This window comes from Mytilus trossulus, chromosome 10, assembly GCF_036588685.1.
Source record: "Mytilus trossulus isolate FHL-02 chromosome 10, PNRI_Mtr1.1.1.hap1, whole genome shotgun sequence".
Classification (NCBI taxonomy): Eukaryota; Metazoa; Mollusca; class Bivalvia; order Mytilida; family Mytilidae; genus Mytilus; species Mytilus trossulus.
The window spans coordinates 39,336,553-39,408,641 of record NC_086382.1 but is presented as its reverse complement, the minus strand read 5'-3'; the positions used below and the strand labels follow the sequence as shown (position 1 = coordinate 39,408,641).

At 32.0% G+C, this 72,089-nt stretch overlaps 3 protein-coding genes and 1 long non-coding RNA gene across 5 annotated transcripts; 2 read left to right on the top strand and 2 right to left on the bottom strand.

Moving 5' to 3' along the window:
* Positions 1 to 8,456: 8,456 nt before the first annotated feature.
* Positions 8,457 to 11,613, top strand: LOC134686227 (uncharacterized). The gene is made up of 3 exons (XR_010101565.1): positions 8,457 to 8,527; positions 9,862 to 10,105; positions 11,462 to 11,613. It is a non-coding gene; the product is annotated as an uncharacterized LOC134686227 (long non-coding RNA).
* A 25,694-nt stretch (positions 11,614 to 37,307) lies between these two features.
* LOC134687331 (uncharacterized) lies at positions 37,308 to 43,186 on the bottom strand. 2 transcript variants are annotated; one of them, XM_063547542.1, is made up of 2 exons: positions 42,892 to 43,186; positions 37,308 to 38,454 (listed from the first exon to the last, which is right to left on the bottom strand). In XM_063547542.1, the coding sequence occupies exon 2, from the start codon at positions 38,404 to 38,406 to the stop codon at positions 37,360 to 37,362; it is 1,047 nt and encodes a 348-aa protein (XP_063403612.1). In that variant the 5' UTR covers positions 38,407 to 38,454; positions 42,892 to 43,186; the 3' UTR covers positions 37,308 to 37,359. The 2 variants fall into 2 exon arrangements, with proteins under 2 accessions (XP_063403612.1, XP_063403611.1); XM_063547541.1 differs by lacking the exon at positions 42,892 to 43,186 and adding an exon at positions 40,454 to 40,605.
* A 3,942-nt stretch (positions 43,187 to 47,128) lies between these two features.
* On the top strand, positions 47,129 to 50,873 carry LOC134687893 (uncharacterized). Its single transcript, XM_063548351.1, has 2 exons — positions 47,129 to 47,560; positions 49,831 to 50,873. Exons 1-2 carry the CDS (start codon positions 47,329 to 47,331, stop codon positions 50,871 to 50,873), a joined length of 1,275 nt encoding a protein of 424 aa, XP_063404421.1. The 5' UTR covers positions 47,129 to 47,328.
* Positions 50,874 to 50,941: 68 nt separating this feature from the next.
* LOC134687330 (uncharacterized) lies at positions 50,942 to 54,796 on the bottom strand. Its single transcript, XM_063547540.1, has 2 exons — positions 53,508 to 54,796; positions 50,942 to 52,503 (listed from the first exon to the last, which is right to left on the bottom strand). The coding sequence occupies exons 1-2, from the start codon at positions 54,763 to 54,765 to the stop codon at positions 51,206 to 51,208; spliced, it is 2,556 nt and encodes an 851-aa protein (XP_063403610.1). The 5' UTR covers positions 54,766 to 54,796; the 3' UTR covers positions 50,942 to 51,205.
* Between the last annotated feature and the right edge of the window lie 17,293 nt (positions 54,797 to 72,089).

The window sequence follows — 72,089 nt, the reverse complement described above, 5'->3', positions numbered from 1 at the left end:
AAAGATATTATTTTGCAGAACATATCCCAAGAGGGAAACTAAATCATCTGTAGAAGGATATTTTATAGTGTAATGCGATTTATCAAATGCATCATATGCTGCTCTTACTGCTAAAAGAATTTCTTCAATTGGACAGTTGGTAAACATCTGACTTATGTCAAAACTACATAATAGGCAATTGTCTAATGGTTTGATTGTTTCTATTTTTTGTATAAAATCAGATGAATCTCTGATGAATGTATGGTGTTTCTTAACTATTGGCACAAGAAAATAATCAACATAACGACCTATGTATTCAGTGATCGTACCAATCTGGGAAATGATAGGTCTCCCTGGAGGAACTATTAAATCAATATTAAATCCTATACTCATGACATTGTCATAATCTACAAAATTTATTTTATGTATTTTCGGTAAAATATGCATTTGTCCCGGTCCGTAATTTTTCTGATTGCCATTTATCATGTATTTGAATGAAATTTCGTCAATTTCATTGTGAATGTGCATTCTAGTGACATAATCATTGATATTATTTCTGAGAACCTTGAAGTCAAAACCGTCAAGACTTGTGTAGTGATGCGATTGTAATTGCCGATAAGCTTCAGATAAGTAAATATTCTTATCAAGAACAACAACATTGTTGCTTTTATCAGCTTTCTTAATAAGAATTGATTTGTCTCGCAAAAGTGAAGATATGCTTGACCTCTCACCAGGTTTCAAATTGTCTCTAAATCTCCGAGGCTGCATTGACGACAACTCATGTTTTGTTTGGAAAATATAATTTTCAAGTGCATTACAGTTGTAGTGAGGTTCATATTTGCTATTCTCCCTGAATGGGTGTATATTTTAAATCTTTGAATAAAATAGAAATTTACATCTTAATTTTCTAGCAAATTCATTAAAGTCTCTCATTAAATCATTTTTTGCCCCTTTCAATGCGGGAGCAGGTATGATTTTCAACCCTTTTGAAAGTAGCAAATATTCATTGTCAGTTAAAGTTTTCATTGACAGATTAACCACATGCTGTTTAGCCTGTTTTATTTGGAATTTTATTTTGATTGTTGCATTGCAACTTTGTTTCTTTGGCGCTTGCCATACTTCTTCTTTTTCATATGAGCATTAAAGCGTCTAGCCATGCATGATTATGTGATATAATTATTGCAGGACATTAGTGAAACCAATATATTTCGATATGGTTCCCAACATAAACCATGCAATGTTCTATGAAAACAATGATAGTAATTGTGTGAAGATGAAGAGGGAAGCCGTGGATTTTGGGTTTCGCTTTATCTTAATTACCCACTTCAAACCTACGAATTCTTTTCTATATTTGCACAGAAATAGCTCTCATAAGGAGCACGTGTTTAAAGCATTTATCCGGGGAGAAGTAATTCGTTACAGAAGATCAACAAACAATGATAATGACCTTAGAGAAATTCTCTTAAAGTTCAAACATAATTTGATAAATAGGGGTTACACTGACACTGAAATCATGTCTAGCTTCAATGAGGCCTTAACCAAAGATAGAAAACATTTGTTTTCAACTGAGGAAAGGGAAACGTAAAGAGGAAGTTCCTCTTGTAGTGGCTACTAAATATAATCCTTGCATAAGCAAATTACGAAAACACCTTTTAAAACATTGGCATCTCATAAGAGATAATGTGGTTTGCAATGAAGTATTCACAAAAACACCGATAATTGCTTATACAAGGCACAGAAATTTATCAGATATTCTGACATCGACCAAGGTACAGAAATCATATTTTTTTAAATATATAGGACAATCCCTGATGATGGCGTACCTATAAAACAATATTTTATTTATCATAAAAAATACAGCCGAAACGCTATATTAGTGTAGGATTGATTGCAAACATATAAAATTTATAAATAGCATATATAGTACAAACTTGATAATTTCTTATCAGAAGGAATCTATCTCTTTATGAACATAATTATAGATTATGTGATATAATTATTGCAGGACATTAGTGAAACCAATATATTTCGATATGGTTCCCAACATGAACCATGCAATGTTCTATGAAAACAATGATAGTAATTGTGTGAAGATGAAGAGGGAAGCCGTGGATGTTGGGTTTCGCTTTATCTTAATTCCCCTGAACTGGACGAGTCTAAATATGTTCAACTTAAATGATAGTTAAACAATACTCAGACTGATATATACAATTAGCAGTTACCAAATTAAAATGAAAACGGACCGATTTAATGGCATTACATCATATAATTATTATTTTTGATAAAAAAAAAAAAAATAGCATCTAAATAACACTAAATGAAAGTTTTACAAAATTAGGGGTTAAATTTATATTTTTTTATCCAACTTTTCATTTATAACTGACCAATGAATATTATGCCCAACAACTTCATGCTATATATACTTGATGTGTTTGATCTGTCAGTAATCATGAAATAGATTCGTAAAGATCAGACCTTAGAAATCAGTAAGTAAACTCTTCCAACAATTAGCTTATTCAACAGCTTGTTTTAGAACTTCTAATCGGACAGACCTATATGCATAAGGTCTTTCACAATATTCATCCGGTAAATGTTCCTTTTGTATCTGAATCGGTTATTTTCCTACATTACGTTACATGCGAATGCAAAATAAGTTCTGTCTATTCAATCCAATTAATAAAAAGAACTTGCTTTATTTGTGTTTTTTAAAATAAAAAACTATGCATGCAAACTTCAATGAATAAAACCGTATTAGATAAGGTTTCACTTGCCCGATCAAAACTTGTGAGGCGAGATATATTCGCAAGGTCAATGAATTATATGAAAACAAACTCTTTAATTAGGTCGTCCTTTATTCCCTTTTTATGTCTCAAGAAAGCAAAAACACCCGAAAAAAACTCTCATTTTCTTAGTTTTATCCTTGCCTGGCAACAAAATGATATGTTACAAATCGTATTAAAACAGTTAATAAGAACCATAGTTAAAAATATTTAAAACTTGTTAAATAAGCATTTAGTTGTTTGATAAACTTTAGAGACACCCCCCCCCCCCCCCCCAAATAAAAAAAACAAAAACAAAAACCAACAACAACAACAACAAAAAAACTATTTAAATGGGAATTGTAAATTATAGTATTTTACAAGATCTTGTCTTTGTGTGCTAAGTACTTGTACAGAGAAATCAATTAAGTTGATTGATTGTTTTTTGCTTTACACGTCCAATAGCAAATATTGCATGCATGTTTATGTCTATAACACATAATTTTTAAATACAATAGATAGGTAGTATAATAGGAGGTCGACAGTGAGGTCGGACGTGAAACTTGAAAATACCACTGGAAAATGAGGGTGCATGTATATTGAATAAGGACAGAAATTTAAAATTGGCAATATTCGGACCCCTCGAATAAAAGGTGCAAGAGTTTTTAATTTGCCAAGAGCGTTGATCCATAAATCCACCCTGAAGTCGATCATCCATTTTAACGTGTAGTTTGAAATATCATTTCACGCATCCAATTTAGGTTAGATACTTTTTGCTAGCTTTAGTAACTGTGAGAATTCTGTGAAACTGTATTGTGTATTGTACTTTAGTTTTTGGTATGATATTCTGTACTACCAATCCCTATCGCTCTCTTGGTTGGTCTCGTGTGGGGGCGTTCGGCTCAAGATCGGGAGTTCATTTGTTCGAATCCCAAACGTCTCAAACAAAGATGTTAATCAAATTTGTATTCTATTTCAACGCTAAACACATGGATTCATAGACTGGCCGGCTCAAAGTCGGAAATGTGTCCGGGACGGCTGACTTTTCTGGCTGCGAACTAATATCTTGTGATCTTACATAATAAAAAAAAACGACTCAGCTTATCAGTCTAGTAAAAAACGGGGTTAATACTCTTATTATATTTGCATGTAATCGTCCTGAATATTGATTTTATTTGCCGCTGGTCGTCATCCATTATCTTTATATATTTTACCGTTTTATTATACAGTGAAGGTTTTTTTCTTCTTCTGGCCATTGTTTACATTCCATTTTCTTAAATTTTCACGAATCAAAATTGAAATATGGCAAGTGAAATTTTTTAAGCAAACACTTGTGATTGTTGGGATATCTTTAACGATAATATGATTAACTCAAATGTGCCTTTTCGAATGTATAATATTTGACGGTAAATATTATTGAATTAACTCCGTATAACTATTACTTAGTCATGGGTCGGTTTTGAGCTTATTATTCTGTATACGCATCTTTCTATAAAAAAAAAAAGACCGAATGTTGATTCTAAATATTTTTATTTATCTGTGTCTTTGGGTTGCTGACGCATTAATGTATACCTTCAATTTATCTCTTTTTGTTCAAAAACAAATGATTCGCTTGTGTATAGAAATATTGAGATCTCTGGACCTCTCCCGTCCCACAATATACCCTTGCTAAATGGTTTGGCTTTTAACAGCAAGAAAGGTCAGCTAATTCTTTTCAAATAAGTCGCATGGCTGGTTTTAACAACATTTTTGTGACTTTTGCTAGAACAATAGCAGATGAAAAAACAAATATAACAAAACCGATCAGCAAGACAATATAAAAAAAACGAAACGCCCAAAATAATTTGAATCTTTTTATAAATTTTTGTCAACCTTTTTTTGTCAATTCTTTTTTGCTTTTATGACAACTATTATACCAATCTGAGATATAAATAAATTTGAAACAGAAAATGTTGTCACCTAGACGAGACAGCCGTCATTGTACGCTTTAATATATGAGTTATTGCCATTCATTTGTTATTGCCACTCATTTAAGATTGTTTTTCTGTTCTAGTTTTGCTGCAAATTAAACAATGAATGTAACCCCTGATGTGTACTACGACAATTGTTTTTTTAATGTTAAAAAAAAGATTAAATGTAAAGAGAAAAATGATGGAAGAAATGCTAAGATTTACGCATAAAATTCAAATGTAAATAATGAAATATATAAAAATTGAAAAACTGTTTGAGACTATAATCAACTGAGGACAAATGGTTATACATCACTACATGAAGCTGATTAATTAATTGCTCCTTTTTGTCCAGTGGCAAATATGTCATGCATATTCACGACTAGATTCAAAGTGGATCAATCTGAAGAAAATGCTTACAAATTTAGAGTGGCACTTTTAACAATAAGGAAAAGCGTTCGTTAGAGGTAAAACGTATGCTTTAATAGAAAAGATTTCAACCATAATGATCGAACTCGTAAGTTAAGCTATTGGCCCTCATTCCTTCTTTTTTCTCCACGATAGACGAATGTCATAAACAAAACGTCATGAATTTACAATCAATAACGGCCACTATAAGTAAATGAGATATGGACTTTTTTTTAAATAAATTCCTATTACAGCCAACATCTCCCTGTTCGGGACAGGTTATTATTTCCACAAATACCGCCTGGTTATGGACCAAAAGCACTTTGAATCAAACAAATTCTTAAATTGTTGCTGTCTTTAATGTCGTTTATTTTCTTTTATAGTGAAAGACAACTGTGAATACAGTGTGGTATCCACCCTCTATTACCCTACCACAGAATTACCACCTCGGGTGTTGGTTCACCATATTTAAATTCTTTAATTGTAAATTAAGGTATTTTGCTGGGTGTTTTTTTCCCGATCCTATTTCGGACCCCCTGATTTGAAGACGGCGTATCTTATTAGTCATGCCCGATTAACTTTAAGTAAATTGAACCTCGCCTTAAAGACCTACACCGGGTAAATAAGTTCGAGGTACAATAAGTAGACAATAGAAATTCTTTGTGAAATGAGATCGTCCCAGGATTCTTAGATAATTATTTGGCGTTGAATAGCAATGAAAAATGCACGAGCAGGTTTGTAAATACTATTACAATACTAGTACTTCAAAAAGTGTTTAAAATCGTGGGATTAAAATGTTGATATGATATAGTCAACTACACATTGTGGCAACCAGTCTTACATGTAGCATGGGTTATAGTATTTGGCTGAACATTCTTAGTTAAGATATGTTGACCAAGCCAATAGGGCATAAGATTTCGAGCGCGATTTTAGTCCCCATACTAACATGACTAAAAAAATTTAAAAAAATCAAAATACTGTATATGGTGTATTAAGCACAAGAAAGTACACATCAGAGGAGCCAACAATTTCTGCATTTTACATTTGTTTGTTACCTGAATTTTTGGTTTGTATAAATAAGTGGTGAAGAAAAATCATATGGTGGTGCATTTCTACTTTTGCTACGGCCCTTTGAAAGTATCCAATGTGGATTAATTTCCAATTTTTCAGGAATTGTTACGCATTTTGGGGCTATTATCCTGAAAAAAACCATAGTTCAACAATTAAGCTGTTTCCATACTTTCAATAAAGATGAAGTGGACCGATCGAAAGAAAATGTAACTAAAATAAAATTGTAGGTAGGTGTTATTACCAGAAAGTTTTATCATATTTTTATGCATTTTCGTTTCAAATTTACCATGTTGTCAATTTTGTTAATTTGTGATATTTCTCTGTTTTCTAGAACAACATGCATATTATATCAACCTCATTGTTATGAATAATTGAAAAATACAAAGATAAGAAATTTGAAAAGAAAAATATAATATAGGATGTAATGTTTCTGGTAAAATCATTTATTGTACTCTTTATCCATTTCTTAAAATTTGGGCTAAAAGACTGAATTGATCGGTAAAATATTTTTTTTAAATACAATTCAAAAACTAATCATTGTAAATACAGTTTTTTTTTCACAGATTTAAATTTGATTATCGGTTTTATTAAATTTATTGCTTTTTATCTTTTTGTTAACTTGTATCACATATTTGGGAAATAATTTAGAACACGATTTCAACGAGACCGAAACGTCAGATAAATCAATTTTAAGGGTTTCAAAAGAAGATTGTTTTTTTTTATTTAATGTCGCTATAGTTCTGATCTTACAGAGTTGTTACTTAAGGTTTTACGGCAGACGTAACATGTACATTTTTTTGTTTTAAAAAAACCTTATCATAGATACCAGGATTTAATCGTATATTTACATCAGACGCACGTTTCGCCTACAAAAGACTCATCAGTGACGCTCGAATCCAAAAAAATTAAAAGGCATAATAAAGTACGAAGTTGAAAAGCATTGAATTTTGAATTCAAAAAAAATAAAACTTATATCATACATCGTGCATAAAACGAAGATAATCTTAATAATAATTTACGCAGTCATACTCACCTTCTATTTACAATACAATGTTACAGAATAACTATACGTATATCTGCATCTGAATTGAATGTAGATTATGGCAGTAGCTAATCAGGATTTTCCTTCTGAGAAATTGATGTTCAGGATGAATCTTTTGTTTTTGCACATCATAAAATTATATGATGCAGGGTAGGATGTTAAATTTTGCGACAGTGTTTTCTTCTGCATGTATATGCGTCATCTATTTTTTTTACATATACAAATAAGCAATACAACATATAATTACAAAAGTATATAATGATTTAAAAGAATTTATAATTTCAATTGTTATGTACACCAGTTAAGTATATAAAAGCAAACAGCAGTTCCAAATAAGTCTATTATATATAATTTTGCTACCGAGTTAGTTTTGTAAACGTTACTAATTGAAAAAAGGTAATTTCAAGTTTAATGTCCTTTACTCATTTTTTCTGGAACGTAAACAACATAAATCAAGGTACTTTAAAAGGCTAACGAAGCAATTTTTTTACAGAACTATTCATTTAGTTGTTTAATTTCAACTACTAGGAACGTGAAAGACAATATTAGATATCACTTTTTTGGTCATACTTTTGATTTATACTTTTACATTATACTTTTGCTTGTTTTGCTTAATTATAAACAGCTACATGCATATAGAAGGATACATTTTGACACTATTTATCATACTGCATTGTCTCTTATCACGACGAAGTGTCAGAAAACATAAACAATACAGATTTATCCTGAACATGTACGTATAAGACGCAAAATCCTAGTTATATAAGAACACGATCTACTATAAATTATGAATAAATACTTTGTACATTAATGCAAACTTCATCAGAGATATAAAACGAAGGTAAGTACGATTTAATAATTTTATGTTTCAAAAAGTGCATTATATATTTTTTGTTTTAATCCAAGAGTTTAATAATGGTAGCTTATTTAAATAAATTATATGGAATGATAAAACAAAATATCAAATATTTTTTTCTGTTTCGTAGGGATTTCCTATCAACTTAACCTCAAACAGATACAAATCTAGACTAAGCATATATTTATTTTTCAAACCGAAATGGAATAATGATTAACAAGGTCGATTTCTTAATGTTTATCATGTAAACTTTATAGTTCATGGGAAACAGCATTGATGGCAAAACTTTACATATCTGATATTTAATAGTAAAACATCAACATCTTAAACAAAAATACATTTATGAAGTCATGTTTTTATAATGCATGTAGTACAATCATTATAATATTTTCAGAACGATTTGAAATGAAACACTTATCAATTGTTGGAGGATACTTTGTGTTACTTCTGATCTTTGCAAGTGGTGAGTAAACTCAATCGTTATACACAAATTATTTACCAGAAACATATTCATTAGTGTTATTAAATTTATTTATTTTCATAATAATCCTGTATCATATTTCAGTACAGTCGTATTGAATATTGGCACGAGGCGAAGCCGATAACTTTCAAAACTGACCAATTACGGCTGTACTAGAAATTCTTATAATATTAATATAAAAGCGCCCATTTTATGACAACTCTATTAACCAATGACTTAAAATACATGCATGCACAAACAGTTGACAGATGATAGACGCGATTGTATGAGGACTCAGACAATATTATAATGAACTATTCAGATTATTTATCATTTTATTGCAAATAATGTAGAATAAACTTAAATGAATTACCCATTTATTCATCCTTAAATTTCATAAAACTTGATATTCGACCCTTTAAAGGGCAACAAAGACTTCACAGAAATATCATTCATATTTTGCACACACGAAGCTTTTTAAATCAATACAATTTTGTGTACGGTATACACTTCTGGATATTTACCTTTTCAAGGATCCGAATTGTATAAACTCAAAGAAAAAATAGTTTTACATTTGAAAAAAAATAGAACCTCTCTTTCATGTTGATATACGTTAAATTAAAATATGTTAAAATACCAGGAATAACATCTAGTTTATAAATCATATAATTCAAAATTATTGTTGTATAGATATAAAAAGATGTGGTTTGAATGCAAATTGTTGTATAGCTATGAAAAGATGTGGTTTGAATGTAAATTGTTGTATACATATACAAAGATGTGGTTTGAATGCAAATGAGACAACTCTTCACTCAAGTCACAATTTGTTAAAGATAAGCATATGCATAATAGGTCAAAGTACGCCTATGCAAAACGGAGCCTTAACACATACTGAACAGCAAGCTATTAAGGACCAGAACAATGACTATTTTTTAACAATTCAAACAGGAAAAGCAACGGTATAATCTATGTAACAAAACGATTATGAATCACACCAACAAACGACAACAAAAGAACATCAATATAAAAATACAATGCATGTATAAAAACTACTATTTCAGGCATTCGTGGTATAGTTTTAATGATAATAATTAAATGTATTTTTGAATGCTCCGTTTTAAAATTGTCAGCATGTTAATACTGAAAGAAATACGAGCCATTTCATATTTAAAAATGCGTCATTGGATTGACTTCCGAATGACAAGTGAATTATTAAAGCAATTTCAAATGTCTATTCGTCCACATGAACAGTGAACACCACCATGAATATAAAGAAAAAATAATATGAAAAAATTACTTTTTGCTGATGCAAATGATGTTAAAAATATACATTACAGTTCTGGAAGAACATGGAGTGACAGCACAACCACGACACAGTGTGAAGTTACCCCATTGCCAATTATTCTGCAAACTACCACTATCAACGTCTGGATGTAACACGTGTTGTAGAAGTGCTGTTCAAATATACGATATCGGAGAGTGTCATTCTAACGCCTGTCATTGTTGGGTTTGGTTACCCTAGATATCAGTATATATAATAATCAAGGCGTGACACTAATAAAACACAGTTGATTTTTGTTAGTATGTATTTGTCAATGAATTGATAACATCATATTACAAAAGACCAGTACCAAGTCTATTCTATTCATCATATCCTACATAACATTTTGAATTTAGATAAAAAGCAACATTTCAAAAACAACGATAACAGCTACAACTATGAGTAGAGGAAAAAAAAATACTTAACTCCAAAGAAAATTCAATTCGAATATTTCCTTTAAATGACATCATTAAAATTTCGAACACATTAAACGAATGAAAAAAAAACATTTGTCATATTCCTGAATTTAAGCGGTTTCAATTTTAATAGAATCTCTTCTTCTACTTTGAGTTTAAAGCCTCTTCTCCAAAAGTTTCTAAGTCAACTTAATTGTCTAATACATTTTTTTTTAATAATTTATTTTCTCATAGATCAATTTTAATCTTTCTTTAGTTTATCGAACCCTTTGTCGGGCGTTTTAAAAACATTACCAGCATCAAATGCCATTTTACAGAATTTTGTGGACGAATTCGAATTCAATACAAATTCAAAATCTGATATGTTGCAAGTTCACTTAACTTTAAAGTCCAATTAACACAATGGCCAGTGGTTGACGATTATCACCGGGTTTATTTTGCATTGCATTTCTTTATTTATATGACGATATATCGTAAGCTTCATTGTTTGTAACCTTTAATCGCAATATCAAACAGCAACAACAACTGATTATATCCCCATGTAATATCAATGTCTTAGATCGGCTTACTGTTGCACAATTTTAAATGATTCAATTTACAGTGAACAGCACATTTGTTTTACATGTAGTCAAGGTTCATTCAAAATTGCTTTGTATACAATGTCAAACTTCACTGGATTGAAATGAATTCGAAGTCACAGTACACTTACAAACTAAATCGACTATGTGTTATCATTAAATGCAAAACTATACAGCAATGTAAAAGGCCATGCTTGGTTTGTTTTAACGACAGATGCATTAGACGAGGGATCAGCTTCATGTTTTTACATGTGTAACGATATTTTCTAACTAAAATGACAAATATCTTGGAATGCCATCGAACAATTAGACAATCCAACTTAACACTTTAGACAGGTATTATCATTTTTATTTAAACATGCAATTAATGTAGGCAAAATTTATTCTGTAATGCATTGTGCTATAAAAAGTTGAAAAATCAATATGGAAATCAAATAACGTACCAAACGGAATGCATTATGTTTATTAGATATTTGCGGAAACTAGGTATATACCTAGGACTACATATGACAAAAACAAGGGCTCATCGCAAAATAAAAAAATAAAAATAAAAAAACATACACATACAAAATACCAAAACAATTCTGGTGTCTTCTATAAAAAAAAATAATTAAAATTTCAGGTGTCCGAAACTTTTTTGCCGATTGATCATCAGACCGCCCTAAGTCGAATATTGGAAAACATGGATTTATAAGGACCGAAAACGTTTAAGGTGTAGATAGTTGAATGTTCAAATATATTATAAGAAGAAGCTATATGTTCCCCAGCGAAACAGGTTCTAATTATGTAATGGTTAGTATACTAAAACCAGCCTAGATATTGTTCAGATGATACTCTTCAAACTGAGCCTTTAAAAATTTGAGGGAAATGCGATGAGCAAGTGACATAACATATATATTACACTGCAGTGCGGTACATTTGAAATAGCAATATTGGTGTCGATATTTTTAATGCCCGATTGCAACTTTGTATCCCCAATTGTCTCCTCGCTGATTTAACAATTTCAATGTTATATTTAACTGTGCCATTAAAGTGCGAGGTTTGGCATGCCTTAAAACCAGGTTCAACCCACCACTTTTATTCCCCTTTAAAAGTGTCCTGTACCAAGTCAGGAAGATGGTCATTGTTATAATATTGTTCGTTTCTGTGTGTGTGTTGCATTTTAACGTTGAGTCGTTTCTGTTTTCTCTTAATTTTGAGATAAGACGTGGCACGGTACTTGTCTATCCCATATTTATGTATTTGGTTTTGATGTTATATTTGTTATTCTCGTGGTGTATTGTCTGTTGCTTGGTCCGTTTCTGTGTGCTGTTGCGTTTCGGTGTTGTGTCGTTGTTCTCCTCTTATATTTAATGCGTTTCCCTCGGTTTTGGTTTGTTGCCCCGATTTTGTTTTTTGTCCATGGATTTATGAGTTTTGAACAGCGGTATACTACTGTTGCCTTTATTTAAATAGATTGTGATCTTTTTGATAAATTCTTCTCGTCTGTGCACTTTTGCATTTTTATCCCTATCAATCAATTAAACATATTTGCCTATAAACTTTGTGTTAAAATGAACAACGTCGTAGTGAGAGATCCGGGGCTGTTCCAGTGTTTGGAACAACCCTTTTTTAGCGATCAATGCTTTTGAATTGTGACAAATGGTCGGCCCTCAACTTTTTATCCTGAGTTGGAATCCTCTTTTGAATATAAACTCATCATAGCTACCAGGACTTAATTTAGTATCTACGCCAGACGCGTGTCTCGTCTACAAAAGACTCATCAGTGACGCTCGAATCCAAACAAGTTAAAAAGGCCAAATAAAGTACGAAGTTGAAGAGCATTGAGAACCAAAATTCCTAAAAGTTTTGCCAAATACAGCTGAGGTAATGTCTGGATCTACAGCTAGGTCGTCAGAGAACTCTATATTACAATTTCATGAAAATAGTTCCAGCCTCGGTACAGGTGCTAATACTCAGGGTGAAAATGAAGATATGATATCAATTATTTGTGGACATATATTCTTTCTTTTAAACGGAGTCAGGCGAATAGTCTAAATAATATATCCGACATACAGACGTTCGTTAATAAGTGTTTTGTTTTTGTTATTGTTTTTTTTTCTTAGAAAAGTTATGATTCGTTTTCCTATTGAGACCATCAACGTACACAAAAGTGTTTGTCCTCTTCATCAAAAATGAAATATTAAATAAATATACCGAACGGCAAGTAAAATTTCTTGAAGAATAAATTGCTCAAATACACCCGTCCGCTGTATTTTATCATTCTCTTTAAAACAAAATAAAAGAGAAAATGTTTGCCTTCCCTTAACATGCCACATGCTGCATGATTGATTTCTACTTTAAATTTCCTATTATTGTTGACTTTTATTTAATAATTGTCTTAATCTAGCTACTGCAACGACAATTGCGATATTTTTGTATGTATCAGGTTAAAAAAAAATCAAAACAAAAATTATAAAAAAGAAGGCGTGGTATTTTTGCCTATAAGACTACTCTTCAATAAATAGGTCATCGTATGGCTTTCAATAATGAGCAAATAAACTCATCATAGATACCAGGACTAAATCTAGCCCATAACGCATATGCAGCTATAAAAGACCCGGAAATGACAAATATAAAACAATTCAAACAAGAATACTAACTTCTGCATGTACAAAAAATGAACGAGACACAAATATGTGTATCACAGCAACAAACGACAATCACTTAATCACAGGCACATACATACAATATTTGAGGGGGTTAAGCTTGTTAGCGGGGTTCCAACTCTCCCCCAACCTGGGTCAGTGGTGTAACAGTACAACATAAGAGCAAACTATAAAAACTAGTTGAAAAAGGCTTTACTCATTAGAGGGATACATTTAGAAATACATTTAATAAAAACGCAGAGTGTATGAGGCCGGGTGCTTGTAATTCCTAACAATCGTTCATTCTATCACACCAGCATTCGCTGTGGTTGTTTAAAAACTAATCATATACCAGGATACAATTTTGTACTTACGCAAGACGCGCGTTTCGTCTACAAAAGATTTAGTAGTGATGCTTGTATCCAAATAAGTTCAAAAGATCAAACAAAGTATTATCAAACGACACCCTTTGAAATACAGGCTCCTTACTTAGAACAGGCACATACATACAGAATTTTACGGGGTTAAACATGTTAGCTGGATCCCCACTCTCCCCCTAATCAGTACAACATGAGAACGAACTGTAAAAAATAGTCGAAAAAAGCTTAACTTCTCACAAGTATACATTTGGAAATATATCTTACAAAAAGTAAAATCACAAAAATACTGAACTCAGAGGAAAATCAATTTGGAAAGTCCATAATCACATGGCAAAATCAAATAATAAAACGCATCAAAAACGAATGGACAAGAACTGTCATATTCCTGACTTGGTACAGGCATTTTCAAATGTAGACAATGGTGGATTAAACCTGGTTCTATAGCGCTAACCCTCTCACTTTAATAACAGTCTCATCAAATTCCGTTATATTTACATGATGCGTTGAATAAAAAGAAAATAAAAAATTATATAGTCAAAATATGGGTACATCACTCATCATCGTAAACAATTTTAAAAGGGACAATGTAACAGAACACAAAAACATCTACTATCTACGAACACATTGATTGATTTAAGTGTCTGACTTCAGAAAAGTTTCATACGTCACATAAATTTGTCGTTCAATGTGCATACAAACAATTTTAAAATTTACATAGGTAATGTAAGCATACAGGGTTAAAAAATCAAAAGTATGTAAGAATAAATTACAGAAATAGACCGAGATTCAAAACACAGAGTGTATGATGCCTTGTTCTTGTAAATCCTAACAAAATTTTTTTTTCTTTCGTACAATTTTAGCATGTTCAATCTGCATAACACCGTATACAATTATTAATGTTTACACATTGATGCAAATATATTCGAAAAAAATCATTGTTCAACTTAAGAAAAAGATCACTATCGTTACATTGTTTTGAGTCAACTCTTTATATTTACACTTTGAGAAAGCCCAAGATGTAAATGCTACCTGTAAGTGAAATTGTAATCATAATCGTAGGTGTGTGATAGTTTTCGCAAATGTCTATTGGTGTTGCAAAATTGAAATCACAGTACACAGTCACTGCAAAGGCATATATATTTCATAGAGTACATCGTTGACATATTTTGGGGAAACTGTATTCGGTTTTAAAAATTTGAATGCGAAATACGCGACGTCTTACACAGCTACTTTTGCATCTATTAGGTACTATTTCTGTACATAAAAATTGCAGTACTGGAAAGTTATATTTTAATATTAAGTACTATTTCTTTACTATAAAACTATTGTAATATTTAGATAATATAATATTCCATGTTTGAAATCATAACTTTAAGAGATTTGAAATAGAAAAACTTTCAAAATGCTGAAAATGAAACGTTGTAACCAAAATTCTGTAGTACCTTAATTTCAAGTACAAATAAAGTACTGTAAAATACAGGTACTTTACTATTACAATAATTTTAGAGTAACAAAATTGTACTGAATGTTAAAAGTAGATTTCATATACTACAAATTTTTAGTACAGAAATAATACCTATGCAAAAGTAGCTGTGTAAATAATACGCTAAATAAAAACATTTTTTTTTAATTTTCAATTAATGTAATTTTTTTAAGTATGTTGATTTGAAACTGAATATCAAAATTGTTCAATGCATATTGCGCTCAGAGAAACATCGACGACACGTTTTTCTTAAGGAAGCAATAGTTGAAATTAACATTACGATAGATGTAAATCTTACAGAGCTGCAACCTACGGTTTTGTCGCAGATATTACATATTTAGTATTTCATTTCAAAGAAGTGCGAGATGCTATTAAAGCTTTTTTTAAATCACAACTGAAACCTTTCAAAACGTTGATAAACCATTATACATTATAAAATAAAGTAAAAAAAGAGTATACATACTGCTTTTCGTTACGTTTTCGTCAACAAGTCAATCAAATATTTAATACCAAGATCTGCGCCTGAATTAATTCTCCTTAATGATCAGGATTTAACTTTCTGAGAAATGTGTGTCCGGGACAATTTCTTTTTCTTTTTTCAACACAATATTATCATGTTATGATGCCGAACAGGATGTTCAGTGTTTTCTTCTATTTGTAAGTTTTTGTTTATACACAGAAAAGACCACACTGATATGAAGGTATATTATGGCAAGATTGTAATGACAACTTCATTTCTCCGTTTTCCATTGTCTACCAATCAATTGCAAATGGATGAAAATAATTTGAACTAAATCTAAGATCTATAATTTGGTTTTGAAAAACAATCTTCTGAGTTAGTTTTGTTAAAGTAAACAACGTTTCGGAAAAGTATTGACCGTTCAGTTTCAATATAGAACCAGCAAGGGTACCTACATTGTATACCTGTCATACTAGTATCTTGATGTAGTAAATGTTATCCAAGTCTCCTTTCTCGTGGGCTGTTAATCGATTGTAGATATAAGCTTGCTTGCTCCTATTTTTTTTATTCTTCTGTGTGTGTGATTGCATACGCCTGTTTTCGTATTATTTTGTTCCGAAAATGTCTTTTTGATTTATCAAAATCTTAGTATATAGGATTCCCTTTTTCAAAGTAAGTTCGATTTGGTTTAGTATCCTCGACTCAATTTTTCGAAAGTGAAATGTCATCACTTTACGTACCTGACTCCATTATGACACTGTTTCGAGATTCAAAGTTTGTGTGTGTTTTTTTCTGAAAATTCAAATGCAACAGAATTTACACTGAACTAGTTCATTCAATTGTTTAATTTCAAATTATAGTAGATTATGTCCGTAGCTAATCAGCGACTGTGCAAGGACTGTATAGTCATTCAAGTTCGTTAACAACTTCCATTTGTTGTAGCTTATCAGGATTTTCCTTCTGAAAAATTGATGTTCAGAATGATTTTTTTATTGCACGCCATTATTGCACGAGATTATTAGTTCAGGTTAGGATGTTGACTGTTTTGACATTATTTCTTTCTATATGCCTTTATCTATTGATACATATACAAATAGGCAACGATACATTTAATTACAAAAGCATATCCTGATTAAAAAGAAATTACAGTTTCAATTGTAAAGTTCACCATTAAAGTATATATAGCAAACCGCAGTTCAAAATAAATCTATTATCTATAATTTTGCTACCAAGTTAGTTTTGTAAACTTAGATAATTTAGAAAGGTAATTTTAAGTTTAATGTCCTTTATTCGTTCATGTCGTTGTTTCTGGCAGGAAAACCAACATCATCCTAGGTACTCTAATGTCTTTTGTAAAAATAAATCAAAAATTGAAGATATGTTAATTTTTCTCTTTGTAAAATGAAAACGAAGCAGAATTGTACCTAAAATATTCATTCAGTTGTTTAATTTCAACTACTGGAAAAGTGAAAGACTAAATATGATTGTTTTGTCATATTTCTTATTTATTGTTTTACATCATGCTTCTTTTCTTTTATTTGCATGTTTATAAACAGCTTCATGCATATAGACGGATATATTTTGACACTATTAACCATTGTACATTTTCTCATATCACAAGACAGTGTCAGGAAACATAAATAATGCAGATTTATCCTGAACATGTATTTATAAGACGCAAAATCCTAGTTATATAATAACACGATCTACTATAATTTAAGAATAAATACTTTGTAAATTAATGCAGACTTCATTAGAGATATATAACGAAAGTAAGTACGGTTTAATAATTTTGTATTTTAAAAAGTGCATTTTATTTATGTTTTTAATCCAAGAGTTTAGTTCTGGTACCTTATATATATATATTGAATAATAAAACAAAATATCAGATAAATGTTAGTCGGTTTCGTAGAGTTGTTCTATCAACCTAACTTCAACATGTTAAAGATCTAGATTAAGTTTCAACGCGAAATGAGAAGTATTGATATTCACAACTCACAAGGTGGGTTTCTTTCCGAGGAAGCTCATGTAATTTTTATAGTTCATTGGAAACAGCATTGATGGCAAAACTATAGAAATCAGACATCAAAAATGCGTTCATCAACTCACGCTTATATAATGCATGTCATGTTTTTCAGGACGATTTGAAATGAGACACTTGTCACTTGGTGGAGGATCTTTTGTGTTACTTCTAATATTTTCATGTGGTGAGTAAAATAAATCGGTATAAAACAAATTATCGTCCTTCCCTACGCCTATATCACCCTGTTATGTCGCCCAGTAATTCTCGTATCAAGACTTCAAAACGAGACCAGACCAGCGACGTCACAATGTGACAGGAGAAGTTATCAGCGACGTCACAATGCGAGAGGAGACGTTATCAAGCTTGCTTTCGTCAAGCGTAAAACTGTCTTAGGGAGAGAAAAAAAAGACCATTAATAGAACGATAAAAAGAGAATCGGGTTTTCTACGTATAGATATCGTAAAATATCAGCCGCTCGACACAATGTGAAACTTTTTGGCTCGTTTACTACGATCACTCGCCAAAAAGGTTCACATTGTGGCTCGCGGCTGATATTTAACGATATCAATGTGTAGAAAACCCGATAATCTATACTTATTCAAAATAAATAATTTTGTATCATATTTCAGTACAGTCGTACAGAGTAATAAGTGGAGGTAAGATTATTGGCTCGAAAAGTGGCAATTTATGCACCGTTAAATATCATGAATTTTAACAAACGTCCATTTTAAGGGAGACCGATACTTAACTGAAAGAGTTTCCATATGGTGTACAAATGAGGCATTTTAAGTCCAAGAAATTCTTTTTAACGGTTGATTTTTTCTTGATATTCACCTTTACAAGGTCAATAGTTATATATTCAAAGAAAAAAAGTTTTACATTTGAAAAAGATAGATCAACTCTTTCATGTTGTTATACATTGAATTATCATATACTTAGACTAACTAACATATATTTTTTACCGTATGATAAAAGCATTAAATTAACGTATATTCCATATTTTTCGAAATTGGTGCTTAGCGGGCTGATATGAAAAGTTTATCACATGGTTCGATTGTTATCACATGCCTTTCCGTAACGTTATCACATGGCATTCCGGTGACACTCGGCAAATTCCGGAAAATACACCTCAGTATTACGTTTTCAGTGAAAAACATTACAAAGTAGTGTACAAAACAATTATTTGAATACTGGAAAGTATATTACGTAAAATAATAATAAAAGAAAAAAAAAAAAAAAACAAACAACTTATTAAATAACTGCATTTTTTTTTTTAATTTCCCGGAAACATAATTTAGAAAGTTATTTTTAAAAAAGTTGCCTTTTCTAAACAATGTTCATTTTTTTTATGTATATTGTTAAATAATTTTTTTGTCGATTCGTCCATATTAAAATGTGTTTTTTTCTCTCTGTTGAGGCATATGATAGAAAGATTTCATATCGAATGTATGAAATTTTGGTTCCGACGTCCGTGAACTTTTAACTCTTTGAACTTCTTTTCGTAAAAGAATCAATATATGGATCTGTTTGTTTTTCTCTACAGTTAAAGCATATGATAAAAAGATCATAACATGTCATTTTTCATATCGCATGTATTATCAGCCCTCGGTCAATATCAGCCTTCGAGCCATGCGGCTCTTTGGGTGATATTGTACCTTGGGCTGATAATACGTGCGATATGAAAAATGCCATGTAATAATCTGATAGCATTACATATAAACCCGTTTAAAGTTACTTCCATGAATAAGATATAGTTTTATCAAACCCAAATTAGTGATATATAGATTATAGATATAAGAAAATGTGGTATAAGTGCCAACGAAACAACTCTTCACACAAGTTACAATTGTTAAAGTAAACCATTATAACTATCGTCAACATGGCTCACACCGAACAGAAAACTACATGTATAAAGGGCTTACTAAATCACTAGTGCAAAACCATCCAAACATTAAAACCAAAGGTCTAATCTATGTAAAAAAAAACACGACTAACACTAGTACTTATGAACCACATCAAGAAACAACAACCAATGAACTTCAATGTACACATACATTGGTTGTATCAAAAACTACTATGGCAGGAATTCACGGTAAAGTATGTCAAATGAAAATAATCAAATATATTCTTGTCAGCATGTTAATGATAAAAGAAGAATGATCTTTAAACATGTTTAACATTAATCAGAGAATGGACTTCTGAATTACTGAACAAATTAATAAGGAAGTTAAAATGTCTTTTTGTCCACATTAGATAAACAGCGAACAGATTAAGGTTTCGCCACAATAAAAGATAAAGAAAAAAGAAAAAAAGCTATAAACTAAATCGACTAATGATGTGAAAAATATACATTACAGTTCTGGAAGAACGTGTAGTGAATGCACAACCCCCACACAGTGTGAAGGTACCACATTGTCAATTATCCTGCGGACTACCACTATCAACATCTAGATGTGACACTTGTTGTAGAGGTACTACTCAAAGATACGACGTTGGAGAATGCCATTCTAAAGCCTGTTATTGTTATCATTTGGTACGCTAGATATCAATATAATATGATAATCCAGACGTGAAATCAATAAAACAAAATGCAATACACGTTGTTGTTGTTGTCTGTGCTGTGCTGTGCTGTGCTGCGTTTTGGATTTTTACGGATTTTATATTGTAGTCTTAGATACATGCATGCTTGTTTTATTAGTTTTTATAGGCCTGCTGTCAGTAATGGTGAGTTATGTGTCATTTTTGTACTAAGTATATTTTTGTTGTAGTGATGTCAATATATCTTGCCAAGAATGATTTGTGTTTAGATTCTTGTTTTCTCCGTTGTATATAAGTTCATCACTTTTCAGCCAATTTTTACATTTCAAATATTAAACAGTTTCGCTATTGTCCTGTGTTAGAGTAGGGTTGTGCGTCCGCTTAGATGTCAACAATCATCTTTTGTGTACACATGTATGTGCAACGAATCCATCTGAATCTTCTTTCGTGTATAAGTGTGACAATATGCTCATCTGAACCTTCTTCTTTTATGTGTACGACAACATGTACATTTGCTCTTATTTCATGTATGCTACGACATCATGTCACTCTGAACCGTCTTTCGTGTATTTGTACGACAATATGCTCATCTGAACCTTCTTCTTTTATGTGTACGACAACATGTACATTTGCTCTTATTTCATGTATGCTACGACAACATGTCTATACGAATCGTCTTTTGTGTCATTTGGAACTTTCGTATGTGTACGGTTTGCTTAAACCATCAACAGGTTGATTTGTCGGAACGAGAGGTGAAATTTAATTTCAATACAAATAGTTCATAAATGAATCAGTGAAAAACTTGTATTTAATGAAAAAAGTTCTACATTTGATGGTTTGTCATCAATAATTGTATTATAAGAAATATGCAAGTCTGTTTTTTGGTTTGTCAGCTTTGAGGTGAATGCCGACATTTTTTGTGCTTTCTAAAGAATATTACCATTAAAGTTTGGATGTGAAATACCTGTACGTATAAGCTGTCTCAATATTGATTTGCATTTACCAATGATGTCCTTGTACCGATGATAAAAAATAGTGAGTGTTTTAATCGATTTGTGACATCGAAAACCCTGGTGTAATAATTTTTCAATAAATATAGATTTCTTTCGCGAAAATCTAATAAGTTGTTACATACACGAGCGAATCGAACAAGTTGAGATATATAAACACTATATAGTGGTGACAAGGGAACGTCACAATATTTTAATGCTCACAAGGAAGCTACTAAATCAAGAGTTCCAAATAGTGAAGTCAAAATCATCTCTTTGTAAATTTTACGGACGCCATCACGAGTTGGTTGACCGTTATGGAATAACTGTTTCACAAATGATATCGGATATGTTCCTTACGTCCTAACAACAATCTCCTTCCCTTTCATAAATGTGACTACTGAATTATACTTTTTACCGGATTTGTTATTTCATAAGTAACATGACGAGTGCCACATGTGGAGCAGGATCTGCTTACCCTCCTTCTTGAGCACATGAGATCACCTCTTGTTTTTGGTGGGGATCTTGTTGTTTATTCTTTAGTTTTCTATGTTGTGTATGTGCTCTATTGTTTGTCTGTTTGTCCTTTTCATTTTTTGTCATGGCGTTGTCAGTTTATTTTCGATTTATGAGTTTGATTGTTCCTCTCGTATCTTTCGTTCCTCTTTTAATAAATAATTAACAATCAGAAATGAAAAAAAAAAAATTTAATTTTAAATCTTGGTATTCAGCTTCCTGTTTATGATATGGATATTATTTTAACAGCAAGGCAGATAAAGTCTTTGTAATTCAATAATAAGTAGAAAAGATGACTTGAATTCCAGCACATTCATATGCCTACAATAATGTAAAATAATGTGAGTTTTCAGAAAAAGTATTATCTTATCTCTGATACGGAAGTTACTATGGCATTACTTCGACATCTTCTTTGAAACGGAGCATTTTTCTTTTAGGCCATTGTCCTAAGTTTATTGTTTTTGTTTTATTTTTGCAACATATAATAAGATATGTAGCGCATCCATCATGTACTGCATGACAAATATTGTTCACATTTTAAAAAGTGCGTTGGGATGGTTTTGCTGGATATTTCTTCATCAGGAAATTCCAAAGTCATAACTGTATAAATATTTCAGGAGCGACATGCCATAAGGTATAGTAACAAATAGATAAAACCAATCGTGTATGAACATTCCATATACAACCTGAATGGGTGCATATTCCTTCAACCATTATCGGTGTTGAATATTCGTAAATTTATGTGGTATGATTGCCAATAAGACAAATCTCAACAAGAGACAACGAATCGATGTATTCTTTAAATAATTCTATAACTCGTTTTAAATTGTTGCCATCAGCATAATCAAATGCACTTTTCCCATGAATATCTGTAAGATGAAGATTTGCTCCTCTATATAAAAGAAACTTGACAAAATCAAAAACGGCATCGTTCTCTTTGTTTCTGGTGGCTGTCCTGCATGTCGTTATCAAAGGTGTAGAATCAGAATAATCTCGCATATTTACACTTATTTTCCCGTCAATCAATATTTTAGCCATTTTAAAGTTGCCTTGGATGATGGAGGCGAACAAAAACTCTTCCTGATCATCAAATTTGTATTTAGAGGCCGAAGACAAATTCTGTAAACAGTTGAATTTTTCTTTACACCTTGTTAAGAAAGACATGTCTGGTTAGGATCCAAGAATAATAGTACAATGAAGTTATACAAATGACCCTCTTATTTATATACTTTGGATATCCTTGATGACTACAAAACAAATGATGGTTTAAAACAAAATATGTTTTGTATTAACACAATTTTATTTATTCTTCCTGACGTTAAAATGTCAGGCTTAAGGTATGTAGAACAATACATAATACAAAACCCCACACCGAGGTAGACAAACTGTTATGTGTTAATGTATTACAATATCCTGGTTTTCAGGTAAATGCCAACTAAACTGATGTCATTGTTATTCTCAACAATAACGTAGTATTATGTTAATAGTCCAGACAGTTCTTCAAATGATGTAATGACCTATGTATTACTACCACATTGCTGCATATACATTTTCAGATAACCTATATTTGAATAATGTATATAACCCTATAAATATATAGACATTATATAGAGAATGTCGAATTGCTTTTGATTATCACATCGGTTATAATATTGGTTGTGCGTTTTTATATGTTTATGTGACATGCCGTAATGCAGACTAAGAATTTGATAATTTTAAAGTCTGTGCAATCGTGACTGATATCGATTTCATCTTAGATTGCTGATACTGCACTATTGCCATTGATTTCATTATACAGACTGTAGTTCTGTTAAAGTACATATGTGTATAGCAAAACTATTTGGTGTGATAACAAAATCGATATTTATACCATTAAAAACAATATTCAAAGATATAACTACAGTGTTGAACTTCTTAATTATCAGTAAGCCCCATACAACCCCTGTTAATGACCTAATCTTCATAATAGATGCTTAAGGTATCCGTTTTCTGAGAAATTGTTGGACACTATTCACGTTGCAGATATGTTTTGGTATTTTGGACGTTTTTGGTGAACAATTGTTATGTTACTTTATATGGACAGTTTTGAAGTACAATATCAATCCTTCAATTCCAACAAAATTGTGTGCTCAATATATTTTTTAGATCAGAATGTTTACAACAACATTTTTCATGCAAAAAAAACAATAAGGGATTGGTACTTAAAGCAACATTTGAAATTGGTAAATATGTTATTGGTTGTCTTTAACATGAACACCTTGGTTCTGTCTAAAACAATACAGAAAGACTGCTTTGATAATTATTTTATAATGCAATTATTTGACTGCAAGTGTGATCGATAACACTTCTGTATTGACGTTTGTATCAAAGGGTGTAAGATGACTTTGTTTAGGGACACCAATAACTATCATTGGAAAAAGGTTTATTCACAGCGTTTATTATACGAGAAGATTTATGTTCCTGCTTCTTAAATGATCTTATATACTAGTTGTAACACAAGTTTAATTTTAGTCTGCATAAAGATTGTATTGTTGTTGAGTTATAACTTGAGAAAACATAAAACACCAAGCCTAATTTTCATGAGACCATGTTCATTCATAGAAACAAAATAATTGAATTCAGTTTTGACATCAAATATTTTTAGAAACAAGACTATATAATTAATAAGTAAGGTATATAAAATCAAAAACCTTGTCCATTCCGAGAATGCGTATTTTGTGTGAGTTTGGAAGGATTCCGAACAATTGATCCTGAAGGCTGGAATGTTTTTCTGATGACTATTAACTGGTATATGAAATTTCCGGTTCCGTTGGCCTAAATTCTATTTCATTTGGCATTAGCCAGTGTTGTCCACTTTTAAGGGCTCACACCGCTTGCGTTTATAAAAGCAAAAAAACAAAAAGAACACAATATTTTTTTCCATTTATAAATACAGTTTTGTGCTATTTAACAATGATTATTTATTATTTTACTAAAGCAAGGGTAAATTATATCGACTTTTATGTTGTTAAAAAATAAGACGTCAAACTTAGAAACTCTGTTTCATGAAAATATTTGTATTTTCATCACCAGTAAATGTCAATTTCATAGTTGTATTAATTTGAAAAAGATGCATATAAAGTATTAAAAAAAAAACAGCCCGTCCGAAGAACAGATAACAGCCGATGGCCACCAATGGGTCTTCAATGCAGCGAGAAAATTTCGCACCCTAAGATATAAAAAAATTGAAAGGATAAGAATGAGCACCACAAAAACCGAGGTTTAACCCCGTTGCTACAGAAAGGTAATAAATCCTAAAGATGGCGACACTAACGACAAACGTCTTGCTGAACATTTTTCTAAAAAAAAAAATATTTATCCATCAACATTCTACGTTGATATCAGTATTCTCGTTTGAATTGTTTTACAATGTTATATCGTGGCCTTTTATAGCTGACTGTGCGGTACGGGCTTTTCTCATTGTTAAAGACCGTACGGTGACCTATAGTTGTTAATGTTTGTGTCATTTTGGTATCTTGTGGACAGTTGTCTCATTGGCAATCATACCACATCTTCTTTTTAATATATGTTATCGAGATGTTTTAAATTGTAGGTTTCAATATATTTTTTTGATTAATTTCGAGGGAAACTGGTAACGGGTAATCATACTAATATGAGGCAGGCATTACCTGTAAATGGGGACGATGTCTGTACGAATTAATTTTTTGTAACTTAAAAATATTTGTTAAAAAAAAAGGAACGGAAATACCGTAAAGTTTCCGATTTTGGTTCTGTTGTGAGGGATTTTTAAGTTGTGACATTATCTAAGTTATGAAGACATACGCAATGAAAACAAAGAAACGCTATCGCCAGGTAACGTTTTTTCATCAAGGAATTATTAAAAATGAAATTGGTATTGCGTTCCTTCCTGTTTTATACTGGACTGATAAATATATATTTTATTCAAAGTGTCATACAAACGAGACCGGAAAAGGGAAGTACATTGTAGATTTCTGCGCAGATTGAGTTCATTAGTACAATGAAAATATCGGGAAAATTTTCCCGATTTTTTTTTTTTTTTTTTTTATTGAATTTTCTACTGTTATTGGGGACTTCGTCCCCATTTTATTTCAGGTTAGGGTAAAAGGTGGCGCCTGTTTAAACGTGTTAACCCGCTGCATTTGTATGCACATATTCTAAAGTCAGGGGGCTGTTGTTTTGGTATTTGTGGTTTGTTGGTGTGGTTCATAAGTGTTTCTCGTTCGCGTGTTTTATATAGATTAAACCGTTGGTTTTCCAGTTTGAATTGTTTTACACTAGTCATCTTTGGGGCCCTTTATAGCTCACTGTTTGATGTAAGCAAAAGCTCTGTGTTGAAGGTCGTACTTTGACCTTTGGCTGTTGTTTGTTCTTCCGGTCGGTGTATTGTCTTTGACATGTTCCCTAATTTACTTTTACAAATTGTGACCTGGTTTGAGAGTTGTCTCATTGGCATTCATTTCATATATTTTTATTTCTAATTTAAGCCGACATATTATTAGGAAATTTCACAGCTGTGTAAGGACAGATTCAAGAAAATGCAGCGGGTTTAAACGTTTTAATAGACACCCTTCTAGAAATAATAGTGTAACAACACAGCATAGAAAGACACACTATAAAATATCAATTGAAATGGTTTAACTCAATTATAAGACATATTAATAAAAATTAGTGAACATACACTAAACGAATAAAAGGGATCTTTGTTTAATCTGGACAATACTCTTACATGTAGGTATGTTCTACATGTAAAGTTAATGGAGCTGATTTCACATCGGTGTCTATATTCCACCACATTATTCCTGAATTAATCTTTATCTATAAATATGTTCCGCAAACATATTGCAAATACTCGAATCTCATAAATCACAGGTATAAAATACACAGGTGATTTGTTTTAGTTTTTTTTTCAAAGCATAGTTCTGATCATTTACACATGTTGCAAATAGCTATTAATCAAAAAGAAAAAGGGTAAATTGATTATTTAATATGATTACTGACTACCGAAAGTTATATATAAGACAACAGTAGTATACCGCTGTTCTAAATTCATAAATCAATTCAGGGAAAAAAATCCGGGTTACAAACTAAAACGGATGGAAACACATCAAATATAAGAGGAAAACTACGACACAACAGAAACACAACATTAAAATGTAGCACACACAGAAACGAACTATAATATAACATTGGCCATTTTTATGACTTGGTACAGGACATTTTAATTTAAAAAATGGTGGGCTGAAACTGGGTTTTTTTTTGGCATGTCAAACCATCCGCTTTCATGGCAATGTTAAATATAACATTAAAATGACAACATTACATGATAGGACTACAATAAAAATAAATAGGAGAACATTTAGGACAGAGAAACACACGAATAGTAGCTCACAAAAGATGTCAGGTTTAAAATTTATGTAAACATACGTATAAACCAAACATATATACATGAATGTCGATAATAAGTAGAAGGTTACATTCTTAATAAAAGTATAGATAGGTGTAAAAATAGCTTTATATGTATATCATAAGCCAAATATAACATCTTTATCTTTCATTTCGAACTTCAAAAACCCCTTTATTTTTTAATTGTTTACTTTTGAATTACCCAAGAGTATTATAACTTCAATGTCTGCTAATATAATCTTCGAAATAGATGCTAAAGATAACCATCTGCCAACCAATCAATATATAGATGTTGCAAATATGTTTTTATATTTTTCACGGTATTGATAAAAGCAACAGTAGTATACCGCTGTTCAAAACTCATAAATCCATGGACATAAACCAAATCGGGGTAAAAAACTAAAACTGAGGATAACGCATTAAATGAAGGTTAAACAAGAATGTTTTCAACAATATTTAAAAAAAAAAATATGTGGTTATTTTTTCAATCAAAAAATATGTTATTGGTCTCCATTTACTGGCCTGAATGCTGAGGTTCTGTCACAAACAATACAGACAAACTGCTTTAATATTTTTCTTAGTATACCATTGTTAGACCTTAAGTGTGGCCGATATTATTTTTTTATCAACGTCTGGGTCAAAGTGTACAAGTAATTGTTTTTTAACGATATTAACAACTTTAATTGTGAAAAGGTCTTTTTATTTGTTTTTCGTTCATTTTTTTTACAAAAATAAAGCCGTTATTTTTCTAGTTTGAATTGTTTTACATTGTCTTATCGGGGCCTTTTATAGCTGACTATGCGGTATTGGCTTTGCTTATTGTTGAAGGCCGTGCGGTGTCCTATAGTTGTTAATGTCTGTGTCATTTTGGTCTGTTGTGGATAGTTGTCTCATTGGCAATCATACCACATCTTCTTTTTTATATTTGTAAACAATTCATGATACGAGAATATTTCGTTTTTGCACTATAAACGATTCTTTATACTTATTTTAACTCAAGTTTAGTTTTAATATGCATATCGTTAGTGAGAAAAAATAAAAAGACAAGCCTAATTTTCCTATAACAAATATCTAAAGACCATATATGTTTGTAGCAAAATAAATGCATCTCAGACTTTTTAACCAAATGCATATGATTGAAAAAAAATTAAAGTTAGATATACTGGTATATAAATCAAAAGCCTGCTTAATTCCCAGTCCGCTCATTTCCTCTAAATGTGTGCGGGTTGAGAATAATGGGTGCAGAAGGCTGAAATGTCTTTCTGATGACTGTTATCGTGTGCACTAGATTATTAGAAGTCCAGTTCAGCGAACCTGTCTATCACAAGATAGGATTTTCATTAATGACATTAACATATTTCTCGTCCTGAATATAAAAGATGCAACAGTACGTTAAACAATCTTCCTTCAGTTACAAGCGGTATCGACAGTTAAAATATAATGCACGGACTGAATTCTACATAGGAATAGTATTTTACATAATAAAACGTCTCTCTTGTTGAAACCTTCTAAGTGCAATAAACTTTCAAGCATGGGCCTCCTGGCTGGTTGAATGTAACTTATCAAATGTTCATGTTCATCGACATTGATCTGACCTCCAGAAAAAAGCCAATGGTATACATGATATATTTCCTGTCATGTGGAATAACAATTCAATTCAAAGTTGTATTTCTATAAAAACTCTACAGTTTTGTGACAAAAAACAAAAACAAATGAAGACAATAACTTAGTAACTCAATATATATATATACAGATTCAAGTAAATATTAAAATGTCCCCTGTTTCCGTTCAATTGACTTTTTGATAAAGGACCCTAGTTTATTCACTTGTGTTAGTGTTGTTGGTTAAGTATATATATAACTTTGTCATTGTCAGTGAGATTAGCAAATGAATTATCTTTTTTGATAATGCAATTAAAATATGCTAATCTAATATTAGAATTGTGAGAACAAATTTTAAGAAATGTTTCTCATCATCTAGTACTTTGCCTTTTTTGCAAAGTCTCTCTTTCCGCGAGGAATTTTAAAATGCCATTCTTTTTCAATTAATAATGAATGATCACTGATTCAAAATAATAATACTGGTACCTTTCTTAACTCTTTACACCACTGTATCGATAGTGCTGGTGAACGTTTCGTCCCCGAGGGTATCACCATCCCAGTAGTCAACACTTCGGCAGCCTTCCTACCAGAGTGTCAAATCAAATAACTTATTTGACACCTTAGTGAGACCTTCATGTATATTGACTTCTAATTCTGAAATAACATATTTAGACTCATATAAAACATATTTCAAAGCTTAAACAAGAGCTTTGGTTTCTGGAAAAAAATGTGATCATACTGAAATAATCTGTAATCTTTTACAATTTGGATACAATGAAGTTAATAGAAATTTTGTGATAAAAAAAAATTTTAAAAAGCAATATTTAAAGGAGTTGGTTCAGTAAGACCCCTGTTTGGCCCCAAAATAGCAGTTTTACAAAATTGTGACATTGTAATCTTTTAGCTTTTTATTGGAAAGTAGAATGCTTCTGCTACACAACTATAGGCTGTTTTGGCAATACAATGTACATATATCGAGTACTAGCATCATTAAGTCATGCTAAATTACTGAAATCTTCACAATTTTAGCATTTTAGTTAAATTTTAAACGGTTTCCGTCTCAAATGAAAGAGGCCGCATTCGTGTTCATTCATAATATTGAAACGTAAGTTGTATTTGATGATAATACATAACATATATAAAGGTTGAGGATAAACACGGATGTGGCCACTTTCATTTTTCCAAAAAACATCTGAAAAGTGACGTTTTTTGGCATATTTGAAAGATTTTTCATATTTAAGCTTAAATCGGAGCGTTTTTAAAGACTAAATCAGTTATAATCTTTCTTAAAAACTAATCAAATCAATTGAAATAGACACTTTTTAAAAGTGTTTAAAAATTGTCCAAAAACTTTCGTTAGATGAACCTGAAATTTGAGGCCGAAATCGGCTCTTACTTGCCTACTCCTTTCTTGTACTTTCTCTTTCATTATCATGGTAAGGACTAACCCTATTTGTTTTTACGAAAGCAGAAAAACAATATTAATAAGCTGGCAATAAGAACAATATGTTTTCCATTTATGAAGACAGTTTTTGCTATTAAACAATAATTAATTATGATTTGGCAAAAACAAGTGTAAAATATGATGTTGTACCGTTAATTTATCAGTGTATGTAAAGTGCGGATCCTAAAATATCATTTTTACTGTATATGCCATAAATGTCTAATGTAGAATGATAAATAAACAGACGAACTTTTTTTAATTTTTGAAGAAAATGAAGAAAATTAGTTAAAATGTATATGTTCAGAAATACATAATACTAATAAAACAAAGTTAGAGATGCGAGCGGGGTTTTATCGCGCCTAAAGCCATCCAGCTGTGAAATATATACCAAAATAGATGAATATTTAGGACATTTCACGAACAGATCGTGCAGGTGCTTTATAACTAACAGGTGAGATGTTGTTGCAGTAAAAAATATTCATTTAAATACAATTATTAAAGTTGTATAACGTAGAATATGTTTTGTCTTTCAGTTTCTTCATATTTAACTAAATTCCACTATGATGATTTCGTAATGCTAGTCATGTTTACTGCCGAATAATGATACTATTCTTTCATTTTCACTGTGGAGCGAATCATTAGTATTGTATATGCGGTGCATTTTCACTGTATAATTTTTTTTTATCTATTACAGCTCATTTCTTTAAGCATGTAGAGCAAGACTTTAGTTGATTTGCTTGCTTTTTTTATTGGATAATCATTATGATAACACCCAATTTAATTCAAATATTAAAAATATAGTTTTAACTATGCCTAGTTATATTGTTTAAAAATGTCAATCTTATTTACAAAGTTTGTATACACAATTATACAAACAAAGCAAGCAAGCCAACCAAAGTTTTGCTTTACATGCATTAGAAATTAGCTGTAAAGCCTTAATTTAGCCGACTTGCTCAAACAATAGATAAAGTAAGAGAAAGATTTGATAAAATTGAGGAAAGTTTGGTTTTAAAACACTCTAATAAATTCAATAGAAATAACATTTATTTCAAATGTATTCCATTTAGTGTCTTATAAAGCGTATAGGGATCTTTATCCTTATTTTTTTTATCCATTTCCATGACACTTCACCACTAATTACGTACTACATCTTGATATAGATTGCACCTTTGTTTTCCCGTTTAAAAGGTTTTACACTGGATCCCTTTATAACTTGCTGTTCGGTGTGAGCCAAGACTCCATGTTGAAGACCGTATGTTGACGTATAATGGTCTACTTTTATAAATTGTTACTCGGATGGAGAGTTGTTTCATTGTCACATACATGTACGACATCTATATATGGCTCAAAAACAAAACGAGACGGGATAAAAAGGGACAAAAAAATCTACACTCCTTTTTTAATATATTTATAATGGGCTTAATATGAGTCAAAATAGAGTAAAAATAGCGTGACAGGTGAAAGTCAAATGATTGTGTAGTGAAAAACGGGAAATAAAGTCTAGCGGGACACGGATAATAACAAAAAATTAGAACTGCATAGTATAAGCGGGATGCTGGAATCTGACAATACAATACTTGTAAGCGGAATACGGGAATCTGCGAAAACAGTAAGCGGGATCCGGGATCAGAACCCCCCAATGAGACCCCAGAATAAGATATTTTTGTATATTCATCCTATTGTTACAGTCATGCCTTCATTAACAAATGTATCCAGTGCATGCATTTTTTTATATTTTTGGTCCTTTTTTCAATTTTGTGGGGTCCAAATTTATAGACAAAAGTCCTTTAATATGGATATTTGGAATTCGTTGACATGCTGAATCTAACCGTGTATCTAGTTTGGGGATTGTTTGTCTAGTTGCTGAAATAGTCCACATAGAGTTCCAAAGGGTCTAAAATCAACAAAAATGAATTGTAGCATGCATTTCGTGTACAATAACCCAAATGTGCATGATTTTACCTCTGCGGTAGTATCCATTCGCGGATCTAGAATTTTTCATAAGTAGGGCCCACTAACTGCCTAAGAGGGCCCCTGCTGTCACGCTCCAGTGATTCCCTATATAAGTTAAAATCAAGGAGAAACGTAATCTGAAGAATACAATATGACATTTTGAGAATCGCTTTTGTTACAAGTTTGAAAAGCTATATATTTGATGAGGAATGAATGAGGAGTTTATATTTCAATTTGAAAATACATGTATCATAAATCCTAAAGTCATCAACTAAGTTTTTTTTCATTTGTTGCAAGTGCATTCATCACATAATTCTACAATAAAAATTCCTCGCATCTTTGAAAATTCTACATTAATAATGACTGCACTAACAGTTATAATTCATCGCATCTATAGTTAAAATGGATCGCTTTCAATAATCGATATGCTATATTATGATGCTTTTATAACACTTATTTGAACTTTAATGCTATGTTTGTATATTATAAAGACATATCACAATGAAAATATGTTAAAACTTTACTTAAAATCCTTTAACTTGATATTTTCAAAACGTAAACAAATACAGTTTTCCCATGATCCTTTATTCTACAATAGACATACCCGCATATAACAGTAAAAATGAACTAGCTGGATTCGCACTTTATATACACTGATTTATTTAAACTTTTCAATAATTCTCAAAATAGATTTATCTTGATTACAAATTAGACATCAAACCTATACAAACTCTGTGTCATCAAAACGTGTGTATTCCTTAACAGGTAAATATCAATTTCATAATTATATGACATTAAAAATTACTTCACATAAAGTACCTCCAAGTCGGAGCCTTAAGCATGAAGGCTATTTTATTAGATATATGGTAAGTCAACTACATATATAAAAATATTTTTATTCAGAACCAAAACAGTTTATAGACTAAACATTATTTACATTACATGTTAAATACATTAGTGTAATTAATGACAATATTTATACACAAGAAAACACATATGGAGGAGAATGACAATACATTTATACGATACATACGGAATATTACTACACATTTCGCACACTTTCGATACTGAACAAAAGTTTTGATTTCCTAAATTATCATTTTCTTTCACATTTTGTACTGATAGCAACTGTATTAGTATAAAAGTGGATGGTATTTGCCAATCATATGTCTTTTTTTTTCTTAAACCACTATACCTATTGCATTATAAAATGAAGTGCTATTCATCTTCAACAATATTGCTTATATAAATATAATGGATAAACTATTATCTCTGTCTAAAATTTAACAACTGTCTCTTTATTGAAGGACTATTGGCAGAGATACGATACTTAGGGACGACATCAAAAGTTCAATGTAGGATAAAAAAAACTTAATTCACATAGTTATTTCACTGACCCCCTCCCCCCCCCCCTTTTAACTTAATTTGGGAAATATTGATTTACCTACTAGGATATAGATATATGTAAAATCGATATTTAATTAACAAAACTTGCAGCAATGTTAACCCCGCGCCACCCCAAAACTATTTGATTTAAGTTTTTTATCCTACATCGATCTTTTGATGTCGTCCCTTACAGTAGCAAAGTTTTTTCAGCAAAAGAATACAAAATAATTCTTCTTTCCCTTACAAATGCTATACAAGATCCATTTTAATATCAAAGTACTTGCTAAATACGAAAATGATAAGATTTTGTGAATTATTGATCATCATACAAGATCTTTTCTTTTTGCCGAAGTATTTAGAATAAGATGTAGTACGATTGTCATGCAAGATCTTTAGGACCAAGTTCTTAATAAACATACAAATAAGAAAATGTAGTATTATTGCCATTGAAGACCTTTATGCCAAGTCCAAAGTACTTGTTGCATATAAAAATAAGAAGATTTAGTACAATAAAGATATGCAGTATGATTGCAATGAGACAACTCTCCATCAAAATTCAAATGTAGAGGATTTAAGCAATCGTACGGCCTTCAACAATGGGAAAACCCCATACTGTTTTGTCGGCTTCAAAAAGCCCAAACATTAACATTATGAAACAGTTCAATTGAGAAAAATAACGCACTTGTTTATAATAAAACAATTTTGCGAAGAACAAAATGTGACAGACATGAACCAACGACATTACTGAACTACAGGAAGTTTGCGATACAATACCTTTATGTCCAAGTGCTTGCTAAAGTTGGTTTCAATTTTGTTCCGACAAAATGGATCTTTCCATTATATTAATACCAAGGGGACACCCGAAAACAATTTGTCTGGAAGCGATATCCTAGATTTGGACAAATATTCAAAGTTGGGTCTTCCTTGTATATTACTAATTTGTTTCACGCTAGTCAAAACAGTGGTATTGATGATAAACTTGAGAATGGAAATGGAGAATACGTCAAACAACAACAACCCAACCAAAGGGAAGATAGCAGTCGAATGACACCATTATTTATCGGTGTTCAGAACGTTAGTATTGCCATGCTCAGATCTTAGCAAAATCTTTTTAAACAGCTACGAGTATCTTTTTTTTCTGGTGATGCTATAGGTTTAAAGCTGCTCGTTTTCCTGGACGTCTGTTCAAAAAGTATCGTAAATATCAATATGCATTTGAACTTCTAAATCGATACAAACAAATATTCGCCCATTTATCTGTTTCGGGATAGTATGTGTGGTTATCGAATTTAGATTCTTTTTTCTTTACATAATCTTAATATACAGTATATATGTCCCTGCAAGCAATCTGAAAGATATACAGTAAGCAAGCCCACACATCGCTTACGAAGATCTGAGAACGCTCTGTCTGTTCTGGTAAGATTTATTATTATTTTTTTACTTAAATTCATTTTGTCTACCACATGTTTGAGAACACTTTATTAAGTCCCAAAAAAATGTCAAAACACAAAGAAGAAAGGAAGGTGGACATGTAATATAAAAACAAAGGGTAAAACCTTGGGCAATGCATTTTCCAAATAAAAAATGGACTAATATGAAAAGATCCGGAAAGAGACATATATCAATCATCTGCCAGCTATTATTGGTATGTATCGTGTTGTGATAAATTAAGAATGATAATGTAGAATATATATTAAAGAGACAAAAACAAGACCAAAAAAGATGATAACAGTCGAAAGCCACCAATGGGTTTAGCAACGCAGCAAGAAAATCCCGCAATACGAGATGGAACGAATCTGTGTACAAAATAAAAATGGATTCTGTCGATACCTATATATATATATCTTAGCATTCCACACAAGGTTTTCTCTGACTGTTTATGACGTCTTTCAACTAAATCCATTGGGATCGTCGTTGGATGTGCACTGCGTGATAGTTTAGTCTAAGCTATATTTTTTAATGTTAGTGGCTTTGAACTAGCTGTCAGTAACTGCGAGTACTCTCAGATCAGTACTGAGTGTCTTTTTGTTGTTTGGATATACAAGTACCCGGCCACATCCACTCTGTGGTTTGTTAGATGTATTTCTATTTGCATCCATTGGATAAGTTTATGTTGTACTGTTCACCACTGTCCAGTGTAAAGGGAGGGTTGGGATCCCGCTAACATCTTTAAAACCGCCATTTTATGTATGTATGTAAGTGCCTGTCCCAAGTCAGGAGCAGCCTGTAATTTAGTGATTGTCGTTTATTTAAGTGTTATATATTTGTTTTTCGTTCATTTTTTGTTAGTTAGTTTTCTCATTTGAATTGTTTTACATTTGTCATTTTGGGGCCTTTTACAGCTGACTATGCGGTATGGGCTTTGCTCACTGTTGAAGGCCGTACAGAGTCATGTGGTGTCTCGTGAAGAGTTGTCTATTGGCAATCCTACCATATCTTCTTTTTTATAGTTCAGTGAAAGAGAACATGAAACTAAACTCCAAAACATAAATGAACTAAAATTTAAAAAAAAACATAAAAGATTAACAACGGCTTTAGACATCTGACTTGGGACAGGCGCAAAAATTCGACTGGGTTAAACATGTTTTGTGAGATCTTAAACCTCCCCCTATACCTCTAGCCAATGTACAATAAAGAAACACATAGCAATAAATACCCCGTATTGGTAAAGTATATACCGTGTGAGAAACAGCAAAGCATACACCATATTTTGGTCTCAACGTATAATACAGTACAAGTAATTATTCAAAGTGTGATCATGTTACAAACGACAATTAGGTATCAAGAAATTTTTTTTTTTTAATCTTGTAAATTCGAAGTATTTTAAATAAAATACGCCATAGGAGTATACCAAACTCAACAAAGATAACGTCTGCAAAATATAAACGATTTACTCATTGATATGTGATTAAATGGATAATTAGAACGAGACTGAATCCAATAACAGACATGTCGGCACATCTCGAAGATAATAAACGGTTTCCTTATTATTGGAAGATAATTCTGTAATTAATGAATTTTATTTGTTTTGTTTTTGTCACCTATTAGGACGATATTTTGTAGTATTTTTTTTTCCTGTACTGATTTTTGTAACATGCATTTTGTGTGCTTTTTTTGTAAGTCTTATATGTTCGAAATTTATAGGGCAAGAATCAGAATCTTAAAACAAAATCCTTGCCAGTGTTTTTCTTATGCTTTCTGTAATTTGCAAAATTTAGTGTAAATTTAATTTGTTAGCAATTTTTTCCTCTGTAACATTATTCAACACTACTAAGGACTCGGGGAAAGTAAAGCTTTATCAATTTTATAGACACATCTACTGTCTTAATGTGTGCTGTTCACTAAAATAAATGTATTTCGGTTGTTTCGTTAGGTTTTTTTTTATGACTTATTGACATATACCCGTCGTCTTGTTTTATTTTAACCATTTCAGTTTTTAAAAATCGGCCGGTATATGTATACGGTGCTATGAATAAACCATTTTTTATCAATTAATTTTTCAGAAATTACTGGACGGCTCCCAAATGAAAATACGTGAACCATAAAAACTAGTTTTATTACTAGTAGTTATTGTTTTAGACTGTTATTACAAAGCAATTGGAAAGTGTGCATCATCATGAAGGAAAAAATACCAGAAAGATATATGTTGTTTTTTTAGTTTATTCTTTCAATTCAATTATAATTCGTTTTTGAATTCTATTTTGTGAATACGTGTACCCGTTGAATTCCTTTACCAGAAAAGCCCCTATAAAATTGTTTCCAGTTAGTAGTTAAGTAGGGGTATCTGATTTTACCATAGCAACGGTCGGCATTGAATCGGATATAATCCAGATTGTTGTTATACTCTACTCCTATTGTAAGAGAACCACCATCTTTAGTAACGCACCATCCCCTTGCAATTGCTATTATATCTCCCCAGGGATTTAGAGCATCCCCGTATCGGCCAAGTCCAGAGTGTTCAATAGAACTGTATGTCACAACAGCATCAAATTCTCCTAAGGTGTCATTCAAATATGCCATTCGAAATTCATATGGAACCATAGTTTTCACATTGGGGATCTCGGAAACAATTTTACCATATTCAAGAGTAACAATTTCTCTTGCACCTGCTTCAAGCACACATGCTTCTGCCCAAGGTTTGACAGATCCAATGACTAGAACTCTTCCATCTTTAACGCCTGGTGAATGTTTAAGTGCATCACGAAGAGCATTTGTATTATTAATTCCATAATTTCCAGAGAGTTTTCCTTGACTTGCAAGTTGTATTAACTCATCAATTCCAGACTGTGTCCATACTGGAATAGCTATATGTTTTCTTTTTCCCAATGAATGTTCGTCGAAATAATAGTTAAAGATTTCAACTCTGCCGTTCATTGTATACTCATTCCAAAGGACTTTTGGTATTTCGTTAGGTGCTTCCACCTGTCCATGTTCTCGATCAATTAATGAATTTTTAAATAAAGCTTGACATTTTATTTTGGCTGTGATATGGTCGAAAAATGGACCGGGAGTCCCAAGTCGACTAGTATCGCAAAGTTCGCCGCAATCGCGACGTATCTTTTCTAGTGGTGTAATATTAAAAAGTCCAAATGAAGTTTCAACTAAATCTCTGCTTTTTCTGTCGGAGAAATAATTCTTCTCAGACACAATATCGCTGGAATTTTGAAAACATAACAACGCAATCAAGCCTATGATGATTATTGCACATATTTGAATGATTCGTTTAACTGTCCGTCGAGACATATTTAATTTATTAATAAAATCGTCACCACAGTCTTCCTTTGAAAGTGCCTAAAAATAAAAAGAATATGTTAAGTACAGATCGCTTTGAAATTTTAACTTATAGAATAAATATCAAAATATAGCCTAAATAAAATTCTTTAAAAGAATTCATCTACTTAGCACTCTTTAATCAACACAGATTTTTGTTCTGTCAAGTAAAAAATACAGAATATATAAAAAAAGAAGATGTGGTATGATTGCCAATGAGACAACTATCCACAAAAGACCAAAATGACACAAACATTAACAATTAATGTATAATACACAAAATAGTTTGTTATTACTTCTAAATATATATATATAAGAAATAATATCAGAATATATTACAGCAAAAACTAAAAACAAACCCTTCCGCCTCATATGACAATGCCGACTTCATTTGAGTTTTTTTTTCATGAAAATCATAGTTCGTTCTTATGTTTTACTGTTACACTAAGTTCCTGTCTCAGATTAGGGGGGTCATGCTATCATGTTCAACCCCGCCACATTATGTATGTATGTGCATGCCTGTAATTCAGTGGTTGTCGTTTGTTGATGTATTACATATTTATTTTTCGTTCATTTTTTTGTACATAAATAAGGCCGTTAGTTTTTTCATTTGAATATTTTCACATTTGTCATTTCGGACCTTTAAAAACAGATTATACGGTATGGACTTTGCTCATTATTGAAGGTCGTATGGTGACCTAACGTGTTAGTTTCTGTGTCATTTTGGTCTCTTGTGGAGAGTTGTCTCTGTGGCTATCATACTACGTCTTCTTTTTTATATTGTCACAATTGCCAATGCTTTAAAATAATCTTGACCCTTAGACTTTGATAACAATCAAGATACATCAGCTTGTGTACCAAGTTTGGTGAAAAAAAGTTAGTGACCTATACATTGTATACATTTTTAAGGTCTTTTTGGAATGATAGAAAAAAAACTTAACAATTGGCCATGATACATGGCATCATGCTCATCCTGTTACATTATGTCATAGTGAAAAGCTGGAGGGGGACTTCAGCTTTTCAATTTGGAATCCTTAGGATTCAATTGTGAACAAGGGATATTTCAGCTATTCACCACAGAGACAAAAATCCAACGACAAGAAACAAACACAACACCTATGTCATATAAATGTATGCAGTCTTCAACCACATACAACCGTCTAGATATAAAAATTGTCCCTGGAGTCTACAAAAGTTAGGGCTAATTTCGACAACTTGTGAAGGTTCACTTTTGCCCACATGACCCTGAATAAGAATATTATCATAGAATATCAAAAAGGCCACAAATGGATTCTTTAATGGATAAATTATAAAATAAAAGCTGAGTAAGCAAATTTTTCATAATTGTACATGTACGTAATGTGATCCAAAATCAGCACATTTTGTATATGTCATCAAAGTACGATGATTTTGTGCATTTTTCATTCACAAAAGCTTTAGAATTGGCGATAACCTACAATTAAAAAAAAGGTTCTGCCACCATAATGTGCCAAAAACGGTATTGAAGTCGTATACACTTAATCTTTTTATCAGGAATGGCGGCCAAAGTAAATTTTGTTTAAAAATACTGTCTTAAATTATGGGAAAAAATGGGCCGAATTTTCTTCTCATATACATGTACTATCTCAAATTTTGTCGTTTAGTTTTCTTTAAAAAAAAAAAAAAAAAAAAGAGAATATCTATACAAAATCTGATGATTTTGCACAACCTGTAGCTTGAAAAAGCTCCATTAACCCACACTTTTTATTAAGCTTAGGTTAACAGCATAATTCAAAATACTGGGTAACATTTTGGAATTAAAATAAAAACAATAAAAAAAAACCATCAACAACATCATACAATTAAGTTTAAAACCCTGATCAAGTTAAAGTTAATATCTCAAATATTTATATATGACATTTGTAGTATTTTGTCCTGATTAAACAAATATTAGGACTATTTTACTCATTTCGTAAACCGACTAGCTAAGATTGTATTTCAAAGGAGAGAGAAAAAAATGAAAGAAAACAATACTGCTTACCATTTTTGTCACTGTGTCTGGAGTGTAAAAAATATTGTGACGGATATATAGACGAAGACAATGAGACGACTAGATATAGGATGTGTATGTGTCCGTTATGGATCATATTTTGTAAGCTTTACGAGGGATTAGAAAATTTTCGAATTTTGATAAACCGGATTTCTTGATTGTCATATATATAAGTACATAAGTAAACATCCATATACACGGAAAAAGATACAATTAATAAAAGAGGATTACGAAAAGTAGGAGAGGGGGTAATAGTGCTCAAAAACATTTTTTTTTAAAATGCCGGACCAAAACACATAGTTCTTATATCCAATTAAAAATAAAAGTTTTGCCAGTGTCGCTAACCTGATACATATAAGTGTACATGTGTTAACTAGAAGTGTGTTAGTAAGATTTTGAAAATGGATGATGCTCTGGTTATTTTTAAGGATCTGAAATATTTGAAAACCATTAACGAAAAAAAAATCCGTGTCGGGTTCTCAATACTAACAAAAACCTCGTTCGTCTACGGCATGTTCAACCAATAAACTGATTTTTCATTTGTCAATTTACTACATGAAAATTGCATCCTTATTTGATGTGCACTAAATAATAATAAACAATAAAATTCTTTATCTAACGATGGTAACTTATTTTAAAATCGCATGCTAATTTTCACTGAGTAATTCAAAAACTATTAATACAAAACAAAACAAAAATACAAACAATACAGATAAATAAAGCAGCTTAAATATTGAATACAAAAAAAAGTTATAATGATGTATCTTTATTTTGCACATTAATAAAATAGTCTGATATTTAATCTTAAATGTATTTAAATTATCTATTTATTTATTAATATTTGGAAAATTATTCTAGGTAATATGACCAAAATATTTAATTGTTATTAAAAAAATCTGAATAAGGTCTCGGTATATGAAGAAGTCCTGATGTTGTTGACCTGATAAAGCAGTGGTGGATCCAGGATGAGGGTTCCGAGGGATGAAACTCCTTTTTTGGACGATTAATGCATTTGAATTGAGTTGAGCCCCTCTCTTTTGTCTTTTATAATATACATCTACAATCCCGTAAAACAAGTTGTTTTTTAATCAAATACATGATTACATTGTGGGTTTGTTAACATATAAGGAAGGCATAAATATTAAAAAAAAAATAGCAAGTTGTCATATGGTTAGAAAACAAGTTGCCATGCTGTTGAAAAACAAGTTGCCATACTGTTGAAAACATGTTGCCATACTGTTGAAAAAACAAGTTGCCATACTGTTGAAAAACGAGTTGCCATACTGTTGAAAAACAAGTTGCCATACTGTTGAAAAACAAGATGCCATACTGTTGAAACACAAGTTGCCATACTGTTGAAACACAAGTTGCCATACTGTTGAAAAACAAGTTGCCATACTGTTGAAAAACAAGTTGCCATACCGTTGAAAAACAAGTTGCCATATGTTGAAAAACAAGTTGCCATACTGTTGAAAAACAAGTTGCCATACTGTTGAAAAACAAGTTGCCATACTGATGAAAAACAAGTTGCCATACTGTTGAAAAACAAGTTGCCATATGTTGAAAAACAAGTTGCCATATGTTGAAAAACAAGTTGCTATATGTTGAAAAACAAGTTGTCATACTGTAAATCTAAGCTTGATTGGTTTTTACCTATACATACGTTAGTAAAACATGCTTTTGGTAGCGAATTTCAGTTAATATGAAGTCACACTATATATCATAACTTAAAATTTGGCTGGAAAAAGAATAAAAACAGTTCAATATCTGGCCATCGGAACGTCGGAGGTCTATCCACTTCAAAATTTCTGGTACCAAATGTAAATTTTAATATTTTGGGAGTAAAACACAAAAATATTGTCTTTGTTTGCTACTTGATTGCATAAAGAACTTAATAAGCATTAGTAGGTCCGAGACCACAATGATCGTCCCTGTTGTTCTCGAATATAGTCCCTAGTGTTGACAGTGGGTTACTTGCCATTAATTTTTATACCACTTCCAAATTTATTTCTCCATGTTTATTGCCTCAAATTGCAAGAAAGGGGGTGAAATTACACTGTTAAAAAATTTGGGTCCAGAATTTTAAAGGAAAGTTATGATTTGGTCCAGCTGAAAAAGGTTAAAAACTAGCACTTTGGAAGCTGTCAAAAGAATTCAAGACGCCTCAAACCTAAAATTGTCCATATCTTTAGTAAGAGCCAATGAAGTTTTCTATAATTTTGATATAATTTGTCCAAAAATTAGTACAACACACTGTAAAAATTTCTTTGAGAAAGCGCAGGTGGGATTTTTTTTATTTCCATTTATGTTCTAAAAGAAATGCACTACGAAATAATTGTGGTCTCGGACCATATGTCAAAAAAACGTTTTATGAGCGGTAACTTCATTAAAAAGTTTCATGGAAATGTTTTAAATTAAGGAATTCTTACCTTGTAGATGTTATTTTTCTTTTCTTTTCTCTCCTCTACATAAGTACTCGATATCCGTGTACAGTGACAGACTGACTATTATACCTAGAAATGCTGCTTTGAAATGGGCTAAACTAACAAAAAAGTCGTTGCAAATCAAAATTCAAGAGTAAAAAATAAAAGAAGAGTGCCAATGAGACAACTCTCCATACAAGTCACAATTTGTAAAAGTAAACCATTATATGTCAAAGTGCGATCTTCAACATGGAGCATTGGCTCGCTTCGAACAGCAAGCTATAAAGAGCCCCAAAATGATTAGTGTAAAACCTTTCAAACGGGAAAAAACAACGGTATAATCTATACAATGTATGATATAACATCAGGATTTTGAGGATGAAGTTAGTTTGATATTAGCTAGGATATCACTGGTTTCATTTGTATCCACCACGATCCGCAGTTCATACAGATATATCATTTGTAGAAACTAAAAAAATATGGAACCGATTTCGTAATCTGGAAACCAGTTTCTAGCTGATTAAGTTTATTTTTTATTCCTTTTTAGTTTACTCTCTCTCTAGGACTGAACCGTTTACATTTCGGTATCCTAGTGACATTATTGTCCGTCCTTCTGATTTAAATTAGTGCAATTAAAAGAAAAAAATATCTGTTTTTACGATAGCTTTGGTTGGTCTCTGCAGAGCTCACAAGAGCCACTTTAAATGTAAGATCTATACTAACACAGGAATAATCAGGAGTATCATAATATGTCCCTTCCTTAGTTACTCATTTTACTTGACCTAAAATATAGAAGATTTGAACAAGTTTGATAAACTTTAACCTCGAACACCAAACCCCAACCAAGAATAAATCTTATGTTTCAACTGAAACTAACTTAAAAAAATAATGTTTATGTCTGCATTGTATGCAATAAGCAACAATAGTTTGGCTTTAAAAAAAGACCAATGATGTACAATGTTCTCAAAGGCAAACTTTTGAAAGGAAACTATAAGTTTAATAACAATCGGCCTATTTGGTTGAATGTCTTATATGAACCTTTGATTGTAAAATGATAGTTTTACTTGAAACCTTTACCGTCTCAATATTTTCTTTATTTTTATTTTTCTGTATATTCTTTTGAATGTTATCCGTTTAATTTGGCAAACCCTAGTCTTGACTTACTAGGAATTAACTGTTTTGGATGTTTTAAAAATTATTTTGATGTTTCAGACAAACTGCGTGCTTTTAGTAGTTATTTTATTTCGGTTAATATTTTTGTTTCTTTTCGACTCCTCAGATGCACTTCCACACATCATATCAAACAAAAATGTCCTAATTTGATTTAATTGATCTATTTGTTACATGACGTATCTTCGTCTTGTACATTGTGGATGCAGACTGAGATTATTTACAGTGGATTTGTTATGCCCCACCTACGATAATAGCGGGGCATTATGTTTTCTGGTCTGTGCGTGCGTTCGTTCGTTCGTTCGTACGTCCGTCTGTCCCGCTTCAGGTGAAAGTTTTTGGTCGAGTCAGTTTTTGATGAAGTTGAAGTCCAATCACCTTGAAACTTAGTACACATACTACATTTGACATGATCTTTATAATTTTAATGCCAAATAAGAGTTTTTACCCCAATTTCACGGTCCACTGAACATAGAAAATGATAGTGCGAGTGGGGCATCCGTGTACTGAGGACACATATTTGTTTCTTTCTATAAGTACATATTGACATCGGTTTTACCACTGGGATGAAGTATACACAAAAAAAAAAGAAGAAGAAAAAGACTTGTTAGGAGGCATGGAACATTTATTATTTTTTTTCAAAATTCTGAATTTAAAATGTGCCTTTTTTATGATAGGTTGACGACAGTGTTTAACGTCCAGTGGTATCGATTACACACGCATTATGTAGATAACAACATACTATTATCAACCTTGTTTTTAACTTTTCCGGATACACTGAGCCGGATGTTTAATGTGCTAGTTTACAAGGTAATAATCCCTAAATACATGTCATCCTACCCTGACAAATTCTTCTGTTAGCAAGTCTCCATTTTACACTGTCATAAACAATAAAACAAATCTTTAAAATCCTTTTAACAGTTTAACATACCTATGGTATATCTACACGTTATCGTTTTCCAAAATAAGAATATATGAATTAATGAAATGCAAAAAATAAATAATGAAATAATAAAACAAATTTTTTTCATATGATAATGATTTATGTTTTTATTATGACAATAAAAATTGTTGTCAAATGATAATAAAATTTGTGTTCATTTGATAATAAAAACCGTTGTCATATGATAATGATAAACAGCTGCGCCTTGATTGCATGATACACCCGTCATCTTGTGTGCAATAGTCATAAATAGTTGCATGACATGTAAAACCACCTTTTTTTTTAACAAAAAACTCAATATTTCTTAAATAAAATTTTGAATCATCACCAAAAAGTATACAGATCTTACGATAAATATAACTAAGAAGTGTGTGAAGTCTAAAGCAATAATCATAAATTGTTTCTGAGATACAATGTGACATGTGAAAGCCCACCCTTTTTTTTAAAAAAAAACTCAACATTTCTAAAATAAAATTTTGAATCAAAACCAAAAAGTATACAGATCTTTAGAAGAATATAAGTAATGAGTGTGTCAGGTTTGAAGCAATAATCATAAAAATTAAAAATTGTTCATGTATTTAAATTTTTAAAACTTTGTTCAAATTCAATGGAATTTTCTATTTGCACCGCCTTATAAAAATTAACACCATATAAAGAAGCAACTTTAAGCGGCATTTCACATGAGTAGAATATAAGGTCAACGTTTGAAACTTTCCGTGGAACAACGTCAAAATCGTTGTTTTATTAGGAATTACTCCATTCTCAACGAATATTCATAAGTTCCGCCTAAAAATTCAAAACGAGGCTAAGGTCGGTAAATCGAACAAAGATGGACGCCGAAAACACATGCAAATCCAAAGGGAACGATAAGCACTGTTGTGTGCCGTTTTGTAATGGCAACGGGCGGAGGCACTTGGAATTGTCGTTCCACAGGTTCCCCAAAACAGACAACATAAGAAATATGTGGATCCAAGCAATAAGAAGGGATCCAGGGCCCATGTTCAACGTAATAATTACCAAATTATCGGTGTCATAACATCGCATGTTGTTTTTGTTGTTGTACATAAGTTATAAGTCAAGGTTCAGTTGAATGAAAATGATTGTTTCTACTGCCTTCATCACTGATACTGTACATTTTAATTCAGTTTTGAATATTAAACGGGAAAGCATTATTGTTATGACAAGTCACTGAGTCATAACAGAGACATATATACACAGAGATTGGCAACTCCGTGAAATCCCGTAAAAGATCGCGGCCCAGTATGAGATTCTCGTCGATAAAATTTAGAAGGTCATGGATGAATAACCTCGATAGATAATCAGACTGAGATAATCAAGGAAAGCAATGGGGGAAATTGGAAAATGATATCAGATTATATTATAATTTCTTTTCTTAAATAGTTCGATGTTATATATTATATTTAAGAATTTATTGAGAATAATATTTTTTTCTGCATTTCATAATTAAAAATTCAAATCTGGTAATAATCACTAGTAATTTAAGAAACTTTTCTATACCACATTTCTTTGTTTTAATAAATATTTGCTCTTTACAAACAGTGAAGTTATGTGTGTCCGGTTTTCCGGTATTTAGTTCCTTAGAGTTGTGAATGTTGATTCACAGGTGTGCGATTACGCAATTTATTGCCCTCCGATCACCTGAAATTTGCTGGAGGTGAAGTTCTAAATGGATTAACACTAAACAATGCAAACTTAATTAAAAATATGATTTGTGTAATTTTTTAATGTTCCGATTTTTTTTTTCATTTAAAATTGATATTTCCGTGACTTTACATTTCAATATCTGTATGGTGTTTCAGACTTAATACAGGAGATTAACATGCATAATTAAAGTTACTTTTGAGGGGTTCCGGGATTTGTGACCCCCCTTTTTAAACCTTAAATGCTTTTGAATTGGGATATAAGATACATCACTTTTTAAAAATGGCTGTATCCGTTGCTGGATTTGGTCTTCAAATCCCATGGAAGATATCTATTTACATTAATTAATGATAATTATTAATTAAATACATCAAATATATCTTTGTTGGAGCAGTAAAAGACATTACAAGCACCGACGATGTATATATAAGGTAATTTGTGAAGATCTGAGCTTGTGTGGTTACTGATTTGTGATGAGTTAATTAATGAACATATTATCAAGCTTGGATGCTTACGCATATATCAAAAGTTAAAGTTTAAATAAACGTAAATTGAGAAAAATAATATTTCTTTTTCGGCATTGTTAATTAATTCAAATTAAAATTTGGTAATGAAAGTAACTTCATTTCTATGCCAAACTTTTGCACATTACACATGCAAGTGAAATTATGTCGAAGTCCGATTTTTTATCATGGGATGACGATTTAGACGACTTTGAACTAGCATATCTTCTTGGTGATTATACCGATACTGATATTAATGCTGATTCTGCATGCAAGAAGCCTAAAAAGGACATTCAGTGTTCAGGATATATGTGTCCCGATTGCAAAAAAGTGTTAAAAACAATCTCTGGCTTCCGTGGTCATACATCAAAACAACACGGAAAGAGCAATTTGAAAGGTTTGTAATATTTTTGTATTGTTTGTCTCAAATATGCCATAGGACTCATTATATTATAAAGCAAGGCCAAATAAAAATATATGTGTGGTTCCAGTAACCCTACCGTCCCTTCTTTTTCGGCTTAAAAATAGCCTACCCTAAAGATTTTATTATTTGTCATTAAGCACTGTTAAAGTCAGAATGTTGCTCCCATAAAGCATAAAATAAAAAAAAAATCCCTACCTACCTACCCTAACTTTTCCCGATGTAACTGGAACCACACATACTTTTTTATTTGGTCTTACACGGAAATTCTTTTGCTTTTTGAATCTTGAGATCTTAACATGACTGTTAACCAATATCACACAAATGACAAATCCTTTTTCAAGGCTGAATAACAACAATTTCTATCTCTTCAAGATAAGGAGATGTTGAAAAGGAGAGTACTATCCAGCTTAAATGTATAAGTAATTATAGATCTCTGTGCATCCTTTAACTATAAGCAAAACCCATTCTTTAGATATACAAAAGATGTGATATGGTTGCCAATGAGACAACTCTCCACAATAGACCAAATAGCACAGAAATTAACAACTAAAGGTCAGCATACGACCTTCAACAATGAGCAAAGCCCATAATGTAATTTCACCTATAAAAGACCACAACATGACAAATGTAAAATAATTCAAACGACAAAAGTACAGCCTAATTTATGTATAAAAAAACCTAAAGTTCCCTTCAACTTCGTGGGTACAGGGACTTAAAACAGATATGCAACACATCAACAAAGGACAACCACTGAATCACAGGCTCCTGACTTGGGACAGGTACACACAGAAAATGGGGTGGATAAACATGTGAGCAGGATCCCAGTCAGTTGCAAAAATTGCCATCATGTATAAGGGTTATTCAAAACAGTACATTAGTCATGCAGTATCCTAGGTTTCTGTAGTCTAGGTGTGTCAGATTTGCTCATAACTTTGAATTCTATATCTGTTTAGTTGATTTGTTTTGCTCTGCTTCAATTTTAGGTGTAGTCCCTTGATGACTGTTGTATTCGTCTTTTTATTGATATCTTTTTAATTTCTGTGTCAATTGCTTTCCTGTGAATATTTGTCTAACTGGCAATCATACCACATCTTGTTTGCATGTTCCGTTTTTGGAGGTTGTTGTCTCATTGCTTCAACTTATTCATTTTTCATGTACGAGATATAGACAAATAAGTACAAATATCAGATATAAAATTTATTGCTTCTTGACACATTTTCATATGGTATTTGTCATCATCATGATTCATATTCAAATAAAAAAAATATACATATATCAAATACATATGATAAAAGTACCCAGAACTAGATAAAGGACAGTTACACTACAAGTTCTACACAGTATTATAAAATTTTGAAATAAGATGCAAAAAAAAAATCATACAGATCATGCTGACAGTCAAATTCAACTATATGTCCCCATTCAAATGCATTAATAGACCAAAAAAGGGGGGAGGGGTTCCATCCCCTCTCTGTATCCGCCAATAGGGTTATGGGTTATGTTCTCCCCCACACAAGAAAATTATGAAATTGAAGATGCAAAAAATTTTTTTTACATTTTAGGGGTTCAACATATTTTGAAATTTAAGCAACTAATAGGGACAAATTATTTTATTTATTTACTGAAAAGGGACTTTCTTGTCGGGATATCATAAACTGGAATGTCACTTTCCCAGGGAAACGGGCAAGGGTAACCTTTATGCCCTAGCATGAATAACGGTCTAATATATTATTCAAATTCTGGAAATTATTTCACGAGCCCTTGAAATTCTCAAAGGTAGGTGAGTAACAAATGTAAATGAATAATAATTTCAACCGGTTGGCATTTATTTTTGAATCACATTAATTGTGAATGTTGGAGCATTTAAAATAATCCATGATGGAAGTTTGCTAATATGTAAAATTGACCAAAATAAAATGGAACAACAAAGTCTATGTCCATGAAACTGAATCATATATTAAAACAATATTGTCATGACATTCCCTAGTAGTCTATGTACATCTTGTAAGTTACTCGTACATCTTTAATGAAAAAATATCACACAAAAAATATTAGCCAATGCTCAACAAAAAATACCCATAAACATGATAAATAAACTAAAACAAGTACATACATTGTCTAACACCTAAAATAATAAAATAAAGCCTTATAACAGTTATTTTTATACATATCATGTTATCTGTTTTTAATTATTTGAATTCATTCTTTCACATGAAAATTTTATGATTTTTGTTTAATTACAGCTTTTCAACACAGAATCCAAGATGGTGAGGTCCTTCAAGACCAAATTACTACTCCTCAATCAGATAATAGTCAACTATCTACAATGACAGCAATTACACTGGACTCGATTTTCCAATCTGCATACACCAATACTCTAAAATGTATTGAAGAGGACCCTATGTACAATATTTTTGGCGAGTCCACAATAGTTCAAATTGCTAGAAGCATTTCTGATAGTGTTGAGGTAAAGACATTTTTCTATGACCTGTTCAGGGAGATATTCAACTCAAATCCTAACCTAAGTTTGAATCATGACAGGGAGTTATTTTTTACCAAGTTTCATGCTTTAAGACTCAGTTCATCAATTGACAAAGGATACACCGATCACTTCAGTCAAAATGGTTTTACAACTCTGGACAATAAGAATTTCATTCAAATAGTTATGTTGGAATTAATTAACCAATTGCTTACTCAACAAACAATCCAAGAACAGAAATCATCTGATATAAATCACTCAGAGCTCAGCGAGAATGATCAAAATATCTTGTACTACATCTGTGGTTATATCATTCGTGCATGTGAAAAACGCTATTCCAAGCTTAAAGGTGACCTTCGGTCAATGAAGATCAACTGCATTGAGCAAGTTAAGTCAACATCAACTACTAATTCCTTTGTAAGCAAATACAACAAATGGACAGAGAAGAAAGACAGAGGTGGTTTGATAATGCCGTCAGACAACTTTTATTTGTTGACCAGGGAATTTGAAACAGTAGTAAGGAAGCACCTAGGAGACCAAGAACTAAATGATAAATCCCTGCTACATGATAAATTAAAAGAACTTATTATGGAATCATTTATGGTGAAATATTATTCTGAGCAGATTTTTGTGGGTATCGACTATGACAGCTACGTTTTAATCTTGGAGGACATCATTCACCTATTTCTGACAATCCGTGGATTTTCTACTGCCAAAGTGATTAGAAACAAAATGATAAAAGACAAAGTCACATCAAAGAAGTCTTTGAGCCTAAGACAAGTTTTGAAGGAAAAACATAACAATTAACTGAATCATTTCTATACATGTGAAATGTTAAAAAACATCAGTCTGTCATGATCAGTTACATTCATCGCAGTGCTTATTCTTATTTATTGACTTTTCATAATTATATGTTCTGACATAAACCTGTTTATTATCATACATTTCCGATGTTCATGTACATGATATGTAATATAATTATGAGTTGACACATTATAAATTAAAAAAAAATGCAATTTCAGATACATAGACTTACAAATTAAAGTTTATATCAAGCATAACAAATGTTGTCTTTGTTCATTTCTTCATTCTACATTTATACATTGTAGCATCTCTATTGGCTTTCAGATAATTGCTATTTATCGTTTTCGTTGTAGTTTCGTGTTGTCGATAACATTTTCATTATTGTTAACATTGGTTATATTTCCACGCTTGGGATTCAATGCTTGAGCTCCAACAGCACGTAACTGTGTCATGGTATTTCTTACTTCATAAACACTGGGGTTGTTATTGGCTCCTCCCTTGTGTCTATAGTGACCGAAATGCTGTTCCAGGGGGTCTTGGTTGAAGTTGTAAGTTAATACGAAATCAGCTCCTTGGTCTAACATAAATTTCACACATTCTGTTATAGAATTTATACTGATTTTCACACCAGCCAGAGTTTGTGCGCTAAGTTGCATAGATAATTTCTGTGAAGGTGTCAGGTTTGGTCTTTGCACTACTGACTGCTTCCATTCCTTCAAATAGTCTAAAAATGTTGATTTCAACCAAGTAAGTCGAGGATCATCACCAGCTGTGAAGGGTTCTAAATCAGGGTTCCTTTTATTACGTCCTTCAAACAAATTCCTCACATTCAGGCAATCGAAAAATTTATTGAAGTTTCGAATAAACAAAACAGTTTCTGACACACTGTCATCATACAAATGTTCCAAGGCATTGGCCACACTACCACTTAAAATTTGAGCAGCCAAATTTACCTTCATATACGTGAATGCTGCCAGGTCAATGTGGCTCCTTGTCAATTTTGGACAGGGACTATAGAGTTGCAACTCACAGTGTTCTTCAAACAGTCTCACAATATGCATCCAAGAGATGTCTTTTCCATTTTTCCATAGTCGTCTTGTGTTTTTATGGGAGAATGAGTTGCTAAAACAGTTTCGGGCAGTCTTAATTAAATGTGGGACATCTGAGATAAAATACAAATTTCTGCTGTTGTCATATGGGTTGATGGTGAAATATACGGGTTCCTCAGAATTATCTATCTTGTGAAGTTGAAAAAAGCGTCTGTTGGGTGAGGCTCCGTCACATGTACAAAATAAAACTTTTAACTTTGCCACACATTCTATCAATGAAACGGCCTTCCAAATGATAGGATATAAAAAATCAGCAGTAATACTGTTTGTAGCGAACCCAGCTAAGGGAAATTTCAAGTTACTGGTCACACCTTTCACCATAATCACTAGCATAAATTTTGCAACTTGTGATTTTTGACAGTTTCCTACAAGATTTTCTAAGTTCAGAATTTCATTGCCAATGGAATCCAGATCACAAAATCCTATCAATTCTCCAGTGTGTTTATCGTACACCAAGTCCTCCTGTATCTTTATTTCGTCAAATAAAATTCCAACAAAGCTTTTGTGGTTGTCTTCATACATAGCTGGAAAAAAAAATCCATTCATAGAATTAAATAAGGAAGTTAATGAAATTTCTGGATGATATATATATTTGTATCATGTAAATAAACACACAGAAAATTGACTATGGTGGAGAGTTGTCTCATCATGCTCATTGGCAATCATACCACACATCATTTTTTTTTTTTAAATAAACCTCTTTAAGAAATGTTAAATGTTTGTTACTGGAAACAGTCATTTTGACAGTTGTTCATGTACATGCATTAAAATATATTTATTCAGAGTACTGTTGCAAAAATATAAAACATGTATGCATTAGGACAGATTCATGTACAGAATTCAAGTGTAACATTTATTCTATCAACCATTCTTATAAATATAAGTTCTGAAATGCTGTTTAAGTTGGTCGGTGCTTTTATCATTAAGTTACTCTTTTTGACAATACAACTCGTCTAAACATTTTATATATATATATAGAAAATAAATTGTAATCAGTGATTTTCCGAGTGTTTAAGGTGTGGGGTCCAGGGCGCATGCAATTGGACAAAAAAAGCCTTTAACGGTGAAGTGTACTACTTTTGGGAAAGAACCACATTAACATGTATACAGTATTTAAATGGGATATATAGTTGGAACCCCTCCTTACTCTTGGTTGGGCCCCCCTGTTAAAATGGCTGAATATGCCCCTAAGAAACCCTCCTTTGTCTTGGACTATCAAATGAATGCATTTGAATTGTGGCATGTAATTGGACCCCCCCCCCCTTTTTTTGTTCTGGGTTAGGTACCCTTTTCAAAATGACTGAATCCGCCCCTGAAGGGTCTATATTTAAGTTCTGCTTCACCCCAAAAAGTTGACACATTTCATCCAATGTAACAAAACCTGACAATGATGTATACACAATAGGAGTTTAAGAGCTGCAAAATTGGGGAAAAAAGAACAAATTTCTCATTGAGACAGGTGCCTATATTTGGACCCAAATAAGAGGGTTGGAAATTCACTGGTAATGTAAACAGTTAAGTTTCTTACCTAACTTGCTTGCTTCATCATGTAACATCTTCATCACATCTGGTTGGAAACCTAGAGCACTCTTTGTGTAATGCGAATAATCAAACAGTGTTCTTGTACTTGGTAGCTTTATGAAACCAGTGTCCCTCATAGAATCATATGCCTTCGCACTTTTGCTTCTCATGAACAAGCACCATCTTATCAACATGGGATGCCAACGCATGCCGTTCTTTCCTGCTGTATTGAATTTAACTTGCTGTTCCCAGAACAATCGTTGGAGGCTGTTTGGATTGGGAAAGGCTTGTTCAAAGTCATTTTGACATGTTGACATCAGGTCTTTCATTTCAATGTTTTCTGTGCTGGGATTGCTGAAAGTTACACCATTTTGCAAGATTTGCTTATGAATTTGTCTCTTTAATTTCTCTACTTCTGAGGACAAGGTTCTCATTTCAGTTTTTTGTTGCTCAATTTTGGTAACTAGATTTTCTCTTGACATATGCTTATGTTGGTATGTTCGATGAACAAAAGTAACAGGTGGTGAAGTTTTCTTCTCTTCAGCTCTTTGTTGTCTTTTTCTTAACATTCGTCTGTCTTCTGCACAAGGCGAGCAACGACTACCCTGAACAAGCATTTTGCATTTGACCGAACGTATAGTTGATGTGTAGACAGTATTCCACTTTGTGGCACCATAATCACCTTCACGATAACACCTTATTTCATTTGTAAATGCATCACTAATGCCTGACCCAACTGGAGTAATGTACTGAAATTGCTCATCTGGATTACCAACACATACAAAAAACATACGTAGTCTTGCTAGCAGTTCTTGCACTGAATCTATGCTGTTGTACACTGTGGGAAGTCCTGTCCAAATGTCATTGTCCTTCCCAATTTCTTTGTTGTGGACGAAAATCCTTGGTAGAAAGTTGTCATCAATAACCACTGAGAGTTTAATCTTAATGTCAGTTTGATCTTTAACATGATAAGGCTCTATTATGTTTATCCTATTTGAATCTTTATGAAGTATATAACTTTCACTTAGTTCTGATTTCAATGCACATACTAATTGCTCGAATTCTGACAGTTCTGATATGGGAGACTCGGTCTGCGTTGCCGCTGCAGTGACCTCATGCTGTACATTTTGGTTGACAAAGTTAGTAGGCAATAATTCTTCTACATGTGTGTTATTGTCTGCATCACCTTCGGCATCTCCATCTGTTTTATCCACATCTTCTTCTTCAGTGAACACTTCATTAGCTGGAATTAAAATATCGTTCATTATCTGATCAACGGCTGTCCAGTTAGGTAGTTGTTCATCATATGTGTATATATGTCTCTGGTCATAATGATAATGTAGTGAATTATCAGAATACACAATAAACAGATAAATTACACATACAATGTACACACACTCATGCTTAAAACAAGGCCTCAATAGGCCTCAGAACACAATTATTCTCCCCCTTTGCTACAATGCATTTTTTGATTAAAGTCAAAGTGAATTAAAAAATTTGCACCGCCGCAAACATGAAATAAATTTAACTGCTTATAGACCATTATTATTCCAATAAAATATGCTTGTGCCAGGACAATCCATCAGTGCTTTTTCTTTTGAGAGCCGTATTGACATGTCAATGGTAGGATTTGAGTCTTGAATAAATGACGAAGTATAATTTCTACCCTACTTTCATTTTGGCCAAATCACTACTTTCACTTTCAACAATATATTTTTTCCACATGTTTTCCTTATTTCAATATATATGCAACTGTGAGGACCACTTAAATAGTAAACATTTCAAAGATAACAGTAGACATATTACCTAGGAAGAAATACCCCATATAATAATTAGGAACTATATTCCTAGACCACGAACAAAGGGAATTAATTGTGATCTTAGGCCTATTAGACCTCAAAAAATTAAAGTATTCCTATGAAACTTCACAGTTACTTAGCATAATATCTTAGTAGAATAAATGCCAAATATTATTACATTCTGACAAATATTAAAAAAGTTTGGAAGGTTTTTATATGAGTATATCTGTCTGCGGAATATGCTATTTGCAAAGTTTTAAGAATTCAGTCAATATTTGTTTCAGAAAATATGTTGTGGGAACTTTTTTACCAAAATAAGCCTTGATCCAGTAAACATAAACTGTCTTTAGTTGAAATGAGACAATTTCTAAAGCAAACTGCCACTTATGTGACATTACTTTTCAAATTTATATATCTATGGTTATTAAATGAGAATTGGTCAGTATGATAAAGGAACAGACATAAAAAGCACAATTGTGTATAAATAAACACTGAAAATTTGATTTATTCCCTTTATTCTATCCCACTCATTAGTTATTTACTTCTAAAAAACTAAAAGTAATTAAGACTTGACAATTTTAAATTTTTGAGACATTTTACTTTTCATATTTTTAAATGTCTCTGTATGTTATGTTATGTCCCAGGATCAACTCACTTTTGTTAAACCTTATTGAATTTGCATTTATAAAGTACCCTAATTGATTAAATGAAATAATGTGGTGCATTCTTGCATTTTTTTTCCTTTAATTTTCCTTAGAAATCATGTAAACTATCAAAAATGCCAAAATCTGCCTCATATGCCCAAATATGGTAAAATTCTTATTTTGACAAAGTAATCAGACAAGGATCATGTTATACCTGTTAGACCCTTTATTTACAATAATTGTGTGTTGTCCAAACTCATCTCCTAGGCCTCAGAACACAATTATTCTCCCCCTTTGCTACAATGCATTTTTTGATTAAAGTCAAAGTGAATTAAAAAATTTGCACCGCCGCAAACATGAAATAAATTTAACTGCTTATAGACCATTATTATTCCAATAAAATATGCTTGTGCCAGGACAATCCATCAGTGCTTTTTCTTTTGAGAGCCGTATTGACATGTCAATGGTAGGATTTGAGTCTTGAATAAATGACGGAAGTCTAATTTCTACCCTACTTTCATTTTGGCCAAATCACTACTTTTACTTTCAACAATATATTTTTTCCACATGTTTTCCTTATTTCAATATATATGCAACTGTGAGGACCACTTAAATAGTAAACATTTCAAAGATAACAGTAGACATATTACCTAGGAAGAAATACCCCATATAATAATTAGGAACTATATTCCTAGACCACGAACAAAGGGAATTAATTGTGATCTTAGGCCAATATACTTGACTGGAACTTGTACCTATTCACTTGCTAGCTGGTTCTCAACCAACCTGTACCCTATACAGTGTTCCAGCTTGAATCTCAGGGCAGAAGGCATATAAGGCGCAGAAGGGTGCTACTTGTCTGAAAGGGCACTTTAGCGCAATAACCCAAATTGTAAGGGCACTGTTTGGCAGTGTATTAATAACCTTGAATACATGTATATATTGCTAGGCTCAGCTGCAGAACATTACTTGTATTTTAACCTTATTCAGAAATTAATGTGTTCCAAGTGCTGGTTTCGATTTTATATGCATATTCATTAGATCTCATTAAGAATGGAGTATACCGTGCGTAACGTCATATTGTTCTTGAGATATGGCACGACATGTAAAAATCCCATCCCCCTTTTTTACAGAACACTCAATAAATCAAAAATAAATTTTTGAATCATTACCAAAAATTATACAGATCATTGAATTAATATAACTAAGAAGTGTGTAAAGTTTTAAGCAATTATCATAAATTGTTTCTGAGATACAGCGCGACATGTGAATAAAAATACACCCCCGTTTGAGTTACAAAGTCCCGTAACTCAAAAAATGTTAACCTTATTTTCACCAAAAAGTAAACAGATCGTTTGACTATTATAAGGAACAACTGTAAAAGTTTCATCAAATTTGTATACCATAATACGTCCCGTCAAAATTTTGAAGGGCGTATAAAAACTTAAAATGCTTGTTAAATCCCTTCTTGCTTTCGATCTATGAGTTTAAATGTCCCTCTAGTATCTTTTGTCCCTTTTTTCGTACATTCAGAAAAGTTTACAAAAATAATTTTTCCCCACGATTTCCCCATTTTGACCGGAAGTGACTGCGGACTTTTCATAGCGCACAGTCAAAGGGAAGCACGTTTTTGACATGTTTTTACTGCCTGTCGGAACAGTCCGATATGCGGTTTAAATAGAACAAAAGAATTCGACCTTTTGTGTATAGAAGGTAGAAAAGTGAAATGAACTTTGTATACGGTTGTCAAGATGTCACAAAAGTTACTTTCCGTAAAGTCATTATAAATATTTGCATTCAGTTGTTTAATTTTCATATTGTACAATTGTTAACAAATGCAACTTGCAAAAATCGTTTTTAAAACGACCATAAGTCAAGTTATTACGTCATTTAGGGGGCTCCTTATAATCGGCTACTTTTTTTTGCCCGACATAGAAAAAATCTGGGAAAAATTACCAAAATTGAGAAATGAATTGTCAATTGTTTAAGACCATTCCCAAAGTGGCACACCCACAATTTGACATTTGTACGCAATTTCAAAGTTGGATGTTATATGACGGGGTTTTGTTAATTAATTTACGCATCGAACACACCCGTCCTATATATGTAACATCACATGACTTTTAAGTGATTTAAACTAAATTTTTATTAATAATAATTTCATGTTTGACATGTTTTTTTCTTAAATAATTACAATTACACCGACAGTCATAATTTCTGTATTATTTTAAAAAGTTTTGTTACACATTTGGTTACACCTTAGTTAATGAGTAACCCGGATTGGTTGACCATTTTGATGTTGAGTTTTTGGGGTAGCTTAGATTTATATCGTTGTATTCCTTTTGTTTGTGTTAACCAATTGTACTTTCGGAATTATTTGTATATACATCATTTATTGATCTTGTAAATTAGTTTGCGTCTCATTTCTTTGGTGTCATATTTTGGCTATAGATATAGGAAGATGTGGTGTGAGTGCCAATGAGACAACTCTCCATCCAAATAACAATTTAAAAATTAAACCATTATAGGTTAAAGTACGGCCTTCAACACGGAGCCTTGGCTCACACCAAACAACAAGCTATAAAGGGCCCCAAAATTACTAGTGTAAAACCATTCAAACGGGAAAACCAACGGTCTAATCTATATAAACAAAACGAGAAACGAGAAACACGTATATATTACATAAACAAACGACAACTACTGTGCATCAGATTCCTGACTTAGGACAGGTGCAAACATTTGCAGCGGGATTAAACGTTTTAATGGGCCCAAACCTTCTCCCTTTTTCTGAAACAATAGCATAACATCACAACATATAAAAACATACGATAAAATATCAATTAGCAGACTTAACTCAATCAAAAAACGTATGATTACACAAAGAACGAATAAATTTGATCTGCGATATCTGAATACAAATGCACAGTTAATTAAATATTAGAGACAAACAGTCATGACCAAAAGGCTATCAAATAAATTCAAACACACTGAGAAATATTTAACCAATCAATGTTCACTTTAGAAAAAAACCGTTTTTTTATAATCTTGAAGTTTATACAAATGTTGTAAGAATAAGTGAAAAATTGAAGATATTACAAATAATCAAAGCTGGTATACAGCCAAGATCCATATAAATAAAAAATGACAAAAAAGCATTATAAACAGTATCAACAGGTCGAATTAACAAGAAAATACGATTTGAGAGTACTCGCAGTTACTGACAGCTAGTTAAAAGCCAAAACCAATTAATAGTAAAAAATCATGCATCAGAGACTAAAATCGACTAAAACACATCACAGGGATTTAGTATTTTAACGTCATTAATAGTCAAAGAAGACATGACTTGTGCAATGCCAAAAATAAATGTATCGACAGGTAGTAGTATAGTGAAGAGCGACTTCTATAGAAATAAAAGTTAACGTGGCTGTGTCCCCTATACATCTCGCCTCAAAAGATAATGAAATTTAGTTATGTTTTAATTTGCTAATGACAAAATCAATATTAGTGCCAATGTGAACTATATTCAGAGATCTAATTACAATATTGGTACGATAACCCTTACTTATAAGTTTGTTCAAAGGTTCGATGAGTTTACAAGGATCACATAGTGATTTCCTCGCTTTAAGTACAATATTACCATAAAATTTAGGATGAGAAATACCATTTTTAATAAGCTTTCTACAGGTATAGCCAAATTTACTAATCAAATCTTTGTATCTATGAAAGAATTTAGTAAAAGTTTTAAGTAATTTATGGTATCGAAATCCCTGACACAACAATTTACCAGTGATGCATTGATTACGTTCGTTAAAATGTATGACATCAGAACACACACGGGCAAACCGAACGAGTTGCGATATATAAACACCGTATGATGGAGCCAAAGGCACATCGCCGTCTAAAAAAGGAAAATTAACAATAGGAAATGAAAAATCGTCTCTTTTGTCGTAAATTTAAGTGTGAAGTTTCCCGTTTGAAATTGAAATGTCTAAATCTAGAAAAGGACAACTGCTGCTGTTTATGTTAGATTTAGTTAAAGTAAGTTCGTTTGGGTAAATTTCTGAAGTATATTTAGAGAACTCTGGATTATTCAACGAAAAAATATCATCCAGATAACGGTAGGTATTTTTGAATGTATCAACCAAATGTAACAATGATGGGTCTTTACTGAGTTTGGTCATAAACTGAGATTCATAGCAATATAGAAATAAATCTGCTATTAAAGGGGCACAGTTGGTGCCCATAGGAATACCTACTACCTGACGATACACTTTATCGCCGAAACGTACATAAATGTTATCAAGCAGAAAGTTTAAAGCTTCAATCATATCCTCACATTTCCAGTAAGTGTATCTAGCATACTTTCCTTTTTCGTTACAGAAAAAGGCCTTAAACGAGTTACAGCAAATAAAATTACAATGAGATTTTTCGAAAGACCATTTTATCAAATACAAAAACTTTTTCTTTATAAGATTGTGTGGAAGTGTAGTGTACAGAGTAGAAAAATCATAACTGTCAACAGAATTGTAAGGACCACTGAAAGCATGTATTTTATCTAAAACCTCTAAAGAATTTTTAACACTCCAAAAATAATTAATACCATTATTTTCATAAGCTTTATTACAAAAGTTAATAACCAGTTCTTTGATAGTAGTAAGGGAGGTGGTTAGAAGCACTGATAGATTAGTAGTAGAACACTTACTCGAAGCGGAGATGAAACGGAATTTAAATGTTTTTTTGTGTAATTTCGGTAACCAGTACATGGTAGGGACTTTCAAATGTTCGGAAGATGCTTTAAGCTGGGCAGTGGCAGTGGTATGCTTTTTAACGATTTGACTCTCTGTGGTGCGCACTGACCTGAATGTAGAGGAATTTATTATTTCGTTTTGAAGAACTTTCGTGTAGTATATGCGTCACACCACCACTACATTATTTGCTGCCTTGTCTGCCGGTACGAACACAAACCGCTCTGCGAGTACCTTGAGTTTGTTTTTTATTCTAGAAATGGGAATATCATGGTTCCTATTATTAATTTCAGAATTGTTTTCTAAATGAGATATTCGAATATCAACAGTATTCATAATTTTATTCAAATAACTGTCTAAAGATTTTTTATCGGATTTTTCACGTTTGCACCAATTTTTACAATAGGCAGACAGAGCGTCTTTAATGACCTGACGACACTGTTTCCAATCTATTGTAGATGGAGGACGGTATTTCGGTCCTTTCTTTAGAAAAGTTATGACTTCACGGTCATCGACTATGTTGAGGTCTCCTGTGATAACATGACCATAGGGAACATATTTAAAACTAGATGTTTCGCAATCTCAAGTGGAAGGAACATTATTTTCTATATTGACGTCTGTTGTAATTGACGTATAATTGAAAATCAAATTTCTGCTCGGTTTTTTATAAGAATACGAAATAATGGGTTGTTCTATATTATCAAAATATGGAGGTATTAAGCTATAGACAGAAGAGTCATTGAATATGCTAGACAAATTAATAAAATCAATACCTCTATTTATATATTTTAATTTGAGAAAATGTCGTTTACGATTTTCAGGTTTATCAATAATAGGAAAAAGCCTGTGATGACAAAAGGCTATAATAATACGGGTGTATTCATAAAATGGGCTAAAAAAAGAAATTTTATCACACTCAAGAAAAATAGCATATAATTTACTTATAGGTATCTGACCCAGTTTGCATAATACTTGATGTCTGCCATTATTCTTTATTATAGATAACAGATCAGCAAGTGTATAATTTATACGATATTTAATACGTTGATTGCGGTTCTTGCGTTTACCATGAGACCTATTATTTCTAAGTCGTTTATCAACAATATTAATGACATCGATATGAGTTTTAGATATGTTCCCCTGCCCTAATATTTTATCATTTAGACCGAGAGGATAAGCTGTTTGAAGTCTTTTTATCCAAAACAATTCGCGAACTTCGCGTGATTTTTCAAATTGCTTGTGTGATTCTCCTGGTTGTTTTTGAACGGTTTCGAGCGGTTGGAATTTTATATATTTCAGATTATGATTATGCTTATCTAAATGCTGATATACTAAACTTTTGATTTTTTTGGGTCTACGAAAGTGGTACAGATGTTCTTGATTTCTTCTGAAATACTCTCGTCCCGTCTGTCCCACATATTGAATACCACACTTAGGTTGGGTTCAAGTTACCACATATATTAGGTTTTGAGTTTTTCAGGTAATATCACAGGAAAAGGAGAGCGAAAAGGTTCTCCCGTTCACTGTTGACCTTATAGTATTTTGAGAAGTTAATCTAAAACAAGTTAGTCATTTTTTGGCATTGCACGGGAAAATTTGTGGATATCCACGTGCATTTTTGTTAAATAATCTGGCTGTAGTGGCATTACCAATACGTTTATTTATGCACGTAGATAACCTAGAAGTTGTGTTGTTGATAATATTTTTTCCATTCCGTAAAATCATGATAATTTAATAGGGGTATAGGATCAATACAAAAGACCGGAGGTTGTAACATTGAATGAGGATCACAGTTACGGAATAGGGAATAATTAGGAGTGCAGTAAAGAACTCTTACAAAAACTGTAATAAAAGGCCCGACGTATGGACTTAAATATAACAAAACTGACATGTATAACAAACACAGGGCAAAAACAGTGGTTGTAAGAAATCTAATAAAAACCATAGCAGGGGCAATAAGAAAAAAAAAAATAGCAGGCGTGGATGAGTATGTTTGTATTCGATCATACAGTATAATAAGTCGGTAGTTGCCCGCGAATGGATTTGTTTTTTCTTTTTTCTTGTGACTCTTTGCGTCTTATTTGTTGATTGAAGTTGGTTTTTGTTGTGTGTCATGTGGCGACATGGTGTGATTAATTTTGTTTTATGTGTTTGCAAATTAAATTGGGATTGCACCGAATCATGATTTCTTTTGTGTTATATTTTCGATACATTTTTATTCTATCTTATAGCATTTTACAATTGTCCGTCGACATAATGGGATACTTTTTTTGTTCGCCAATGTTATTCATACGATTCATACGATTTGAATTTACTATTTATATCTTTTTCTTTTCTTAATAGTTTAACTACAGTCGAAAATTTGCAAGACATTTTAGTAGAGTCTTTTCTTATTTAACAGTTTTACATCAGACTCAATTTTATTATAGTTTATCACATAAAGACTCGATTGTATTATAGTACTTTACTTGAATAACCGTCCCACTGTTAGTTGTATGGTAGTTGTTCACAACTCAGAAACAGATTCAAGAATATCAAAGTTCCCTTAAATTAATTGTTACAGACAGTATACGGTGCCTCACTCTATTTTTCTCATACATGCTCACTATTACAACATGTACAAGTCAAGTACTAGTAGTACACGGGTGTCTTCATATTTCATGTACTACACATGTGTATTTATATTACTCGAGAGTGAAACATGCAACAGTACTCTACCAAAGCATGCCAGGAAACAATCCATCAACAAGGAAGTAAGTTAATTATTTAACTTCAAAGGGGAAATGTCTTTTTGTTTGAGCGCGAACATTTATTGTCCGCCTCCATCACTCAAATATTTTTTCTTCGAAGACTTAACACTTTAAGGTTTTAGAAGATCAGAACTCATAATATTTTTTGGGGTCTTAAATTTTGCCGGACAACAATATTTTTTCGACCGAATTTTGGATCAGACGATATTTTTTGGAATGAATCTTACCCGTTACTCTTTTTCACAATTTGAATAAAATTTTCGTTCCCGTATGTTAATAACCAGCACAAAGACTTTCATTATGTTTTTTTTTTTTTATACATTTGAAGACTTTCTTCGCACTGTTCAAGCCAATATTCAGTGGCTGATCCAGAACTTTACATTAGGGGACCGCTGACTGAGCTATGGGGAACCCGCTCCAGTCATGCTTGAGTGTTTCTATATATTTAATCAAAAATATTTTTCCGACTACATATTTAAGGTAGAATGTTCAACCTGTTTTAAAAAAAAACGATGATTCTAAAAGATAACGAAAAATAAGCATGTGCTCTTTTAACTGTTCTTGATCAGGGCTCCATTTTAAAAAAAATGAGTTTAGATGATCAAGTTCTTTAAACAAGGAGAAGTGGACACCAATGACACTGCTATGTCATCTCGGAAATTATATAAATTATTACCATCAGTATTACAAGACTATGACGGATGCATTCACATCTCTTTTGTTATGGATACGTTTGACAAATTCTGTATACAAAAAAAAACAAGTTTGTGTCATAACTTTATTCATTTAGATTAATTCTCCTACATATTTTTATATATTGCTTTCTTTAGTTCAAATTGGAATCTCAGATTAGCATCTAGAACTTTAAAACCTCTCCTCTCTGTCCATGCCTCTGGTCGACATGTGTACTTCAGAATAACTCCTGACTGTCAGATGTATAGCAAAACTTTCACATAACTTCTTGATAAAATATCACTTTTCGACACTGCAAACAAAAAATCGATCAGGCAATTAAAGAGGGGCCGGGTTGGAACCACATTCCCCCGTACAAACGGATCGGGAATCCGAGCTCTTTCCTGGATCTGCCTCTAGATTTATACATTAGATTCATCACAAAATATAAACATGTTACAAAAATGTACTGAATTTATTGTAAGCTAAATTATCAATGTTAGGTTATTGCATATTCTTCAGAGCTGTATCTTTAACTAATGAATTGAAAAAGAGGGGATGGATATACGTACTAAACATTTGTCTGTGTTTTCAACATATCTAACACACATGTGAAAAATATAAGTTTTAGAATACGAAATATCTCTCATTCTGGAAACAGATATTGTAGGATTGTTAAGGTATTTTTTTTTTCAAAGCACCCCCCTTTTTTGTAATATAAAACACAAAATTTTTGTAATATACAACACAAAAAAAAACCATTTTGTTAGGATAAAGAACTGATAAACGATAGTCCTATAATGTAAGACTTCAGAGTTTTATATAACTTACATTCAACATGTTTATCGGAATTTTTTTTTACTATCAATGTTGAACCGTTAATTTTTATCGGATTTTTTTAACTACCAATGTTGAACTGTTCAACCGTTCAACAATGATAGCAAACAAAAATTCGATAAAAAAAAGTTGAATGTAAATGATATGAACCTCCAGTCTTATATTAAAGGACGATAAGACTTCTGAGGTTCGTATTATTTTCATTCAACCGTTTTATCGGATTTTTTCCCCTATGAACCGTTCAACATCAATAGTAAAAAAAAATCCGATATAAAACGTTGAATATAAGTGATATGAACCTCCGAAGTCTTATATAGTAGCACTACGGTAAATAAAATAATTGAAATTCAGTTAATTAAGTGTGGAATGCTATTTCAATCCACTTAATGAGTGTGTATTATATAATGTTTACAATGTAACAATAAAATTGAGAATGTGTCAAAGAGACAACAACCCGACCAAATAAAAAAAACAACAGCAGAAGGTCACCAACAGGTCTTCAATGTAGCGAGAAATGCTCGCACCCGGAGGCGTCCTTCAGCTGGCCCCTAAACGAATATATACTAGTTCAGTGATAATGAACGCCATACTAATTTCCAAATTGTACACAAGAAACTAAAATTAATATAATACAAGACTAACAAAGGCCAGAGGCTCCTGACTTGGGACAGGCGCAAAAATGCGACGGGGTTAAACATGTTTGTGAGATCTCAACCCTCCCCCTATACCTCTAACCAATGTAGAAAAGTAAACGCATAACAATACGCACATTAAAATTCAGTTCAAGAGAAGGCCGAGTCTGATGTCAGAAGATGTAACCAAAGAAAATAAACAAAATGACAATAATACATAAATAACAACAGACTACTAGCAGTTAACTGACATGCCAGTTCCAGACTTCAATTAAACTGACTGAAAGATTATGATTTCATCATATGAAAATCAGGCACAATCCTTCTCGTTAGGGGTTTAGTATCATACCATCATAACATATATGAGAAGAACATAACCCATGTCATGCCAACAACTGTTTTTAGAATAAATGTGTTTAGTTCCAACGCAAAGACCTTATCAGTGACTCAATATTAACGCCAAAAAATGCAATCTTTAATGACTTACCAACAGTATCGTAATTATATCCCTTCTTAATAAGTCTATTCAAAGGTTTTGTAAGTTTCTGAGGTGAATACTGACACCTTTGTGCTTTATAAAGAATATTTCCATAACAAATTGGATGTGAAATACCTGAACGTATAAGAAGTCTCAATGTTGAGCTATATTTACGAATGATGTCTTTATACCGATGATAAAATTTAGTAAATGTTTTGACTAGTTTGTGATATCGAAAACCCTGGTGTAATAATTTTTCAGTAATACATAAATTTCTCTCGTTAAAATCTAAAACATTGTTACATACACGAGCGAATCGTACAAGTTGAGATATATAAACACCGTAAGATGGTGACAAGGGAACGTCACCATCTAAAAACGGATAATTAACGATAGGAAATGAAAAATCATCCCTTTTATCATAAATTTTAGTATTCAGCTTTCCGTTAGTGATATAGATATCAAGATCGAGGAAAGGGCAGTGGTCATTGTTAGTATTAGCTTTATTTAAAGTAAGTTCAGCAGGATAAATTTCATTAACCTACCAAACATACCGTGAAAAATAACATTATCTCCCCTGGAAATGCTTAACAACAAGACACAAAAAATGCTACCTTTTTTTGCCCTACATCACATAATTATAAAAACACATTACATAGATAGGGAATACTGTGCTTGTGTATACGTTTGAATGTGTAGGTGGCACACTCAGAACGGTCGTCTCTAGATTTTTTGAAAACCATCGCTTTCCGGGTTCAAGTAGCAACACGTTTCTGTCCCTTCTAGCTATTCCTGATTATGAATTAATTCAAAACATGCAATTATCCCAAAGCAACAACTATTAAACAACACACCTATACCAATGGTAATCGTCTAATTGCAATGTATGTTTTAACCAGATAAAATTTGGTATAAAAAAACAGAAATCAGTGATTTATAAATGAAAACATCAATTTAAAGATTTTGTGCGTCTTAAACATTTTTCCGGGTTTGCTATCAAGCAAGAATGTGTATTTCTACACACCTGAAGTCAGGGATTTGTAAAAACGTAGACAAGTTATGTGCTATATTACAAAAAACATAACAATCAAAACTTTCATAAATAAAGGCAACAGTAGTATACCGCTGTTCAAAACTCATAAATCCATGGACAAAAAAACAAAATCGGGGTAACAAACTAAAACCGAGGGAAACGCATTAGATATAAGAGAAGAACAACGACATAACACTAAAATGTAACACACACAGAAACGGACCGAGCATCAGACAAACATCCCACGAGAATAACAAATATAACATGAAAACCAAATACATGCATTTGGGATAGACAAGTACCGTGACACGTCTTATTGCAATGTGAATTTACACTAAAAAAATAAGAGAAAACAAACGACGCAACGTTAAAATGTAATAAGTGAAATGACTTTGGAAAAATATTTGTTCTACTCGACTATCAACAAAAACATCCCATTGGTTGTAACAGTTTTATTTAATTGCGTTCTAAAGGTTTTATAAGGGTTGATTAACTTTTCTTAAACTTATTAAAAATACATTTAATGAAATCAAACTGTTAGACCACTTCTTCAGAAATAATTTATTAAATTAAATCTAGTTTGTATTGATAACGTACAATGAAATTGATGTAACAAGATTTTGATAATTGAGCATTGCATGTAAAATGGACGAAACATACCAGAGGGACAGTCAAACTCATAATTCAAAAATAAAGAAATCAAGGAAATGGGATGGTAAAGTGTATGTATGTTGCTATCTAAGATAAGTACTACTCCAGTGGTGACAAATCTCATTTTGTGGTGTCAATTAAAAAAAAAGCAATAAAGCATATCAGCGTCCATTGAGGAAGCTTTTATGATCATTGTGTTCCTCTTTATTGAGTTAGTGAAACTAGTCTCGCAAACTGCCCATACAGAAGTCGTCATGTCAGCCACTGCCTCACCTAGATTTCCCGGCGCCTTTTGATCTCTACACCATCTTCTTCGTCTTCTATGCACTCTACAAGCTCCGTCACAGCTATTAATCTGTCTCTATGAGCTCTTACCACCTTGCCCAAGTCCAACTGCTTAATTTCAATCTATGTAGAAATTTTAAATGTATGATTTTACTCGGACCTTCTACTCAATATAACCACATAAACGGAGAATGTGTCCATGGGACACCAATAAAGTTCCAGATAGCATATACAACATTTTAAAGGGGAATGTTGGGACGGACGTGCGTACGTACATGCAAGGGTAACACTTTATGCCCATTCTGAAGCGGCAGGGAATGACTATTTCGGATGTTTTTATACTAAAAATGTGCATACCCGACTAATTGTCGATTTTCCCTTCGACCCATTTACGATCAGTTCGATCTCATCGGCAGTGTGAACCTAGCTTTAAGGATGTCAATGAGTACTCGAGTATCGCTCGGTAGTACCGAGTATCGATTACCAAAATGATACCCGACTAATCAGTTTCCTGATAGAATGTTGTAGCTTTCTTGAGCTTAAACAAATATTATTTTTATTGAGAGGTTGTTTATTGTCTTGTCGCTGTCCTTCTTTGATATATTTTTTTTCAAATCCGAGACTTACCACACTGTTTGTACATCAATATATAAGTTTATGATTTTATAAGTTTAAGCCTTAAGGAGAACCAGTAAAGTAATTTCCAAGTCAATGATGTTTGGTGTGCAGATGTGTTAATGTTGACAGACCTAGATACAATGGATAGTATTTAACTCCGCTCTTATAGTCAAGGTCTTTTGACTTTAGCACTTTTTTTAGTTCACATGTTAAACTGTGTGATAAGATCATTTTAAGATGTACCACTTATATGAATTCAATGATTTTAAGAATGCAGTTATATAAGCATCTGTAAGTGTCATATCATGGTGATTCTGTAGCCCCGTCCCTTCGTTAAGGTTCGTTTGAAACTGTTAAGGTAAGCTTGAAGCTTAAAGCGAACCACTTATGTTTGTTCATGGTATTTGGTATTCAGGTTTATAAGCATAGGCACTCCTCGTTCCCAAAGAGATTATTTGGCCTTATATCTTTCAATTTTAAAGAGTATTTCACTCCACAGATTGTATGTTTCCTATGTATTTCAGCTTAACAGACCCAATATCAAAAGTCTTATATGATAAATTAATGATATATATTAGACTTTATTAACTAAATTTTCCTGGTATGAATATTTGGTTATTTTTATAAAAGGTGTCCTTAAATTGTTGATCTCAATGTTGTTGTATTGCAAGTCTACTAGGTGTTTTGTTTTGTAATTATTTATTTTGTAATGCATTTTTGAATTTCATTTTTAAATGTATACTTGACTTCTAACAATCTCAATCTCTTATGTGCTTGTTTTTTCTTACCATAGATTCCAAATATTGCTGATGAATTTTGCCTCACACTTCTAATCACCAAGATTTGTAATATCACAGTTGGAAAAAAAGCTAACAAATGAAAGGACATCAAAAAAAATATTTGTTCTACTCGAGAATACACTAAAACATGTCTTCGATTGTAACAGTTTTTTTTAATTGCGTTATCAAGGTTTTATCGGGGTCGATTCACGTTTCTTTAACTTCTTAAACACATTTAATGAAATAAAACTGTTAAACCACTTCTTTAGAAATAGAAGATGAAATTAAAACTTGTTTGTTTTGAAAACGTATAATGAAATTTATGTAACAAGATTTTGAAAGATGAGCATTACATGTAAAAAAAGGGGGGGAGCAACAGATACAAGAGGGATAGTAAGAAAGATATGCACAATCTTTTTATTACTAATTGCAATGTATGTTTTACATGTTTTAACCAGATAAAATTTGGTATCAAAAACCAGGAATCTCTGATTTATAAATGAAAATATCAATTTAAAGTTTTTGTGCGTCCAAAACATTTTTCCGAGTTTGCTTTCAAGCAAGAACGTGTATTTCTACACACTTGAAGTCTAGGATTTGTAAAAAAACGTAGAAAAGTTATGTGCTATATTACAAAAAAAACCATAACAATTATAACTTTCATAAAGTCAGATATTCCTTTTAAAGAGTGGTAACCTTAGTTTCTTAGATATTTCAAAATGCTTCGACGAAGAATGTATATGCAGTAATCAGATTACACGAATATTTACCCCCCAAAAATTGATGCAACTTCTTTACAAGTGCATGCGTGAGGAACGCTCAAATCTGAATTAAACTTATGTCCATTAAATGTTTATTGCGTACATTAAGTCAGCAGAAGGTCAAAATCTGAGTCAGTTATTTTGAATAGAATAACACAGCAGGTGCAAAATTACATCTATGATGTAACGTTTATTTATAGAAAAAAACAATGATCGAGCCGGTTATATGACAAGTGCACTGACGTACGACCGGCTATAGAGTTGTGAGTATTATCCATCATTTGGAACAGGAAATAACTGGAAATTAAAACTGCTAGCAAAAGTCGAATGTTACATTTATGCATGTCAAAAAGCATTCTGTAAGTTTTTTCAAGTTTGAAATTTGTTACAGTTTCTATTGAAAAGATGACATTTTTGAAGTCAAGGGGCAACTTTTTACATTCAAGATAACATTTAGTAAATTGTCAATGTTTAATGTCAATTTTATTGATGTTGCAAGTGTGTGTTGGTTCTTTTTTTTTTCTTTTTTTTTTTTCTTTTTTTCTTTTTTATATGTATTAGACACTTTTTAATTGAATTTTTAGTTGTATATTTGACTTTTACTATCTCAATCTCTTATCTAATGTTTTTTTCATACCATAGGTTCCAAAAATTGCATGTTTGTTTTGTCTCACACTTCTGACCACCACGATTTTGGAAATAGCTAACAAGTGAAAGGACTTTGGAAAAATATTTGTTTTACTCGACTATCAACAAAAACATCTCATTGGTTGTAACAGTTTTATTTAATTGCGTTCTAAAGGTTTTGTAAGGGTTGATTAACTTTTCTTAAACTTATTACAAATGCATTTAATGAAATCAAACTGTTAAACCACTTCTTTAGAAATAATATATTAAATTAAATCTAGTTTGTATTGATAACGTACAATGAAATTGATGTAACAAGCTTTTGATAATTGATCATTGCATGTAAAATGGACGAAACATACCAGAGGGACAGTCAAACTCATAATTCGAAAATAAAGAAATCAAGAAAATGGGATGGTTAAGTTTATGTATGTTGCTATCTAATATAAGTACTACTCCAGTGGTGACAAATCTCATTTTGTGGTGTCATTTCCAAAAAAAAGCAATAAAGCATATCAGCGTCCATTGAGGAAGTTTTTCTAAGCATTGTGTTCCTCTTTATTGAGTTAGTGCAAGTCTCGCAAACTGCCCATACAGAAGTCGTCGTGTCAGCCACTGCCTCACCTAGATTTCCCGGCGCCTTTTGATCTCTACACCACCTTCTTCGTCTTCTATGTGTCGGTGATTTAGAGACAGTTTAACTTACGCGTCAAACGTTAACACTACTTTTAACGCCGTTTCCATTCACATTGTTAACGTCATCATTATCTTCTGTTAACGTTGTGCTATTGTTATGTATCATGTTGCTATATTGAGTTGAGATTATACGATCAAACGAACCAGACGTTGTTTTACTGCCTGTCTAGACTTTTAGTTAACCCATCCGTCACATTGGTGCTGTGACCAGAGGATATAATGACGAAAAAGAAAGCCATTCGAGTGGGCCATCGAGGAGCCGCGAAGAGATTAATTTCAAAGATTGAAGAGGAATTAGAGAAAGAAACAACACAACGCGACGAAATAGAAAGCCTATGTGAAACCTTGAAGAAAAAGAGGGATATTCTTTCGGAACTTGATAATGAAATATTAGAGGAGATTGCAGAGGAAAACATGGAAGCAGAGATAGAAGACTCAGATCGGTATGTTTTAGATATAGAACGAATTTTGACAAAAGTACGCAATTCATCAAGTTCAAAACAGAAAAACAAATCAAATGAAACTAGCTCTAATCAGAACTTAAATCCAAATGCAGCAGATTTTGTTTTTATCAACTCCACA

Bases quoted from the DNA above. Each gene is read 5' to 3' on its own strand.
- LOC134687893 (XM_063548351.1), top strand. From the start codon at position 47,329: ATGTCGAAGTCCGATTTTTTATCATGGGATGACGATTTAGACGACTTT. The intron at 47,561-49,830 runs GTTTGTAATATT...GTTTAATTACAG, and splicing joins CGGAAAGAGCAATTTGAAAG to CTTTTCAACACAGAATCCAA.
- LOC134687330 (XM_063547540.1), bottom strand. From the start codon at position 54,765: ATGAACGATATTTTAATTCCAGCTAATGAAGTGTTCACTGAAGAAGAA. The intron at 52,504-53,507 runs GTAAGAAACTTA...TTTTTTTTCCAG, and splicing joins TGATGAAGCAAGCAAGTTAG to CTATGTATGAAGACAACCAC.